Source organism: Sander lucioperca, chromosome 10 (genome assembly GCF_008315115.2).
Source record: "Sander lucioperca isolate FBNREF2018 chromosome 10, SLUC_FBN_1.2, whole genome shotgun sequence".
Lineage (NCBI taxonomy): Eukaryota > Metazoa > Chordata > Actinopteri > Perciformes > Percidae > Sander > Sander lucioperca.
The window spans coordinates 22,770,167-22,823,445 of NC_050182.1; the positions used below are offsets into that span (position 1 = coordinate 22,770,167).

The 53,279-nt window shown below is 41.7% G+C and overlaps 2 protein-coding genes across 2 annotated transcripts; one reads left to right on the forward strand and one right to left on the reverse strand.

Moving 5' to 3' along the window:
• Positions 1–5,975: 5,975 nt before the first annotated feature.
• Positions 5,976–7,766, reverse strand: tpbgb (trophoblast glycoprotein b). Its single transcript, XM_031322788.2, has one exon. It carries the CDS (start codon positions 7,729–7,731, stop codon positions 6,592–6,594), a length of 1,140 nt encoding a protein of 379 aa, XP_031178648.2. The 5' UTR covers positions 7,732–7,766; the 3' UTR covers positions 5,976–6,591.
• A 2,346-nt stretch (positions 7,767–10,112) lies between these two features.
• On the forward strand, positions 10,113–40,400 carry ibtk (inhibitor of Bruton agammaglobulinemia tyrosine kinase). The gene is made up of 29 exons (XM_031322757.2): positions 10,113–10,308; positions 11,115–12,039; positions 12,237–12,333; positions 13,160–13,284; positions 14,939–15,049; positions 16,562–16,732; positions 17,022–17,139; positions 18,208–18,388; positions 19,213–19,336; positions 19,654–19,831; positions 21,594–21,747; positions 23,330–23,714; positions 24,385–24,641; positions 24,731–24,817; positions 24,941–25,023; positions 25,298–25,335; positions 25,429–25,525; positions 25,646–25,747; positions 26,178–26,295; positions 26,586–26,646; positions 28,688–28,815; positions 31,141–31,253; positions 31,470–31,615; positions 31,862–31,977; positions 32,655–32,753; positions 33,014–33,169; positions 34,446–34,646; positions 38,659–38,791; positions 39,211–40,400. Exons 2-29 carry the CDS (start codon positions 11,716–11,718, stop codon positions 39,334–39,336), a joined length of 4,029 nt encoding a protein of 1,342 aa, XP_031178617.1. The 5' UTR covers positions 10,113–10,308; positions 11,115–11,715; the 3' UTR covers positions 39,337–40,400.
• Positions 40,401–53,279: the final 12,879 nt, after the last annotated feature.

Genomic DNA, 53,279 nt, shown 5'->3' on the forward strand with positions numbered 1-53,279 from the left:
GACAAATCCGAGAGCATTTATGGGTGTTGCTATTTGTAACTTAAGATGATTGGCTGTAAAATCTAAAAGCCAGCACTCACAACAACACTTCTCACCACCTCTGTCAGGATATCAGCTCATTTAGGAAACAAACACTTGGGCACAGTGTTAGATGTACATGTCCAAACATTAATCAGTGGGGTTTAAAAGCAAGATGTTACAAGAAGCGGCCTGGGTTTTAAGTTTGAGTTTGCAGAAAATGCATTGAAAGAAAACATTTGCTCCTTTTTGGAGACTGGCCCATTGATCAGCTGTGCTATTGAGTGCTGAGAAAATCAACACACAAATCAGCCATGTGTGCCTGAAAGATCCGTAGCTGCAGTGCTCAGAGGTAACACTTCAAAATGTACTATGTTGAGTGAAGACTGACTCTTAAGACATGAAAAGTTGTGAGAGATTTGTCATACAGTCTGACCTCTAGATTTTTAAAACTGAAAACTGATATATCCTTAACTGTGTGTGTGATTTTTGTGTGCATGTTGAGTTTAGGCTGTAAACAGATGAGATCTTGTTATTTCACATTGGATTTTTATTTTGTAAAATAGCTTTTGAGCTGCAATATGTCCTCATTCTCTCACTTTAAAGATGCTTGTCGCTTACCCACTGCACAATACACATCATCAACCAGTATCACAAGATTTTGGTGTCTATAATTAAGATATGTTGGTCATTAGGACATATATTTTTCCTCAGAGGGGAAGTCTTGTGCAGATCTTGTGATACAAAAAAAGAAAAATGGCGTGTTGTTTTTTTTATTATTAATTATTAAATCCATTCTCTAAAGTCTCCCAATAGTAAAGGTTACCCAGGAAAGGTCAGCATATTATTAACATTTTACATCCTCAACATGCAGTTACTCAACATTCTGTAAAAACAAACTAGTAGCCTTACCTGACCCTCAGTGCCAGCAATTCTACACATAAAGGTCATTCTCTGTGTGTATTTTCACATTTTAAATGTATTACGTTGAGTTCCGTCTTTCTTTATACATGTTTAGTAAGCAAAAGACGCCAAGATATTTTATAATGCTGCATTTTTGCCTCCTGATCTCTCCCAACCCTGTATTTCCCTGCATCTGTCCCTCTAGCACTTGTGGGCAGATGCTGCACGGAGAGGCCGCAGCGCTGTCAGCTCAGATCCGTCTTCGTTTAGGAGGCCGCTTGTTCATTAAGTCCAACATGGCTCAACAGGAGGAAGGCTTTCCACACGCTCATGTATGCCATCATAAATCCACATTAAAGAAGCAGAGGCATCTAATGTGGAGGGATGTTGCAGAGGTGGCGGTTGAGTGGGGGGGGGGGGGGGGATGACAAGTAGTCCAAGCCCGTCGATGCCCGGCAGCGTACAACGAGCATAAGCATGAATCATAAGGATCAGGAGCAATGGTGGCATATTAGACAGATTGAGGGAATTGTAAAAAAAAATCTTTATCATAATTTCATTCTACAAAGTGTATGACTGCCATTTACATAGTCTGAATTTTTTGTAATTGTTTTCCGAAGGGAAAGGTCAGTGGCTGGGGCAGCTTGCCAGGTGTTTGTGGAGCAGCAGACCGGTGCGGTGCGGTGAATGTAATTACGGCACTCTGGCAATCTGATAACCTGCCAGTCTGTCTCTCAACGCTAGGAAAGTGCACTGGCATATTAAATGTGGCTCGACAAACGTGGTTGTAAGCAGGGAACAGTGACTGTGTGTGCAGTATTCTAGGGGTAGGGCTAGTGGCTGGGACAGGGTTCGACCGATAATCAGGTTTTGAAGGCCAGTGTGTTTTTCAACTGCAGGTGTGCGATTATTCAGTACTTTTAAATTTTATGAATTTCTTCTGAAAGAGTTCCAAACACAGACCGCTAAATCTCTCCATTAAAGGATAGGTTCAGAATTTTTCAAGTCTATCTAAATGTAATTCTCACTTGCCAAAATCTACGTTGAAAGATTTATTCGCTGTGATCATTCCTCCGGTTCATATACTGGCCGTTAAGTATTAGACGACAGCCCTTGTTCTGTGACTTTTGTTGCTTGGTTTCTTTTTGACAAAGTTAAATAGTGTGCTTTGGTGTGTTTGGTTCATTTACTGTATGTAGTTGTGCTAGTGTTTTAACTATACTCATCTATTTGGTACCCCTCCACAAGGCTAGCCTGGAAATCCAGACCCGAATCCGAAAGATTAAGGGTCTGGCAATGAGTAATGAAAATGGCCCAACTCGAGGGGCGGCACCAAGCATGCATTTGAAAATCTCACTGCACGCAACTGGATAACACTACGACCAATCACAACAATACGCGGGGTGTTGCTAAGCCCCATACGCTTAGCTACCAGCGGAGCTAACTAGTAGATTAAACTCTTAGCTACCAGAGGAGCTAACTGGTAGATTAAACTCTTAGCTACCAGAGGAGCTAACTGGTAGATTAAACTCTTAGCGACCAGAGGAGCTAACTGGTAGATTAAACTCTTAGCTACCAGAGGAGCTAACTGGTAGATTAAACTCTTAGCGACCAGGGGAGCTAACTGGTAGATTAAACTCTTAGCTACCAGCGAGCTAACTGGTAGATTAAACTCTTGCCGTATCCGGGCGGCAAAACAGCAAACACGTACTTCTTGCAAAGGAACGATTGGAGCGCCGTCTTCTGTTCCTCTTTTAGATAAAAAGCCAAGTCTAACTCGTTCATTGTAGCGGCCAAAGCCGTTTCCGTAGCCATCTTGCAATGTTTACTAATGACTTTGACGTCGCAGCGCTGTCGTCATCTGTTCAACTTGCCTCTGGCCCGCCTATATCAGATACACCGATGTGATTGGTGCAGCTCGGCTACAAGGGCATAGTTAATGAGCATCATTACTGAATGCCAGAGTGACTCGCTGAGCAAATTCAAACTGAGCTCTCGCGAGAACTCTGGATTTCTAGGGTAGCACAAGGCAGCAAAGGATGAGAGTTCTGTTCTTTGAGTTTATTCTGAAGACAGCACTTCTCCCCAGGGTGGTACGCCCATTGTCTGGAAGGAGGCCCCGCCTTAAAGTCTAAAGACAGGTAAATATGGGCATGTGAGTATTATGGGATACTCTGAACCTACCCTTTAATCCCAGAGTGAAAATAAGAAAGCAAATTTACATTTATATATATTCGATTATTAGGGCCTCCAACTGACATCCGTGTATTATTAATCAGTCAATAAAAGAATGAGTATCGGTATATCATATCCATCTTCCTTAAGGTGAATGAAATCCAACATCTGCTTTAATAAAAGATAAAAACCTATACATAAACCTAGAAAATATATATAAAACCAAGATTTTGGTTTGACATCTGTACACAGGTAATGTGCTACACCTAGGTCAGTGGTTCCCAAAGTGGGGTCCGCCCCAGGGGTCCTGAGGGGATTCCAGGGGGTCCCCCACAAATAGGGAAATAATTTATTTTCACTATAATTTCATCCATAACACAATGACAGAATGTATGACTATTTTGGTCATCGGCTGATACGCTTTCTGTAATAAAACCTCTAAAAGCAAAAATCCTATCAGATGCGGGACCCTGGAACAAAATATAATCAAATGGGGGTCCGTGGTCTAATTTGTGTCAGATTAATAATACTAATAATGTAATAATAATTTATGCTCTTTATTGATCCCCAGTGGGGAAATTACAATTATTATTATAGATTAGGGGTCCTTTGACGTGAAAACGTTTGGGAACCACTGACCTAAGTGACTGACTGTTCAGACGTGGGATAACAATGTTTCGGTCTTTAATCATATAATAGTCGGGCCACAGTAGGTCAGATAAACAACAAAGTAGAGCAGACAAAACATGGTTGGCTCAAGTGTCTGCGACAAAGCCAGTGTTTAGTGACAAGAACAAACAGCAGTCCTGCTCCTGCCCTAACAGGCAGCTGAGAGAGTCCAGAGAGCTGCCCGAGACACACCGCGGCCTCTCTCTGGATCTCAGTTGATACCATAAGTCAATGACCGGCTATTTAGACGTCAAAGCTGTTTAGAGACGAGTGTTAACAAGCACTAAGGGTCCCACCGAGCGAGCCAGGGAAGGTGTCGTGGTGCCTACAGAACAGAGAGCACTCTCCACACTCATCTCGTTTTATTCTTCTTCCCTTTCAACCAGTCACTCCCTCGCCTGCTTTTTTTTTTTTCTTCACTGTAATTACACCTGCTCTGCCAAGCGTAGCTCGAGGCGTGGATGGGCAAAAATCAGTCATTAATTAGAATCTGCAGAGTGTGTGAGGAGGACTACTCGCTGACAGTCTCTGTGGAAACATTAGGTTGTAAGCAGCCTGCACCTGTACGTCACTCCTGGGACAAAGAGGTAAGAAAGGAAGCCTTACTTCGGGGAATTGTGTGTATGTGTGTGAAGTGAGACCATCCATTTCCAAAATGAACCCGCAACAATTACAAATCCATAGTGAGGAAACAAGTGCTTTCAGGTAATAGCCTTTTGGCTTGGGATTGTTTAACCGGCTGCAATCAACCTGCAAAATCACAATCGTAAAAGGACGCGAGAGAGCCAGAAAGGTCGCGACCATCAGAAGTCTGAGAAACACACCTTAAAGCCAATGAGAACAATAATTCTATTGAGGAAAACTTGAAAACTTGAAATTGAAGACAACTACACACTCCTTATTTCCAAAATTGGCAATGCCATGTTTGAACATAGAGATTTTCCAGGCGGGAAGTGTGAAGCTGAAGGTGTGACCACGCGTCTCCAGCCCACAGAGACAGTTGAGCGGCCGCTGTGTTTGCCAGGAGATATATAGAGCATTAACACCAGGCAGAGCACCAGACCAGACAGAGAGTGTTACACAGCGCTTCCCTTCCTCGTGTCCAATGAGCGTAATCAGACACAGCCAGAGACAATCCCAATTAATTGCAGCTGCTGCTGATGACAAAAATGAAGGAACACTTTTCATACTGAAACACAAAGATATGCCATGACGACACGCCATGTTGCTGCTATAGACACACATTGGGAAGGGAATCTGTGCATGAGCCATGCTGTTATTATACCACAAATGACATGTAGCTACAGGCTATGCAGGGCCAGTTGTTAGAGATGTGGTGAGCGAAAGATGGAGGGAGAGGCAACTCATTATCTTTCCAGGTGCTCTTCAAAGGGGCCAAGGAAGGTTATTCCTGTGTGCAGACACAGCACGCAACTTCATTAATTTAGACTGCTAGACAACAACATGCATTGTATACCATTCAAAGAAATTCCACACATTAGTTATTCATCCATACTATACTGGACGGAATGAGAAAAAAGCAATTGACAGTTGGGTATGAACGTTAATAGAAAACACGTTTTCTAAGGATGCTAGCTCCCCTAAAACAGGGTTACATGAAAAGCCGCTTGAGCTCATTTCCATAATACCTCTGTGCGCCCCATGAGAAACTCGGTTTGCCTTCATTAGCATGTGCCACGAAACCGCATATATAATTGGTTTTTTTGCAGCTGGGGTACACTGATACTTTCAGTATATGCTGGAGTCTACTGGTAGAAGGAAGTTGGATGTGAAACCTGCCCACTGGCTGCAGCTCACAGTCCTTTTATTGGGGGGGAATTTGCCGCAGGGCGAGGATTTTTATCAGATTCACAGCAGGAAGCTAATTGGATGGGAGATAGAAATTTGCTGCTGTCATCCCCTATAGCCCTACAGATTGAAGCCCATTTAAAGTCAGACAGTATGTCCTCCATTCAACTTGTCAATTCGTCTTCATTTCCTGGTGCAGCAACTCACTTGTTAACGAAAAAAAACCCCCGCATCAACAGTACGTAAACTGACTTCTCCCCACATACTGGTTGACAACTGGATTAAGATTTAGCTTTTGTCATCGGTTTCATGCTAGCTGTTGCACTGCCTCAGGAATGAGTGGCTCTCCTGTGTATCACACTCGTCAGTCGAAGGATTAAAAGATCCTCAGTAGAGACAGATACCGGCAATCCAGAGGCATTTTATTCAGCCAAATAGCTTCACAGAAAGAAAAAAAAAAGCAAATACATCCACCTACTAAATCCCAAAACTATGCATTGTGCACTATAACTATTCAAGAGGCATATTGTATATCACAAATTCACGTTAAAAAGAACAAACTCATTACAACGAGCATTTCTCTGCAGCAGAGGCATAATGACAAGGATGCAATGACCACCAAAGTGTGTTTTTGTTCTCTTTCACTTAAAAGTCAATGTACTCCATACGTTTCTCCTTTAGGAAAAGTAAAAATAGAACATATCACTCTTTGCAACTCTCCACAAAAAAAAAAAAAAAATAATAATAATAATTTGCCATGATTCATTGTCCATGCAATGTTACACGGAGGAAACGAAGTTGACATCACAGCTGCCGGGTACTTTGTATTGGACATGCGGCAGTGGTTAAATGGAGGTTGTGAGAGGGGTTAATTAGGAGCCATGACAGATGTGAAATCTGAATAGCATCATGTTGGGGGTTAGAGAGAGAAGGGGAGGAAGACTTTCATGCAAATTCTAACAGTACAAGTCATTTAATATCTCACTGCGGGGGTGCCAGACAGTGTCCTGTCCTCGCTCACACATCCGAATTGATGCTCAGGTTGGCCAGACGTGGGTCCGAGTTTAACTCGTACCTGTAATGGTACCCCTCCATGTGGTCCCTACAAGCATCCCGGATGTTGTAAATCCACCGCTTGATGCCTTTTCTGTTCAGGTAGAGCACCAGCAGGAATATGACACCAATCAGGGCCAGCACCAGACCGAGGAAAACATACGAAGTCTCCAGCACGCCTTTCATGTCGCCTGAACACTTCAGCTGGGACTGCTCGACTTGCAGGAGCGCCTGGCGTCTCAGGGCCTTCGGGTCTTCACAGGTCAGGTTCTGCATGTCAACGACCTGAGTGGAGTTTTTCAGCCACAGGAGCATGTCGTCCATGAAGCAGTCGCAGCGCCAGGGGTTCCCCGCCAGCTGGATGCGGAGTGCAGGCTTGAGGCTGAACTCTGCCAGGGTGGAGGTGGCCAGGTCCCTCAGGCTGTTGTCCCTCAGGTCAAGGTGTAGCAGGGGCGGCGCCCTCAGAGTCCCGTTCTGGATGGAGATGATGGAGCTGTTCTGCAGGCTGAGGTTGACCAGGTTGGAGAGGCCGGTGAATAGGTTGTCTGGAAGAATCACCAGGTTATTGTTGGACAGGTCCAAGACTGTCAGCCGGAGGAGGTTTCCACTCTGAAGAACGCTCAGGACCACATCCACAAAGGAATGATTGTGGAAAGACCTGCTGAGGTCCAAGTGCTGCACTTTATTCTCAGCGGGGAAAGCTCTTTCGCTGAAATTCTGGATTCTGTTGTCGCTCAGGTCCACCCGCACAAGGTTTGGCAAGTTGTCAAATACCATAGCATCCACAGACTCCATGTCATTCCCACTGAGATAGAGATCTGTCAACAGTTGCAGGCGGGTTGGGAAAGAGTCCACACTGATCCGGGAAATGTTGTTTCCTGTGACGAATAGTATTTTGGTATTGGCCGGTAGAGGCTGCGGAATCGCGTCCAAGCCCAGGTTTTGGCATTTCACAGTTTGTGATACACAAAGGCATTTTTCCGGACAGCCGTGACAGGACAGTACAGCCGCGAGCAGGAAAAGAAAGTGCAACATTCCGGACATGTGTGTTCTCCCTCGCATGTCTCCGCGGTCACAACCGCACGACGTGTTCAACAGGCGCATCTTGGAATGTGCAAATATGTCTGGCGCAGAACGTGCGACCTACTCACCGTCTTCTTCTTCTTCTTGAACAAGGGGAAAGTTTTTCCGACTGTGTTTCCCGCCTTTATCTTTTCGAAAACTGCTCCCAGTGCCAACTCAGACTCCATATAACTACCCCCAAACCATCCTCGTGTAGGTTAAGTCTACGTTTCCATGAGGATAAAGGTGATGCGGACGAAGCTCGCGAACTTCCGAGGCTTTTTTCCCTTTTCTTGATTGTCTTTCCAAACCTCAGGCTTTACGGAATGTTTTTTCCAGTCGCCGGCGTTGTGTCGAAGTCTGGTGCAGAATGTCAAATCGGCAAATATCTTAGTCGAGCTGCTGGTTCTGAAACAGACTTATCCTCTTTGTCTCCCAAAAGGTGCCAATACATAGGCTCCCTACTCCCAGCTTGCTGCTTTCCTAGACGTTGGGAGTCTGGAGGGGAAAGACGAGACCAAAACACAGCAGCACAGTGCAGACCATTGGAAGGAGGGAGCATACCATTTTCCTGCAAAAGGGGGTGAACAGAAACTCTTACAAGTTTCGTTCAGATTTTGATTTCAATTTTCCACGCATGATGATTTTTTTTCATTAACCTTAACTTGATAACTAAACATCTCATTGTGAAAATCGCAACTACTTTCCCTAAAATTACCTGTAACAGAAATTGAGCCCGGTGACTTGAGGGTCCAGGGTCCCTGAGGGAGAGCCAGTGACGTCCCAGCTTCACAAGTCACCCTAGGATGAGCCTCTACCAATGTATTTACAATGTAGTGAAATACATATCTTCTGATTAGACATTTACACACACAAGTGATGCTTGTTGCAATTCCATAGGCTACTAAACCATTACCAACCACAAACATATTTTCAGATGGAATTTTCTTTTAATTTTTAAATTAAGATATCTTGACATAATGTCGATAGGGAAATGACTTCACATGTAGGGGAATGAAAAAGTTTGTAATTCCTGAGGGGAAAAGCAGTTTGACCTAATAGGCCTATCACAAGGTTTGATTGTATCTAACCCAGTTTAACACACGGCTATGTGTGCGGAAAACACACACACACACACACACACACACACACACACACACACACACATACAGCCTAAAGGAATTGAGAAGCCAAAAGAAAACAAGTAACAAGTAGAAACACATTAATCATTTGATCCACTGATAATGTCACATGCTGAACCCATAATTTACTACTATTCATTTAGAAAAGCCACAATTCCTTTTTTAGGCACAGTGAGGATACCATACCCAATGAAGGCAGGAAAAAAAAACATTGTCAAGATATGTCAACTTGTATGTCCACATAATACAGAACCACATAGACAAAAAAACTCAAAATAAGAGCAAAGGAAAGACGACTTGTAATAAGTTGGATGAAGATGCCTGGCTATATATATATATATATATATATATATATATATATATATATATATATATATATATATATATATATATATATATATATATATATATATTTAAGGTAAAGGTGTGTGCCAGTGTTACTGACACAAAAAAAGGTTTAGGAACTCCTGGATCTTACCAATGTGAGAGCAATGCAAGTTCTAGTTTTTCCTCAACGCATTATGCAAAACTGCTTTTTGGTAGCTGTAAATAATGTCCTCAACCAAATGATGATGGAAAAAAAGTATCACATGGTTTCCACATACTTTTGAGAAATGATTTAGGTGGTGACCCTGGAGTTGTCTGCTGGATTTTGGAGGATTATAGTGCTGATGAGCAAAACTGTGTGTGGGCTCATGCATTCATGATAATGTCATATCTGGAAGCCCCGGTGTAGATCCCAGTGTAACCTTAGCTCTACCATCCTTTGACCCCTTTCTATTCTTAGCGTGGGTCAATGTGACAATCATCTGAGTGATTCTGTGAAACCCGGATCCAGGCTGAAAGTGATACTCCACCTGAAGTCTATCTGTTGTGTATGGAACTATATTGTTACTGACATGATGTTATTGTGAAGGATCTACAAGCTTTTTACATCCACCTTACATGCCCACACTACTGTTAGTGTGGTGCGCTCAAAAGGTAGATTGTGTGTGGAATATTAAATTATTTTTTTATTTTCTATTAAAGAAACAACCCATTTTGTCATACTACAAGAACTTGTCTTCTTGTATCATTTATTATGAATTTACAATGTGTATACCATTTCACATCAGAATGTTAACTTCTAAGTGCATTTATCGTGTTGTTTATTAATATGTTTTAATTTTATGATCATGTTTATAATGTAAACCCTAAAAAATAATAATAAATAATTCCTATGACATAATTGATACAGCAACAGCACCCCCCAAAATCAACCAATAGAATATTGAGATGTACACTCCCTGACCAATGACAGGTCTCGACATTAGCGAAGGTTTTTTTTTTTACCTAACTGCAGGGTTTCCGGCGTCCAGTCCTGTCAAAATTTGCACCAGTGGAAAAACCCTAGCATCTCTTAGTAGTAATGACACACTGGATGTACGTCGTTGATGCAACTTTCTCCATGTCCTCTTGTTTCTTTATCTAGCGAAAGGTAAGAAATTATACGACGTCAATTTCCCTTAGCAAAACAGTTGGCTAACGCTAGCTTTCGGTGAGCTCCCTAAAGATAGCTGCCAAGGTAAAATCAGCTAACGCTAGCTAACGACACTTGAAAAACCTATATCTTTAAAGTTGCTTTTTCCCACGACAGGTGTCTGGTTAGCTGTCAGAATTGAAAACAAATATAGCAAATTATGATGTGGCTCGACGTGTAACGTTATCCAGCTTCGGCATTATGAGCTAATACCTGGATGAAGTAACGTTTAGCTGTTCGTGCTTCTGCACAGCCTGCTACGGCTAGCAAGTGGTCAGTTTATCTCATTCTATTAAAATAAATAGGTTTACAATGGCTTCAACACCGCACTGCTATGACGCAGAAAGTTAAATGGGGTTAAATGGGGCGCAGCCAAAATTGACAGGCTAACGTTAATGGCATTCGGCTAACTAACTTAGCCTGTTACACAATCCTGCTGTTTAGTCAACATCAAAAACAACACCCACCCCAATTAATGCAAGTGCACTTTCTTCACACGCTAAACATTACCCATATGCAAAGTTTAAATTTGCCTTAATCTTATTTGCACAGCGTTGTCAAGTACCTGTCAGGCAAACCTGTCAACTCAGCTGATTTGGCCTTTGTAGTGTGTATTTAGGTCGAACTTGCTCTGACCTTTGCACTTACAGTTTTGGGTCTCCCCTAACTCCTGCATTCTGCACACCCAGCTGAACTTGTGCATGTAAACAAAGTGAATGTAGGCCATTGTTTTTCACTGATAACTCTCAATTTGTGTTCCTCAGGTGCACTCTACAATTATGGAGTTTTGAAAAGGAAAGTGAGAATTTTGGGGGGAAAGGCGTCCTTTCCCCTCCAGTGTGATGGTTGGACTGCTGGACGACAAGGAGGGTTGTTGAAAATTTGCCTTTTTGTAAATGATCAAGAGTATTTAGAGGAAAAACTATTTTTGCAAACATTGAAATGTACAATTTTGTATAAAACGCACAAGAGGTTTTGTAATTTATTGAATTTTTGATGCCATCGTACGCTGCAAGCACCTTAGTTTGTGTTCAACTCCTGGTTGAAATGGTGGACTGAAACCAGTCGCCAAAAGGCTCTGGGGTCGCTAGGGTGCAGTGGAACCTCAACACAAGCACAATTCTAGCACTCCTAACCATCTTCAATCTTTTGTTGACACATTCTTTTCTGCATGTACTTTTTCTTCTTGGAGAGCATCTCTGTTATAGTACACAATTGTAGTGACTGTGTTTTTGATTTGTTACTTCACATTATATTGTGTTAGTTTTCTTTTTTGTAATTGTGGGTTGTGGGCTGAAAGAGGGACTTTGTAATAGAAAAGGGAGGGGGGGTGGGGTTTACTCTGAGGGTTTGGCAGAGGTCAGGATGAGTTTGCCACTGCTGGATTGCACCCCCAAATGCCGCTCACAGCAGCATGCAGACGAGGTGGTAGCGGCACTAACGGGCGGCTCGGAGGGGCAGCTGCGGGCATTCTTGACCTCACACTGCCACAATGCGGCCACCTTGCGAGATGCCTTTGGTCGCACAGCCCTGCACCTGGCATCCTCACTGGGGAAAAAGACCCTGCTGGAGTGGCTGCTGGAGTGTAAGAGTGCTGACCTGATGGTGAAGGATAAGGAGTCCAGCTGGACCGCTCTGCATCGCAGCGCTTTCTACGGACAGATCCACTGTCTCATATCGCTGGTCAAGGTATATATTTAACACGGATCACCAAAGAACGTGCTGTAGAGTTGTTCAAGGTGTTCCCATTTAAATGGTCAAAGTCAAACAATGCAACAATGTGGAAAGTAACGTGCCGTAAAAGGAAAAAATTGAGATTATTCTTTGCTTATTTTCAAGATTTTGACTTGACTTTGAATATCTTTTGTTTCTTGACTTTGCTTCAGCATGGAGGACTACTTTCCACTCACGACAAGGAGGGTCTCTCTGTCCTGGACCTTACAATGAAGGACAGACCATCGCATGTTGTGTTCAAAAACACCGGTAAGAAAATGATGACGAGGCGCCCCATATACTCAAGGCTGAGTCCTTACTGCAGTGGCCCGATTCATACCCGCTGCCCTTTGCTGCATGTTGTCCCCCTTTACCTGTCTATTTACACCTGTCCGATCCCCTTGGGATATCTGTCACAACTTCACCTACTTCCAAGGTGCATGAAGAAGGGAAAAACGTGTGAATGTCCAGCAACACTTGTAGTATAAAGAGCAAGTTAATTGTGAGACCAACATGTTTGGGCTTGTGGCCTTCACCAGGGCCATCATACGCCACATTACACCAGTACGACATTGGTGGTGAAACTATTGACTCTAGTTTTGTTTTTGTCGAGAGTCGCCAGGCTTATTAGCATGATGATGACTCATTCTGTTTAATGATGCATTTCACACTTGTACATGCATGGGATTTAACTCTCCCTGTGCTACATCACATGTCTTTCTAGCCATTATGATTTGTGATATTCACATTATATACAGTAGAAAAGGATCTACTACCCACTGCGGAAGAACAAGATATCATTCTGTTTAATTCTATTTTAGCTTATTTTTACCTTATATTTTATTTTACAGTTTTAATGCCTGTGTCTTTTTATGTCGCCTTGTTTCTTTTCTTATTGCTTTTATGTCTTATGTGAATCACTTTGAATTGACTTGTTGAGAAAGGTGCTTTGTAAAGCACACACACACACACACACATGCACGAGCATGTAAAGCCTTGTCTTTTTTTAATGGCAGAAAAGACCAGTGGTTAAATCAAGCTTCAGGTGGAGGCAGTGCTATGACTGTCCTTTGTTTTTTTTCCTTCTTCATTACAGACCCAACTGAAGTATACACATGGGGAAACAATACTAATTTCAGTCTCGGGCATGGTAATCAGGAGAGCCGACAGCACCCTGAGCTTGTGGATGTGTTTGCCAGGACGGGGGTTTACATCAAGCAGGTAGGCTAACGACACGCTGCTGTTGTCCCAGCTCTCCGGGGAGTAAGAATGTGTTTTCCTACAGCATAGGGCTTCCCTTCCCTGAAAACCCCACTTGCATGCATCACAGCAGTAATGCCCCTTACTGTACTGTAGAGCTGGGCAATATATTGATATTATATCGATATATGAGGCTAGATATCGTCTTAGATTTTGGATATTGTGATATGACAAAAGTGTTGTCTTTTCCTGGTTTTAAACTTACTAGCGGCTTATTTGCCTTTACCTTCTTAGTCATTGTATCCACATTACTGCTGTTTATTTATCAAAACTCTCATTGTGTTAATATTTTGTTAAAGCACCAATAGTCAACCCTGCCATATCGCCATTGATGCATTTGCTCAAAAACAGTGTGACATTTGATTTTCTCCATATCGCCCAGCTCTGCTGTACTGTATGCTTCAACTCTGTGCCAACATGTTTTGCATTGAGAGAAGCCAATGCACATGGGTACTCCAGATAAGGCACACCACCTGGGTAAACCAGCAAAACACTCCCTCCCCAGAGTCCTGTATGACACAACCTTCTCTTCAGGGTAAAGCAGCATTTGTTAAATGCTTTTCCCTCCAAGCATGGCTCATACTGGCTCATACTTTCTCAAACCACAGATGTAGAAATAACTGGTTTTGCTTGAGAGCTTTACACTTTGTGTTCCATATATAAATAAAGCTAGTGGTTATACAGCCATGGTACATTATCAGGAGGATCAGTAATGTTGTGGGACTGAGTCAAACAGAGGGCATAGTTGGTGTGTCAGGCGTGGACTAATTTGGGTTTGTCTTCTCATGTATAGTCTTCATTTGTGACTTTGTTGAGCCTGTGCCAGGCTGGCTACAATTTCATGCATTTGCCATGTGGATACTCTTAATGTGATTAATATCGCAACTGCCCCCAGTGATATGAGTACACACCAGATGCTACGTTGTAGTAGAATAAGTAATGACTGTGTTAGACATGGTGTCATTGTAATCCATTCTTAAGACCTAGTATTTGTACGTGGGGTGTGTATTTGTGAAGACATGATTACCTGTATTATTGGTGGACACAGAAGAAACCCCGTGTTTGCAGGACTTGTCATGCAGAGTCATTTCATATAGCCTAGTAGGGGACAGATGGATCTGATTTCATGACCACACAATGACCCAGTGGTACTGCATTTGGTCTTTGTCTTCCTAGCCCAACCCAGCAGGTGCCAGAGGTTAAATATTAATTCCACAATGACATGTTTTTAATTAAATAAACTGCGCTGATGTGTATGCACGTGTGTGAATGTCCACGTCAATGTGATACTTTGGGAAACATCCCTGCATCATCTATTGACAGCTTGAGGGTAGCAATGTATTAATAATGATGTTTGCTTTTCCACTTGTGCCCTGGCCTTTATTGGCATAGTGTTTTACTATTACTACAAGAGGGCTTGGCTGAGGGACATGGAAAAAGATGCACGCAGCCACTGAAGTCCAAATCATAATGACAAGAGCCTTAATTAGCACAAACTTCAGACTCTGTTTTTTTTCCTTGGAATAGAATGTCCAGTACTTTTAAAATACTAATAAAAAGCAAAAACTGAAAAAATGCAATTATGTCCATGTTTAATCTCCTCTTGTCCCTTTAGGTGGTCCTGTGTAAGTTCCACTCTGTGTTCCTGTCTCAGAAAGGCCAGGTCTTCACCTGTGGGCATGGCCTGGGAGGACGACTTGGCCATGGAGATGAACAGACTTATCTGGTGAGACTTGTTACAGGGCATTATTTCGAAGATGTGCCAGAGCGCATTTAAGTCCTGCCCCCACCGGAGGGGAAAACCACTCTCCGCTCTCCATTGACTTGTATTGTGTGAAGGCTCCTCCTAGTCAATTTTGTCTGCTAGCAAACAACAGATGAATGCCTAAAGGCTGCTGTGTGGTGATACTCGCTACCAACAATGCAAAGAACACACAACTTAAGTTTTTATAAGCTGCCGACCTGAAAAACTGAGCTTTTATTAAGACAAACGTGGATACAGACGTGAGGAATCGGCAGGAAAAATGGGGAGACTGTGGGATCCTGACACTAAGCTAAGGTTGTGTACGACATTACGTGTTAGCTTAATTTACAGACATATAGTTAGCCTATAACTGACATTTGGATATTTGACTTGGTAATGAAATGCTTGCGGCAAAGGTAACGTCGAACGTATCGTTAGCTTAGTGTCAGGATCGCACAGTCTTCCCATTCTCCCTGCTGATTCCACTTTTGTCTTCGTAAAAGCTTAGTTTTAGGGTCATCAGCTTATACAAACGTAATCATGGGTTATTTACCCTCTTGGTAGTGAATATCACAACACATAAGCTTTTAGGCATTTTTCTGTTGTTTGGTAGCAGACGAAACTGACGAGGTGGAACCGGTGGGTGTGGCTTTCAGAGTATGACGCGATGCCCTCTGTCTCTATTATAAGCTTTGTAAAGGTAGAGTATGTGGCACAGCTGTTGTACTGGATTGCATTAGATTGCATAATTGTTTAGGTGTAACCAATAAAGTGTCAAGGGAGTGTATTTTTGTGGGGAAACAAAATGATTATTTTGGCATGAAAATGTCAAAGTGAAGTGAGTATTCCCTCTTGGAACCTAAAGTCTAAAAAGTTTCCCCTAGACTGTTTTAATGCATCACATGGGGGGTGGCTGGGATAAATTGTTTGGAAACCTTTTAATCAGTTATGGTGGAGCAGGCACTGGCATCCTCTCTGCAATGTACATTTGATAACTTGTAAAACGTGTAAAAAAGAAAATGCACAAAACGCTACAGTGCCCATGTGGATGGCTTTCGATACACACACAATACTTGTTGGCAGGGTCTATTTTTATCTTTTTTTATGGGATTTGTTGACAGTAAGAAAAGTATAGACTATCACCAGACTTTTACATTAGCTCTCGCAGCAGCAAACAGCGGGACTCCTCCTGTGACAGTGCCATTTGAGTGACAGAATCACTGGCAGATAGATATAAATAACTGTTATACACAGGGATTTGCCCTAGTGCTAAAGATTCAGGCATGGGATACTGTCACGAGTTAATGTAGAGGAAACTGTCAATCTTCAATAGCTTTTACTGGTCAAATCAAATAGATACCATTGAATGCTGAACATTGAGCTTAGGATGTTCTTCTGGGCTGTATTTTGTGTACACTTTTTTTTTTTTTTTTTTTTTCTCTTTCTTTCTTCTAATCTCTCTCATTATCTTTTCTATCCCACTTCTGTGCGCAGGTTCCCCGGATGGTGGAAGGTCTGATGTCCCACCACTGCTCCCAGGTGGCGGCAGCTAAAGACCACACAGTGGTGCTGACAGAAGAAGGCTACGTGTACACTTTTGGCCTCAACACCTTCCACCAGCTAGGTCTGGCTCCTCCTCCTGCCTCAGCTCATGTCCCTAAACAGGTAAGAGGTAGCAGGGATGATAACGGAAGAGGGCAGATGACATTTTGCAGTGCACGTAACGAGCATTGTTTGTATACCAAATGAGATTTGGTCATTTTGGTGAATGAAATGACAACGTGTTTGGACTTCTTTAATCTGCTCTGTTTCATAGTATGCAACTTTCCTTTTGAGAGTGATTTAGTGTTTTATACAACCAGTACGTTAATAATGATCTTTGATGTTGTGTCTCGAAACACTTCAATTCTGTATTCTCTAGTCTCACTGTCCCTGTGGTATGCTGTGTGTGTAGGTGTTCTCCAAGACGCTGAAAGGCAGGACAGTGATTGGAGTTGCAGCAGGAAGGTTCCACACAGTGCTGTGGACCAGGGAGGCTGTCTACACAATGGGACTCAATGGAGGCCAGCTGGGTAAGCCTCAACATTGAAATGTCAGCAAAGCCAGTGTTATGAGCGAAAATGGCACTGCTTTTAAAGCGGCCATATTATGCTCATTTTCAGGTTCATAATTGTAATTTGAGGTTGTACCAGAATAGGTTTACATGGTTTAATTTTCAAAAAACACCAAATTTTTGTTGTACTGCACATTGCTGCAGCTCCTCTTTTCACCCTGTGTTCAGGTCTCTGTTTTAGCTACAGAGTGAGACATCTCAACTTCTGTAAGATCTTTGTTGTCAGTCGCACATGCGCAGTAGCTAGGTAAGGATTACATGAGCTAGCTAGCTGTTTCTCCAACTTCAGCCTGTACAAAGCAGGATTAGCTGGGAGACTTCTCAACGAGGGCGCACTTCAAACTTTGCGTGGAATACCTGCAGAACAGGGACATGTAAGTAGTTCTATACAATTTATTTTGTAGATTAGGGTGAATTTGTGTGTGTTGTAGCAGTGTTTTGCCATTGAGAACGAGCTAGCATGCTAACGGTTAGCCCCCTAGGCCCCTCGTCTCGGCTAGTGACGTAGAAAGCCGTGCAGATTTTGACCAGCTCACCTGGAGACTGAAGGCAGGACACATTCAGAAACTGTATCTCAATCTAAACAGCATGGATGTTTTTTTTTTTTCAAAGTTTGTATGCGTGTGGAAGCACTAGAGACACAAAATAACCCCCCAAATCCCAGAAATATTTCATAATATGGGCACTTTAAGATACTGAATGTTGAGCAGATAAAGATCTCACCCACACCCTGTGGCACACTTAGGTGTCAGAGTAATGAATAAAGATAAAGTCTTAATATTTTTAGCATGCAAGCATGATCTTGTTGGAATGTTAGAACGGTAGAAATGTTTATCTACTTCTGTTGGAGGTTTGGTGAGGAGGAAAGACCCTCCATTGTGTCAGAGATGAATGACACAAAAGGCTATCATGTGACTTTTTATTTGTTTTTAAGTAAAAACCCATATTAAACACACACACTGTATATGGGCAACTTGATATGTTAATGTAACGTATATTTTGTACTCCATTGTGTGTTGATCTGCAGGTTACTTGCTTGATCCTAATGGAGAGAAGTGTGTGACAGCCCCCCGGCAGGTATCGGCCCTATACCACAAGGATGTCACCATAGCTATGGCAGCAGCTAGTGATGGAGCAACAGTGGTTGTGACTGAGAAGGGGGACGTCTACCTGTTGGCTGACTACCAGTGCAAGAAAATGGCTTCAAGGTAAATAGGACATTAAACCACCCCTTATTAAACTGTAAAAATAAGAGAAGCCTGTTACAAGTCTTTTCATGAAATGGAAGCTTCATTCCATTTCATGAAAAGACTTGTAACAAAACAGCATGCAAAATCAGCATGACCTCAATTTAGTGTTTTTTCTTTATCATTTTTTTCCAAATGTAATCAAAGCAATAAATGGAACAAACTGGTTCATTATACCATAATCTGAAGATTGCCTTACACAAAATCACAAAATGTGCATTCTCCATTCATTTTGAGCAGGTTGTCTCCAAATCCAGCATCCCATTGAAGAAGAATTGGGCAAATGTCTTGTTTAAATCCAGTATTCATTTCAAAGTTAAAAAAAGACATCTTGTGATGTCAGACAAATGCAAAGGTACTATCACTGTAAAGAATGAAAGGTTGTACTCTCTCTGTTCTTCAGTGTTCATTGATCTGATTTATATGTGCAACCTTTTCAAGCCACCAGAGGCGCTGTTGGTTCTGCATCACCTCCAGTATTCTAATCAGACCTAATTTAAATGGCAGCTCATCAAAAATCACCCACTTAACTGGAAACTGTTAGGTTATCTTTTTGTTTCATCATATCTGTGTGTTGGAAAGTGGGGCTAAGTGCATGCCTGTCTGTTAAAGAGCGATAACACACCGGACTCACTCACAGAGCGCCTTCCACCAAGAAATGTAGATCTTGATCCAAAGATGGACAAATTAAATGATGAAGTGTATTATACATATGCTTTGAATGTGACACTGTTTCGTTAGTTTTTGTGTTTTTCTAATTATTCATTTTGATTGGTGTCTTTAAGGCAGCTGAACATCAGGAAGGTTCTGGTCAGCGGTGGTAGTCTGGACCACCGTGTGGTTCCACAGCTCCTGAACGAGGGAGGAGGGGAAAAGGTGGCCATCCTGGCACTAGATGAAGCTGGAAGGGTAAGTGAAAATGTGTTTCACTCTGTTCACATTGTGGACAGAATCATTACTTAATTATTTGGCCTAAATCAATTGTTAAAAGTGTAGTTAAATCTTAATTCTCTCACTGCACTAACATTTAGAAACTCAAGCAGAATGTATAACATTGTTATTTTTATTTCCCCTATTGTTATCTAACCTTTGGTGCATCATAGACAGTTATACAATCCCAAAGCAAGCTAACCTATATGGGGTCCTATAGATGAAAATGGTGACTAAGACTGGTCTGTGTAACTTTCCTTAAATCTTCCCCCCCCCTCCATTTCTCTCTCTGCCAGGTGTTCTGCTGGCGGTCCTCTGGAAGCTCGGTGAGACAGTGCCGGTGGGCGTATGGGCGTCAGGTTTTCATGTCGGACATAGCTCTCAGCAAGAACGGCATGATGTTTGTGACTCAGGAGGGGGAGGGCTTCAGTGGCGTGTGGGCCGGAGAATATAAAAAGTACGGGGAGAAGAAAGGTAAGGAATTTAGAAACATGGTATATAGCTATGTTTTGCAATTGTCAGTTTTATTTAAATAGTTTTCATTAGGGGTGGCATGGTTCACAAAACCCACGGTTCGGTTCGTATCATGGTTTTAGTGTTACGGTTTTCAGTTCTTTACAGTTCTTGTTATTTTTTAACACGCCAGAAATATAATTCAGCATATGATATATAGCTTAATTGTCCACAATGTAGGATACAGTATTAAAAAATAGTTATATCATGTAATCATGCACAAACTGAATTTGACTTGACTTTAAGCCCATTATTGGGACCATCTCTGAGGAAAGCTAGGTGAGCTGTAGATACAGCAAGAGGGAAGACATTGATGATTTCGACATGCTTTTCATTTATTTGGCAAAAAAAAAAGAGAACGTGTAATGCCATCTACAGGAACTTATGTGCCTTTTTAGCACACAAAGATTGAAATATTACAGAATATCAATTGAAATAACTTGCATTTATCAAACTGCCAACTTCAGAGTAGCTCTTACAAAAATTGTATCCTTTAAAAGAAAAAAAGAGGAACTCTTAAAGCTCCGTCTTTTGAATAAGTCAGAATACGTTAAACTTTAAAAAAAAAAAAAGTATAGTTCTTTAAAAATCAAAAGGAAACTTGTTTTGGGGAGAATAAAATTACTCTAGGCTGACCTTTCCTAGTAACCTTACCAAAAAGGCTCAGGATGCTGCAAATGTTGGTATGATATGAAAATGGCTGGTGGATTTAAGACAAAAATAATAATTTATGAATGAATCAAATTTGAACATGTCTGTCACTGTCAGTGGCTTGTTGATCTTTACATTGTTAGTTCATTTTCTATCCTGACCTGACCTGGGACACACATTCATACGGTTTGATGAAGTACTTATTGGACTTTAACTTATCATTGCACTTACAATAACGAGCGTAGCTGTCCTCAATTTAGGTCATTGTGTACATCTCATTTCCATTTTTTCCTGCATCCACCGTGTGTGTGTGTGTGTGTGTGTGTGTGTGTGTGTGTGTGTGTGTGTGTGTGTGTGTGTGTGTGTGTGTGTGTGTGTGTGTGTGTGTGTGTGTGTGTGTGTGTGTGTGTGTGTGTGTGTGTGTGTGTGTGTGTGTGTGTGTGTGTGTGTGTGTGTGTGTGTCAGTCTCGGGGGGAACTGAGCAGCCCCGCCCGCTGCAGAGAGCCGACAGGATTGAAACAGCAGCAGCTTTCAGCGACTTTAGAGTGAAAAAACGTTACAGCGTACATTTTTGTTAAAATGTGTACAGGTTGGCAGGACGGTCTGAAATGTTTTGCACGTCTTTCGCTGTAAGTTTTGTTGGTAACTTGTTCCCTCCTCTTCTTACGTGTGGAAGGGAAACACACTGTCTGAGGTCACATACGGGCACCTGACGGGCACGAAGCTACATTGCGCATGCGTCGAACCGTGCGACGCACACACGCTCCGAACCGAGACAAGCGGACCCAACGGTTCGGATGTTTCCATGAACCGTGCCACCCCTAGTTTTCATTACACTAAACCTTACATTTGTATAGCCAATTTAGAAATTTACCAACTGCTTTGATAAATAAAAGGAGTGACCTAAAGATACACATTTGAAGTGTATTAGTTAAAACAAAAGTGTAGAAGGATACAAATAAAGAAGATAAACAACATTGAAGTAAATCATTGAAGCAAGTTTCTAAAAATAGGATTTAAGAAGTGATTTAAAAGAGTGTGTTGATTTTAAATCTGTTTCTTGTAATCTTAGAGGGCAGTGTGGAGGTTTGTGGCCATTCGGATGCGGGGACAGTGTATGAGCGAATCCGCCTGGAGAAACTCCCGTATGTCCACAGAGCTGTCAGCATCACCATGGACTCTAAAGGCCGAAATTTTGGAGTGCTTCAGTCCGACCCCAAAACAAGGTAGGATATCTTCCTTGGAGCCTGGAAAATTCTTTGCTCGGTAGTGTACTTATGGTCTAAAGTCTGTCGAAAATATGACATGAAGCCTAAAAACCCACTTTGGGTACATGTGTGAAGCGTGAGTGAAGTTCAAGCTGTTTGCAGCCAGCGGAGACTGCTGCGGTGATAAATATGTAAGCATGTCTGTTCCGTCAGGCAGGCGCGAGATGACTCCAACAAGAAGCTTTAATACATCTTGTGTCAACAGGGTGTTAAAATCATGCATGACACTTGAACTGGAGGAAATAAATCAATGAAATGATCATAAGGTGATGTAAAACTAAACTTCACCAATGAGGTTATCCCAATCAGTGGATAGAGGACGGTATCTCTATGATTATTAAATCATTATTAATAATAATCTTTTTCATGGGATTATTGTGTGCAATGTCGTAACACCTTTGAAACGTGGTTTTATTATACACAACAAGGTTAAAAAAAAAACTTTTTTAAGCTGGTTATAACAATTAAATAGTAAATGGGTGAAGAGTATTTCGAGAACCTACAAAGACTACCTACATGTATTAAAGGTGCTCTAAGCGATGTTGGGTGACGTCACTTCTTGTTGATGTTTGAAGTATTGTCAAACACAACGGAGGCTAGCTCGCCCCTCCCTCCTCCTCATCCCGTCCCCTCCCCCTCCCTTCCGCGCTTCCTGAAACATGAATGAATCATGAACGCATTGTGGAAGTAGCCTACGTGCTAACACTGCTGCGGTGATGGGCTCAACTAACTCCTTCTTGTCGGTTATTGGCTGGAACACTGTTTGTTATGTTTGGTGGTGCAGGTTGGTGCAGTTTGTTTTTGTTGGCGTTTGTGTCTACAGAGACCGCGTTTTTTTACAGTGTGTTCAGAGGACAGGCAGCTAGCGCATAGTGAGGAGATGTTTTTTACAGTGTGTTCAGGGGACAGGCAGCTAGCAAATAGTGAGGAGATGTTTGCTGTATGTGACAAAAAATGTTGTAGACTAAAAAACGTGTGACAACGCTTAGAGCACCTTTAAGAATATATATTCTTATCTTACAGTTTATGAGCATTAGTAAGGGGTTTAGAAGCAACACAAGATTGACATTAAAATCATCATCTCCCCAGGGACTCATTGACTTACCACTGAATGTTATCTTAGCTGGTTGGGCATAACAAAATAGAGGACTATAAATCTTATCTGGTTGGGTCTAATTGTTTTTATTTTTAGATCTCTTCCTGCTGATAATATATGCGGCTTTATTGGCGCCAGTGTTACAGCATGGAAGCTCCTTGCTCCTTCTTTTATTATGCTACTGTTCGCTTGACAATTTTTTGGCATTAGGTCTGAGAGACATTGTAATCTTGTTATTGGAAAGTTCTGTGCTCTATTTACATTTATGGTTTGTATTCAAATAGGCACCTGCCAGCCTTTTTAAAGCTGCATTGCCTCCAGTCCAATTATCACTCAGTTGGCATAGATCATACTCTATTACTACGTGTTTGTGTTCCAAATGGTCATTTTTGATTATTTGAGTGATTTTTGTTCAATAGTGTCCACCCTGTGTCTTTAATCCAGCTTGTATGAGATTCCCAGCATTTTTCCATCCTCCTTCTCCCAACACTTCCGGCGCCTTCTGGATGAGGCGGACGAAACGGACAGCATCCATGATGTGACCCTTCAGGCCGGCGATCGCACCTTCCCTGCCCACAAGTACATCTTGTCCATGAGGTCCGAGTTCTTCCGGAAGCAGTTTATGTCTGAGAATGGCGAGATTGATGAGGAGCTTGATGGAGAAGTGAGGAAGAGCGAAGATGCTGTGGGCTGCGATTTAATCATTTTGGAGAAGATCCCACCAGACATGCTGGAATACGCCCTGCACTTCATCTACACAGACTCCTGTGAGCTGCTGGTGCACGGGGCCCGGCCGAGAGTCTCAGGGGCCTTGACTGGACAACACCAGGTGAGGATAAGAAAGGAAATGTGTTATTCTCTTCAACTCTGCAACAGAATCTGGATATACTAGACTTAAGTGTTTAATATAAAGCACTTTGAATTGCATTGCTGCTGAAATTTGCTATACAAATAAAGCTGCCTTGCCTTTTAATATTAGGGTTGTCACGAGTTTGTTTGTTGTTTTCGTTGTCAGCGAGTGTGTGTTCGTCGTGATTGTGAAGTTAGCATTAAGGTTATAGCTAGTGAACGTAGCAGTGCAGTCTGTGTACAGTTTATCTGTTAGTGAAAAATGCTACAACTCCTCAAGAACCAAACCAAGTTCCTGTGTCTTGCTTGCTACCTGCTGGTTAAAGTGAATGAGGTTAGCCACGGAGCTAGCGACAACTTTCGCACAGACTATCTAACTTAAGGTGGGCTGACCGTTCAGGTGGACCAGCTATTCTTATTTTAGTGACCTCCAAGTTTTGCTTCAGTGTTTTCTCCCTCGCTGCAACTGACCACTACTAATCAGCATATGATGTCATTTGCACCTATGCACTCTAAAAACCCAGGGAAACCCTTGCTATTGGCTTGAGTCTATACAAAACATTTGCTTTAGCCGGGAAGAGCTGAGCCTCTGACTCAGCTGTGGTTATTTCATGAGTCCCATGTTCCCCTGTCTCTGTCGCCATTGCCAGGACTCTGAGCAGGAGAGGCTTATCAGCAGCCTGCAGGACTTGGGCCTGAGAGGACGTTCAGCCCTTGAGGTGTACCGCTCCCTTCCCCCTGCAACCAAAGGAGACGGTGACAAGGCCAAGAGCAAGTGTGCCAAGCCTGGCAAGAAGGGAAAAGGAGGCAGAGGTGACAAGGCCGGGGCCAACGAGGGAGGGGCCAACCCTGTGAAAACCTTACAAGGTGTTGCAAAAAAGCTGGGCCTGGGAAGCCTGTCTGCGCGGTGAGAGACCAAGTGTGCCTTAAAACCCTGAGGCAAAATCAGGTGTGGTGTCATTTCCTGTTAATCATGCTTTCTTTAAATATTGACAGACTGGACGGAGTCAAATATGAAAATGGAAAGATCAGTGTTATAAACAAGAAAACTGGCAACAAACTCAAATTCTACCAGAAAAAATGGTGCGTATATGAATTTAAATTATACAGTATATAACCGTTGTAGCTATAGATTAGATGGCAAATAAATGAATTTGACATGAAAATGTAGATTTTTGAAATATCTGTCTTCATGTGTCTGTACAGCTCCTATCTTTGTGACGTTACTCTGAAATCTGAAGATGGGAAAGAGTTTCCATGTCACAAAAGTGTCCTCTGCGCAAGACTAGGTAAGGTCAGCCCATCAAAGAACCGAATACACAGATGTTCATTCATTCATACTGAAAAGAGGATGCAGGTTGTTATACATCACACATCTGTATGTCATACAGCCTCATGTACCTCATGGTGTAGAGTCTTAAAATCCCTAGTAAAAATATGATTGGACCTTTTTGAGTAATAGCCTCCTGTCTGTTGAAAGAACTTTAAAATGTGATTTGATGCTTTGGAGATACAGAAAGTGAGTCCCAAATGTTTTTACTTTTGTCTCCATCTTTTCTGCAGAATACTTCAATAGTATGCTTGGAAACCCCTGGATCGAGGTATGTTTTTATTTCACAATGCCCTATTTATGAACCAGTGTGTCTGTGGTATTTAATGCTTGCGATGCACTTTCATGATGTTGTCTCCCTCAGGCCACATCCTGCACTGCACTGGAGATGCCTACCAGCTCCGAGATTCTACAGGCCATTCTCGAGTACATTTACACAGACGAGTGTCCCACCATCAAAGGTAGCTTCTCAAGTTTGATGTTGACTGGCAACTCAAATAAAAAAAAAATGTAATGATGTTTTGGTGAATTTGCATTAACATTAAAAAGGCACTGATTGTTGTCTTTTCTTTGCTCAACAGAGTCTTTGAATATAGAGTTTGTCTGCAACGTATTGGTTGTGGCCGACCAGCTGCTCATCACCAGACTGAAGGAGATGTGCGAGGTTGTCATCACCGAGAACTGTATGCTATGCTACATTTGTCTTTTCCTCTACCCTTAATTTACTCTGCCCTTAGGCTTTTCCTGCTTTTTTTTCTATCTTGAAATCATACTGCACATGAACATTACAACTTTATGAATTTTAAGGTTAGATACCAAAAATACATCCATGCTTTCTGCGGGTTATTTAGACTGATGTTCCTTATTTTAGCCACTTTCTTAAGATATTTGATCCACTTTTACACTTTACACTTGCGCATCCATGAGGAATGCAGAAAATCATAACAAAAAAAAATGGGTTTAGAATTCACCCAGTTTTTTACTTCCATGTTTTTTTATGTTCATTTTTAGTTAATGCAGCCCAATTTTTCAAATCGAGATATTACTAGACACAATTGCGTCTGTGAAATGATTTCCTGTGAATTGTGAATGAAGGTGCTTTGCTCTTCTCAGTGACTCTGAAGAACGGTGCGGAGCTGCTGGAGTTTGCCACCATGTACAACGCAGAGCAGCTTAAACTCTCCTGTCTCCAGTTCATTGTGCTCAACATGGCCGCCCTGCTGGAGTCAAAGTGAGAATCACAAGAAATAACCTAAAATGGACTTAGAAAACTCAATTATTAATTAGTTAAGAGTATTTCCGCATTTCATTTTTTATAACAATTTAAACAGTGCTCCAATGAATCTCATTAAAAAATGTTCATTATAACATCAAAAGTATACATTGGTCCATACAAGGGTACCTTGAGTATGTATTCAGTAAAGTTGGACATCTGGATATACTGTATGCAGCATGAGTGAGCTATACTCTTTTCTCATCCGTATGTAAATGTCTGTCCCTTTGTTATTGTGTTGTCCTCAGGGCGCTGGATATTCTTAGTGATGAAGTGCTTGTGGAACTTTCTGCAGCCTACAGGAGGATGGTGAGTCCCCCCCCCCCCCCAAACATGCCGATCTACATCATCCTTTCCATTACTTAAAATGATTGCTTATTGTTTGTCATTGGATTCTTTTTAAGATGAACAGCAACAAGTGAAAGAATTGAAGCTAACACAGCAGTAGTAATCGTCCGATTATTCTCTCTGTTTTACAGTTTACAGAGTAAGAGGGCTCTCTAGACTCATCATTTTGTTTTGACTTTGTAGCTGCAAGACACTTTTTGCCTTGAAAAGAGGTGAATTGGGGAAGAAAAACTAGGGGTGGGAAAAATAATCGATTCTTAGATGCATCGCGATTTTATTTAAAAGTCTCCAGACAAGTACAAATCAGAAAACCGAGTGACTGAAAGAGGATGGGACAGTGGACAACAACTTAGAGTTTAAGCAAGAGTGCAGAAAAAAAAACACACAAAAATGGCCACAAAGGAAAAAATAAATACAAATGTGTATATATCTACATGATCTAATAAGACATACATAAAATAATTAGGCAAAACACATATAGGCTGTTCATCTACTTTATCACATGACATCTGACCACCTCATGTTTCATGTTCTAAGAAGCCAATGATCCACCTTTAAACATGACTGAGCCTCTGACATGGAAGATTACTGGGAGAGAAGGGGACTTTCACAAGCACGTTTAAGGCTTCAGCATGGAATGACTACACAATAAAAACCTCAGTAGACAAAACATTTCATTAAAACTTGTGTGTGACAAATATTGTATATGTCAAAATCTAAGCTTAGTCTAGCTGCTTTGTCTAGGAAGTGATTAGCAAACTGAGTTGCAAACTCAGATTTATATGTATATTTTAAAAATCACGCATGGAAATGTACATAAAAAAATTGTTGCATCGATAATCGGTTTAGAATCAAATCGTTGGCCTCTGAATCAGAATCAAATCGTGAGGTGCCAATCGATTCCCATCCCTAAAAAAAAAAAAACTAATGTAAATGTTGTTTTTGTTTCTTATATAAGTTGCAGCTGAACGCAGCAGCCTCTAATACCCTAAGTGTGTGTGTGTGTGTGTGTGTGTGTGTGTGTGTGTGTTATAAATATAGTAAAATGTATTATGACTGGTTGCAGTGACTAATAATAAAGCAGTGTTTGAACGTTTTCTTCCGTTTGTACAGCTGATTGAACTGATTGCGCCAAGTCAGTCTTGGTTCTCCAGTGTTTCCTCTATGTTGATAGAATAGTGTAAAATTTCCAGCGCCACGGTATCAGAAATAGGGCAGACACACAACAGGGTTTCCACTATGTAGACAGCGCACCACCGCTCCTTCAGCTGTTTATGAAAAGTCATAAAGTCGTAGCGCCGTCTGCTCTATTGAACTCAAGCAACTGTCATCCGCTCTCTCTCCCCCTAGGGTGAGCAGAGCAACTGGAACAGTGACAGGACGTCATCACTCGCAAAGTTATGGCAACCAAATAAACAACAGGGCGAGTACTACTTCACTCAATAAGTGATTAACAGCGACGAAAGCCGCAACGTGAAATCCGCACTCACGCCCGTGAAATATGACAGCTACAGTTTATCGGAAAATAGCATTGTGGACACTGAAGTTGATGAATTAACTGTTTATCAGACCCCAGATGAGACAAGAAGCTAACGTTAGCCACACTGCTGTGACGGTCCCTCTGCCTCTGACTCGCCGCTGCAGGAGACTGTGTGTATTCCTCCGACACGCTGTAGTAACGTTACTGATTTAAAACCGTTTTCCAGGTTAGTGGGGGTGCATACCGCTCAAAACCAACATGAAAAATGTAGCTAGTAATGTTCACTCAGCGTTTTGTTTTGTTGTTAAACTGTGTGTAAAATGAGCGGTGACGTTAAATCCCCCTACGGTACCGCTTACATTAGCAGATAAGCCCATACTCTGACGTCCAACACCCCCCCTCCCCCTCGCGTGCCACAGCTGAAAAAAATTCTAGAGGAAACACTGTTCTCATACCTTAATGTAAATGTGTATAGGTTCAGGTTGTGATAATAATAAATTGTTTCTTTGTTTCTGTATTCAGATCCCAGCCATGCAGAAGAGGGTTATCACTCCATATCCTGGCGCCCCAGACCTCAGTGTGTATGAGGATGAGGATTTGGACTCAGCGTTTCGCCCCAAACCACAAGCAGAACTGGATCACTCCTGCAGGTACACAAAATGTTCTGTATCCATATTGACTCTTGTTGTGTTTGTTTTCTGATTTGGTGCAGAGTTTTGTATCCGCCAGTAAAAAACAACATTGCTCTTTTCATCTCGGTACAGACCAGAAAAAAAAACATTCAGTTGTGACTACTTAATGTATAGAACTAAAGTTAAGGAAAGCAGGAGCTAACCAGGCTATCTGCAAGTTCTTGCAATCCCCTTTAAAGATCTTACAGTAAATGTGGAGCCCCAAATTTATTTATTTGTTTATTTAAAAGGGACAATACACATCAATTGAAATTTTTTGTTTGCACTCAAAATGTAAATATGCCAGAATTGGCAAAAAAAGCTAATTTTCATCTGTAGTCCCTTGGCATGTCAACACATCATTATATTACATTAATAAAAAAAAGAATGCAAGAAAGATAGAAAGCAAATTAAAGAAGAAGAGAAAAGAGAGAGGGACAAAAGAAATAAAAAATAAGTACAACACAAAGAAGGGCAGCACCTAGGATGAGGTAAACCAGCTATTGATGATGGCAGTTTGAGTGTGGTTTTAAATGATAGATAGCTGGTGCTTTCTCTGAGTTCAATAGGAAAGCAGTTCCAATAATTTGAGGCCCGTACTGAGAAGACTGTTTGGCCAAACTTACTACGTCTACTCTATACTGTACAACACAGTCTCCTGGTGGCTGCCCTAGTTTAGCCTAGCTCTGCCCTCCTACGTACTTCCGCTCAATTTTCATTTTCCTTCAGTACTACATCTGGGTTTGCGGTATAGTCTTGGGTTTTCTCCAATCAAACAGGTCCAATCAGTGAACAGAGGGAGTGGCCGAGAACGATCACACTGAGGTTCGGTTCGGTAACCTTCGGCAAGTTCCGTAATGGCGGCGGAGAAAGATGCGGTCCGTTGTGACAACGCTGCCGAATATCCAGAAGTTAAAGCCCGAGCAAGAACAATCTTTGCTGAGTTGTGTTGGTGGCCATGATGTTGTGGCCCTCCTCCCCACGGGGTTCGGGAACAGTTAGATTTTCCAGCTCGCTCCGTTAGTGGTGAAGGAGTTGGCTAAGGCTAACGCTAGCGATGCTGTCGATAGTTGTTGTCGTCCCCCCTCTTGTTAGTGAGTACACCCCTCACATTTTAGTAAATATTTTATTATATCTTTTAATGGGACAACACTGAAGAAATTACACTTTGCTACAATGTAAAGTATTAAGTGTAGTATATACAGCTTGTATAACAGTGTAAATGTGCTGTCCCCTCAAAATAACTCAACACACAGCCATTAATGTCTAAACCGCTGGCAACAAAAGTGAGTACACCCCTATGTTAAATTCCCATAGAGGCAGGCAGATTTTTATTTTTAAAGGCCAGTTATTTCATGGATCCAGGATACTATGCATCCTGATAAAGTTCCCTTGGCCTTTGGAATTAAAATAGCCCCACATCATCACATACCCTTCACCATACCCCCACATCATCACATCCCCTTCACCATACCTAGAGATTGGCATGGGGTACTTTCCATAAAATCATCTCTCAATGCAAATCAAACCAGCTATTAGGCTAACTGAAATAAAACCATGCCAATCTCTAGGTATGGTGAAGGGGATGTGATGATGTGGGGCTATTTTAATTCCAAAGGCCAAGGGAACTTTATCAGGATGCATAGTATCCTGGATCCATGAAATAACTGGCCTTTCAAAATAAAAATCTGCCTGCCTCTATGGGAATTTAACATAGGGGTGTACTCCCTTTTGTTGCCAGCGGTTTAGACATTAATGGCTGTGTGTTGAGTTATTTTGAGGGGACAGCACATTTACACTGTTATACAAGCTGTACACTTAATACTTTGTAGCAAAGTGTAATTTCTTCAGTGTTGTCCCATTAAAAGATATAATGAAATATTTACTAAAATGTGAGGGGTGTACTCACTTTTGTGAGATACTGTATAAATTCACCCAGGGGTGGAGGTGCAAGCCCATGTAATATTTTGAAAATGAGGCAAGCATCTAGATATTGTAAAAAACTGTCAACATTAAATAAGTTGTATTTAGTAGTGATATGGCAGTGGTGATAGCTGATAGGTTTTTGATCTAGTGTTGTTAAAGTTTGCTTATAAAGGGTTTCTATTGGTTTAAGAGTTGTCATGTTTGCTTGGGACCAGCTTGTGAAACAGAATATGTGGGAAAAGATCATGGCATTGCATACAAAGTTTGGCTGCCTCTGTGGTTAGATATGGTCTTATGTATATAGATAGATAGCTAGATAGATATCTGATTATTATATCTGATTATTTTACCACATTATACACCCCCCTCCCCCCCCAGGGAAATCCTGTTGAAGAAGGCCAAGATGAAGGCTAAAAAGAAACCAAGGCGACGCTCTGACAGCTCAGGAGGCTACACTCTCTCTGATATCATTCAAAGCCCCCCTGCTGCAGGTACACTTAAACACATACGCAAACACACATGATGGATATATTGTTTGAAATACATGTATGTTTTTCATTAAACTTTTACCACTTCTACGTCATGACAAACCACGTTTTCTTTTTTTTCTTCTTTTTTCTCCCCCACACCAACTTCTTTTAAAGCATCAGCTGGTTGTTGTTAGGCAAAATGTAATCATTTCACTCACACACTCTCTCTCCTCTCAGTGGTCTCCCCGTGCCTGGTGAAGTCAGGCAGGGCTAACTCAACAGAGTCCCTGCAAGAACTGCTCACATCTGACTCCGAGGGCAGCTACATGGGAGTGGGCAGTCCCCGAGACGTGCAGTCACCTGTCTTCCACGACAGAACTGAGGTTAATGTCTGACCACCACAACAATCACATGACTTGTTTTGTTGCCAACTTAATATAACAGATGATGCTAGTCATTTTGCCGCTTACTGCGGGTGCAGTATGAAAGAATTGTAATACTTAAACTTGTGTTTACACTTTTATAGTTATCCATTTGCCATTGTATGATCATGTTTGATTAACAAAAAGCAATGTGGCTTCATTACATGGAGAAGTAGATATAATAAAATTGTTGTTCATCATCTGCAGGATGAGAAGGCTTTCAGTCAGAGGCTAAAGACCCCACCCAGTACCCCGACCTCCCTGAAAGATCTCCCAACTCCCCCCAACTCTGCTCCACAAATCATCCCCAAGATCCTTCCCTGGTAAGATAGACCTGATGATGCTATATTTTAAAACATCTTTTATTCTTATAATCTTGGTGGTTTTTATCTCCTCCTCCTAAAAATACTGTGGATAGAACATTCAGAAGGAGGATATCAGTTTATTTGAAAAGCAGTTTTGAGGTTTGATTTGATACAAGGGACCCTGACTTAAACAACACACCTTAAATCTTCCCACTTGATTTTGAGGAAGAGGTTTGGAGAAAGGAGGAAGCACTTTGATCCCTACTCACTAAATAAGTATTGAAATTTGAGCTATATGTTGTAATGCGTACTTTATCAATCCCACAAGGGGAAATTAATTGTTTTCACTCTTTTATTTATATATTTATATATATATATATTTATTTATATATATATATATATATATATATATATATATATATATTTTCACACACACAGGCCAAAATACACACATGCCTAAACTGAAACAATACACATGCATTTATGAATGGAGAGATGTCAGAGTTAGGGGGCTGCCTCATAGGATGGCGCCCAGAGCAGGTGAGGGCTTGGTGCCTTCTCAAAGGCACCTCGGCAGTGCCCAGGAGGCAAACGGGCACCTCTCCAGCTACCAGTCCACACTCCCAACTTGGTCCGACTGAGCTCCTGTAACCCCCTAGGTGTAGTATGTGTGACTGTGTTATTACTGTCTGCAGTGCCGCTCGTCCACCCCCAGTCTTGGATCTGAGAACCATCATGGACATGGAGGCCAACTCTCTGCAGCCCCTCGGAGCAACTCCTAAAAGCCCTGGAAGGTATGAGACGTCTGCTGTATATCTTCTGACTGAGGACATGATTAACAAACAACAATTAACAGTGACTAGTTGATGGAGGCAGTGATGGATGGATAGATGGAAATAAAAAGTACAGTTGAACTGTTTTTCTATAAAATGTGATGCTTAATTGTGTCCTATTGCCCAGTCTGAAGGAAAGCGGTACTGCCACACGAGTGAAGATTATTATTTGACTGTTGTTCACTTCAGCTAACAGTACATGTTTTTCCTCCTGCCTGCAGTGTCAGCACCAGCATTAAGCACTCCCCTGTTCCCACTAAACTGTCCCAGAAGCAGAGGAAGATGTTGGCCATGGCCAACAAAGAGGCCAGTGTGGAGTCCACTGCATCCAAACCAACCCCCACAGTCACCCCATCCAAAAGCAGTGGGAAGGCCTGGTGAGTGAGCCCAAATATGAAGACCTTTACTGTCCACTGCTCACAGCTGTCAACAAATGACTTCCTGCTTCCTGTTGATGAGTTTATAGCCCGTCACTGGTGTGACAGTTTTTGTTTGCGGCTGCAATCAGTATTTATGTATTAACAACGGACAAAATGACCCACAGATAATTATCTCCTAACTGCAGTTCCCCTCAGCTCTACGGAGGGTTTTAGCATCTTTCAGCTAATTGTTTCCGCTTTACGGCCCACAACTTAACTGTTTTTTTCCCCCTCTTACAGCTCTCACCAGTGTTTATGGCACAGCAGGCAGCTGTTTTCATCAAATGGCAGACAAACAAAGTTAGCAACTAGCAGGTGAACCTAGTGGATTAGCATTAAGCAGCTAAAGAAACGGCGATTTCCCTCACGAGTTTGTGGAAACCAAACAGAGCTAAAAGGAAAGCCAATATTACACTTATGTTCATCAGGTGGACACAGACACGACTCCAAATGCACGCTAATGTTGCTCTTGGTCGGCTAGATGTGTTAATAGGCAACTGTTTGCTAACATGTTCACCAAACAAACTAAGTAATTCACCATGAGAGAACACGCTGACAGGACGGTCCTACAAGTTGAAAGCAGATATATGCTAGACAGAAAATGTGCCAAAAAGAAGTCCCTGTGTTTTTTTTAATTTAGATGTTATTTGTAGCCTTAATCTGAAGTCAACATTAATTGACATCACACACAAATTGAAAATCTTAAAACATGTTTTTAGAATGTAAATACAGAGCACACGCTGCAATCAGTGTCATCTGATCTGCAGCAGCACCTCCAGAAGTGATCAGATCTCCGCCAGGATTCTTCAGTCCATACGTAACGTTTGTATTGGTGCCAAAGTTTTGCACGTACCTGTCTTTGCTTGTTCTGACGCTGTCATTGTGGGTAGAAAAATCTGCACTTCCACTCTAGAGAGTTGGAAAATATGATCCTCTCTGCAGGAAAACAAAAGTAAATTCTGGCTACAAAATAATGGTTTCTGTTGACAGTAAATCCTCCCAGCCCTCTCACCTGCTTAACATTGTAGATTTGAAATCTGGAGAGTATATTCAGGTGAAAGTGCTTCTTTTTTTTACATTAAGAGTACCTCATCTGTTTAGAGATATGGTGCTTGACAAATTCGAAAGGAAAAACAGAATAAATTGCTAACACAGCAGCAACAAGAGGGCAACCATCTTTTAACTTTTATCATGATTTTATGTGTCATACATGCTCATTTGTTTCAATCTGCAGGGCAACAGCGGTCCAGTCCCCACCTTCCTCGTGCTGCTTTCGAGCGCTGCTGGAAGAGGAGGAGAACTGCCTGATCAGAGTGGGACAAACAGGAGCCCAGAGGGGTCTGGGGGCCCAGGTGTCGCCTGTCACCGCTACTCCTGCAACCAGGAGGGTCACGTTCAAATGTGCCGAAAGCAGCGAGGCAGAGCGACCCACTGGGTGAGCGTCTATACAGAAACACACACTAGAGTACAAACACACACGAGAAAGGTCCACGCCAAAACTAGGTTGACTTCTTCTGTTCTCTACTGCTGGTTTCCACTTGGTGGCACTGTTGTAGTGTCTTCACAAAACTGCTGTTTATTTTAATTTTTTATTTTTTTATCAGCAGCCCACACACACAATATATACAAGATACAGAATACCACATTAAGAGCCATTCCCTGGTACTTCAATACTAACTAACCTTATTGCAATACCTAATCTAAGCCTTAATTTAAAATACTTGAATTATATCCGTTCCAATTATGTTCTCATCTCTCATCAGAAAGGAGAGAAAAGAAATATCTTTGGGTCACTTGGAAGTTTAAAATTGATCTGACACAAACACACTGGCTTTGAGATTAAGAAGTGAAAGGGGAAGTAGCGCTGAGTGTTTATCTCCGACTGATTCTCCATAGAAGGCAGATAAATATATTATTATTAATAGTATATATATATATATATATATATATATATATATATATATATATATCAACTTGTTGAATGTAAGTGCTGACTGACAGGATCTCCTCTAGTTAGAAAGAGTGAGAGCGGCGTGACACTCGGGACTGAGTGAGGTGAACCAGACCCGGTACAGCTGGTTTGTCTCGGTTGACACTGAGTCACCCTGACCTTTACAACATCCCCCCGACAGCTGGACAAACACCACACACACACACACACACACACACACACACACACACACACACACACACACACACACACACACTTAAAACCGCAGTATGAGCTCCATTCTGTAAATATGCATTTCTAGTTGAATTACAGACAACAATTGTCCATGAAGGCACATTATATTTTATTGCATGTATCTCTGATGTAGGACTGTGTGTGAGAGATACAAATGAATTCAACTGTGGGAGTGTTAGACCATCTCCATCTTCGTCTTCCTAGCTTTTTGCAAGTGCGTCTCTTTATCTGATATCATACTTCCTTTGCTGTATCTTTGCAGCATGAAGCTTTGGTAATCTTTAGAGCCGACTTCTAGATATTAAACAGCTGTGTGTGGGAGTCACTCTAGTGAAGCCGGTGATGTTAATCAGTGTTGATAAGGGCAGCCCTCATGTCACAATGGATCATACAGAACAGGGAGCAGGTTTCAGGTTCCTCTTGGTATTTGAATGAGCAGAGAGACGGACAAGTTCAAGGCTCAGGAAGCCGCAGCAACAGCGTATATTTCCATAGCCCAAGTCAGAATTAATAGAGATGCCTTTTTTTTCTCCTTATGTCTTCTATTCATTTCCAGAGGACTTTCTTGGCCGGATTAACATGCGCACACACACAAACACAGACTTTCCAAAAAACATTTCACATGCATCAAAGTGAGTTATTAGAAAATGTTTTTGCCACATTTATAACAAACTATTAATGCAGTGTGTCTCCAACCCTAACGTAGCAACTATAAAATGAGAAATCACTTTAAGCACACACAAATCAGACTGCAGGGAGCTCATGTCATCTATGTGACATGTCATATTTGACATGTCATGTCGAATAGATGTCCAGGATCATTGTAGAATAGGAAAAAGCAAGACAGGTTGTGGACTTTCGGAGTCGGAAAATATAAATATTCAGAGAGGAAACGATGTCTCCTGCCATCTTTTTTTTTAAAGGCAAATTTATTTATATAACACAAGTAATAAGAGGTAGCTTCAAAGTGCTTTACGAATATGTAAACTTTTAATGGAAATGGAAAATAACTTAAAGATTGAATTAAAAACATGAACTTGTATACAAATTTTGAGATGATCCTGATGTAAAAATTAAAATAAAGTCTAAAAAAGCAGTAAACATTAGAAGGCAGCAGAAAATGTGTGGCCTATAGTAACGGAAAGAAGCTTTGCTGATCTTGTGTTCTAACTCTGCAAACAGATTTTGTTAGGTGTACACGGTTGTTTTGGGGTAACCAGGGCCCAGACTATTTCAGTAACCTCACTGGTACTGAAGGCATCTATCAGTTTTTCCATGTTAGCTTACATTGGGTGTCTTTTGTAGCAGCTAAAATCTATATATTTTTTTTTACAATAACATGGGATCTAATGACTTAGTGAAAGGGACTGAGACAAATCCACAGAGAATTCTAGCCTAACTCTGCAGTTCCCCTCAGCTCTGTGGATCTTTAATACTTCTTTCAGGTCTTAGTTTTGATTGACAGTTGCAACTTTGAACAGTTTTGGTTCACTCCCACCAGTCTCACAGTGTCGTTTCGGTCAATGGACTGAATCCGTTTTTCAACGCGATGGAAGTCATTAGAAGCAAGTGATAGGTGTAAATATGAGAATCGTCAACATAATTATAATAGGAAATATGTTGTTTTTTTTGTAAATACTATGCCCTATATATGACTGGAAGCTTGTAGAGATGAAATAGAACAGGACCAAGATTCAGACCCTGTGGAACCCCATATGAGGTCTTGTGTTCTTTAGACCTGAACTGTCCAATGGAGGCTAAGTGTTTCTGGTCTCAAGCAATGATTTTAAACCAGTTTAGACTGGTCCTGCCATTTTCCAGTCTACTCACCAATATTTTTTGTTATCCACTGTATAGGGCTGCACAATTAATCGCAATTTTATCGAAATCGCAATATGGACTAGTGCAATATCCAAATCGCTGGGGGGCGTGGCAGTCTATCTATAAATTGTGTGTGTGTGTGTGTGTGGTGCATATCTCTTGAACCGTTAGTCCGATGGATTTCAAACTTGACAGGTGTCTTGCTACGGGCACGAGTAAGTGCAGTGCCAAGTTTGACGTTGTTTGGATTAGAAATGCAAAAGATATCGTTAAATATATATATCGGTAAAAGAAGCACACATTGGCTTTTGCTGCTCTAGCCGCTGGCCACTCCCCCTCTCACACTGCACACTGACTGAGCACTAAACCTGTTTGAGTCGTGACTCACTCGGAGCTTTCACCTGACTCTTTAAATGAACTCATGAGTCGCTCATACTACACGAGCCAACGCACACATACACACACACACACACACACACACACACACGCACACACAGTCCGGTTCTGGTGGTGATTAACGCAGATATGTGCTGATTAGCTCTCATAACGGGCCAGGTGGGTAGCGCACTGCCATGAGTCCTTGAGGCTAATGTCTGATTACTCCACATTGTCATTGTGATATTTTGTGATTACATTCTGAATCTGCAGCGTTCTCTGTCAGGTAAATCAGTAAGTCAGTAGTAGGCTATACTGTGGAGTTGCATATGAAGTGGTTCGGGGTCCTTCTGTAAATCATTTTGGGCTACAATTTGGTTTTGATGAATTCTACAAGCAGCAATACCACAGGCCAATCAATCAGCTGTTCCAAACAGGCACATTTTCAACGGGCACTGCACTAGTATTTGTTAAAGGCAAAACATGTGTCAAACCATTCTGAATGAAGTATTGTGGTGCTGTGAGACATCCCGGCCTACAAATCCTATCCTACAGACTAAAGAAAACATCTTGGTTTGGTACAGATCCTCGCAAAAATCACACTATTATCATTTTAATTTCTTTCAATGTTAATCATTTTCAACGAAGACGAGAGTAATGGTACAAAAACGCAATCTCATTCAGAATAATTGCAATTAGATATTTTCCTCATCGTGCAGGACAAAAATCTTGCCTGCATCTGTGCTCATGCAACGATCATGTAGAACACGAATAAGCTCTGTCTCAGTACTGTGATTCTGAAGTAATCCCGACTGTATGATCGAGATGCGCCTGAACTTCAATCCCATCATGCAGTCACAGCAGAGGTTTGTGAAAGCCAGGTGGACAGGCGGCCGTTCACTCACAGGAGCTTGTCAGTAGTAGTCAACTCAACCTTTGTCCGTGCACTTAGACTCTTGTTGCTTTCACTATCACAGCAACCGGCACTAATACCCATCCTCTCTTGTCTGTCTCTCTCTCTCTCTCTCTCTCTCTCTCTCTCTGTGTCACCCGTCTCTCCCCTCAGGCCCTGGGTGCTAGGAGCAGTGGGCAGCCCTCCCGTCTCCTCCCTTGTGACCTTTGCCTCCATCGTGGAGGAGGAGAAGGAGCAGGAAGCCGCGCTGATACGCAGCCGCGAGAAGCCGCTGGCGCTCATCCAGGTAACATGTCTTGTTAAGTGTTCGCACACTCACCCACAAATGCATGACTGAAGTTATAGCTTGTGTGTGCACCATCCAAGTGGAAAACATAATGGTGGTGTTTCATGGTTGCATCTCCTTTCTATCTCTATCTGGCAGGCATGTGTCTAATAAACACCACATTCTTTACAGTGCCGGTTAGAAGTGAGGTGTCTTCCAGCTTAGTCTTTAGACAGCCCTCGTCTACCCTTTCTGTCAACGCCTTCACAAATAACTTATTCCCCCTCCGGCTTTCTGCTTGCCATTACATAAATCACTCTTATTATCATTAAGCTCTCAGTGTCAGCGTTTTCTCTTTTACCCTCACATAAAGTGTGGGTTTTTCTGACCACAATATCCCCGGCTCCATCTCCTTTTCTTGTCTTTTTCTATCCTTGTAGATTGAAGAGCGGGCAATCCAAGACCTTTTGTTCCATTATAAAGCACGCAACAACCCCGATGAGCTGATAGTGGTGGAGAGGTCTTCCAGAGGTCCTATGGCAGTCCCAACCTGGAACAAACACTGATGTTTAGCAGCACAGCCGCTACATACCGTCAAAGTGAGACATCCCCTGCAGTTGTCCCTCTGTATTGTTGGCTGCGTCCCTGCTGCAGCTTCCCAGAAATATCATCCGATCTATCAGTCCGTGTTGAGATGCACCCCAGACTCCAGCCCGGTGTGGGATGGGTTTGATGCAAATGTATGCTAGTCTCTGCAGTGTTACTTTAAGTTTTATTTTATTGCTGCTCAACATTTTGTTTCGTATGAGTGAGAGGGAATGAGTGTTCTTCCTAACTTTATGTGCTCCTGTAGACAAGTTTTGGGTTTACTCATACTTGTTTGATTTTTGTTTTCTTATAGTGGGATTATATTTTACTTGGCAAACCAATGATATGAAAAAGTAAAAAAACTTTCCCAAATGAACATGTGAAGTTAAAGTTGCCAAAGAAATGGAGATGTTCAAGCCACAAAATGGGTCCAAATTGCGTCACCTCGAGTTCCACTGATGTGTGCGTGTGTGTTATATCAGTAGAATCTCTGAATGTGATGGAGAAAGTAAGAGTGCCAATTATCAACTTTGGCAGAGCATCATTTGTACTTGAGCTGTTTACCAAGGCACTATGTTTAGTTTATTTTTATGGTCCGTTCTTCTTGATACTTTGATCGTTTTGATTGATTGCTTCAGCTGGTTTGCAGTGACGTGGTAATCTTGCTGGACTCAGTAAATATGTGTATTTTAAATATGACTGAAATGTTTTTCATGTTTAAAATATAGTATTTGATGCAGTTATAGTAAATGGTGATTGTGTGGAGCTGGCAGTCACTAGTTATCACTAGTGTGTTTCAGGGAAGGTGGTGTGCCTTTATCAAATAATGATTACAGATACAGCAGCTAAAATGTATTTTTTCCTCTTCATTATTTAGTTGTTTTACCCTCCAGCTTTTCTGCTGAAGCTAATGTAAGCTTGGTACGTACTTCCCTTCTGATCTTGACCATGTCATATTGTCTTCAGATGCCATTTGTGTGTGTGAGACATCAGGATGTGACTAGAAAATGGCATGTAATAAAATATCTCACCTGTGCAATGATCCTGTTTCCTGTCTCGGTTTCAGTTTAGCTTTCAGCGGACAGAATGAAAAGACGGCGATAACAGTTTCTCAATTATTTTTCCGTGCCTATTCCTGTCTTTTAATATAGTAGAAACGTGGTCCTTTACTGAAAAATGTGGCTCTCACTGCATCTAATAAAGATTTAATCTGCCCGTCTCCTGACACTTTAGCTGCCCTGCATGAGCAAAGGACCATTATCAAGTCTCAGCCTGTGATTAACTGTGATGACCCTGATCTGAACAGCAAGTGTGGCGATTTAGGGATTTTATTGGCTGTAATTGCAGGTAGAGCATCACATCGGAAGTCAGGGAGAGACAGCTTGTGGGGGAAATATTAATTACACATTAAGATCTATTACTCGGTGCAGAGTTGACCCATGAATCAAAGCCTTAGAGAAATAGTCTGCTGCTTTACATCACTCCACAACGAGCCGGGGCCGATACCACGAGCCTGGAAACCAATGTGAAATGTTTTCAAAAGGACTGCTCATCCTCAGCGCCTGTGCTCTGAATAAAAATGTAATGTTTTTGCAGGTAGAGGAGTGCCAAACATGTTTTGAAATTAGACCGTGAAGCATGAAAAAGCAGCCTACATAATACTATAGTATTAACGTGTACTTGAACATGTGCACTCTGTATGAGTGTGTTTACATGTATTGGTGTCCTAGTTTTGGGCTTATTGAGGATATGATATTTACGTGGAACATGACATGAGACATCTGGTCATTCATATGATTCTAACAGTATGGAGGTTTCTGATCATCTATGTGCACTGGTCTCTTTATTGCCCCTTCTGTCATGTTCCAAATGTGTTCACTTGGACTGATTTCAAACTGGATATTATTTTACTCTCAATGACATAAAAGTGAATGTTGTTGCAATATTTTTTTTCCCACCACTGAACTGTATTATTCACGTTGCTTTGGTCAGTTTTGCATTCATACTTGAAGGAAAAGCTGGATGTTTCAACCATTAAAGGCTTTATTTAGCCATTACTTTTAGATGTAAGGGCCATTCCTATTATACAGCAACATTTCTGTGCCCATGAATTACTTTGGTAACACTTTACATTAAGGTACACAAAAAAATAAGTAGTTAATGATTAGTTACTGTTTTTAAAAGAGTAACAAATGATTAGTTACTGTTTTCAGAAGGGTAGTTACTGTTTTTTGAAAGGGTAACGAATGATTAGTTACTGTTTTTCAGAAGGGTAGTTACTGTTTTTTGAAAGGGTAACGAATGATTAGTTACTGTTTTTCAGAAAGCTAGTTACTGTTTAGGGTAGTTACAATGTTTTCATAAAAAAAAAAACACTTAACCTAAAATCTCTTAATTACAAAGCAAAATCAGCAGTTTTCAGCTGGTTAGTTCACAGCATAGACTGTATAAAATAGGTTTACAGTTGTGGAACATGACTTGAGCCACACAAATCTACTCAGAAAAGTCTAAAAAAAGCTGAAACTGAACAATTTCAGTTGCTATAAAAGTGAAATATCTCCTTTCTGTTGTTCCAAGGCATACCGGACTGGTAAGCTTAGCGTAACAATCTGTTGGAGAACTATTTAAGAGTCATTAACAATTACTTGACCCTAACAGATGACAATAAAAAATGTGGGTTTGGATCTTGCTCATTTAACCTGGCACTATCCAGTCAGAGCAGCTTGGGAATGTAGGAGGTATTCCGTGGAGTGTCTAGAACGTACCTTTCTCTCCAAAAACAAATTAATCCTGAAGTTATCCTCACCGTCTGGAAGGTGGCCCTATTACTTTCCCATCTGCCTGGAAGGCTTGATGGCCAGGGCCTATCCTCCACCATCTCCCCAAAGAAAGAGTGCACCTTCCCCAAATATGCTTCACTGCTCTGTCATGGTCTTCTCTGCAAAACGATGTGCTCTACTATTTACTATTGTAATCAGGGGTACTTGGTACCGCAGCATTATCCAGTGGGTACATGGTAAGATTGTAGAGTAGGTCAACCGATTATAGATTTTTTTTTAACTACAATATTATTATTTTTTTAACCAAAGAGTCAGCAAACACAGGACCAAGATATGGATAAAGAGTGCGTGAAAACTAATGAGCAGAGAAGTTGAAATAGTAAGCTAAAAGGCTATAAAATACATAGCCTAAAGCAGGGGTGTCAAACTCATTTTAGTTCATGGGCCACATACCCTTAATTTGATCTCAAGTGGGCCAAACCAGTAAACCACTCCGAAAAGATCAGAAACTTTATCTGCCACAGAGTTTCTTGTCAGCTTTAGCCTATCACGCACACAGAGAATGGACCCACAAATACACGACTCAGGTACTTTACGTAAACAATGGTTTATTAGCAAGCTAATAAAACACAAGCAGTGTCCAGTGGAAAGGGAAATTCGGGAAAACAGGAACTTAGGAATACAAGACACAGGAGAAAAACGCTCAAAGGCTGAACTCATGGAAGCAGACGATCTCGCACTGGGGTAAGGGGAAGACTAGGCCTGTCACGATAACAAGTTTTGCTGGACGATAAATTGTCCCAGAAATTAATGCAATAAACGATTATGTTGTTCTGAGACCATTTTCATCTAATATAATAATGGCATAATAATGCAGGTACACATTTTCAAAGATCAATAAACTTTTATTTCTAAAGAATATTTAACACTGGAACTGGAAGACATTTTAAATATCCACAATAAATGAACAAAACAACCAAAAACAATAAATAAGATGGACTCTCAGTCTCTGTTAACAAAAAAATGCACTGGAATAAAAACCAAACAGTCAAAAACAATAAATAAAATGGAAACTATTTCCGGCCGCGATAATTTCCATTTAAAAATTATCAAGCTCATTTTTATTTATCATGTGATTAATTGATTTATTGCATATTGCGACAGGCCTAGGGAAGACTGAACTTAAATACACAAGACTCATACTCTTCTTTGGCTTGAATGCTCAGTCGGAGAGGGGGAAAGTTTTCGACTAGCCCTTTTTAATCCTATTTAGTGGACATGAAACCAGTTAGCCCTGGATTACCTGTTCTCTTCACAGCCGTCATTTTGCCGGCAGCTTTACAAAGATCCTTAGGGCCTCAGGAAGTGTTTCACTTGGAGAGTGTGAGCAGAAACGTGCTGGACTTCCTACTGTCTTGGCTGTCGTACAGCTGGCGTCCTTTTGCTTTTCTCTTGCTGTCAGCCTGACAGCCTCCACGTGTCTCCTGGCAAACAGCATGGTTTTGGTGACTTTGACACAAAGCATGGGCCAAACCAAAGGATGTGATGACAGTTGTTGTGAATGTGTGGGAATGTGAGTTATTTCCAGTTTGTTTTTTTTGCAAAGTTTTCAGAAGCTTATACCTTCATGAGCATAACTCCTACTTTTCTCGTCTGCATTTTTTTTCTTCAAACTTTTGTAAACACACACCCTTCCCCATTTTAACTGATATTACATGCAAAATATATTTGTGCACATGATTGCTTGGGGAGGTGGAATGTGTACGTTCAAAGGTTGTTTTAGTGGTGCAACAGAAAACTCAGATTGGACAGATAGTCTAGCTAGCTGTCTGGATTTACCCTGCAGAGATCTGAGGAGCAGTTAACCATAGTCCTCACAAATCCACCGGTTTAGAACGTCAACACAAAGGAAGCGGAAGGGGACGGACATCTGGCCGAAAAGAGTGAAATCCGGCGGCAACAGAGCAATCCCGGAAGTGGAACGTCGTGGATATAGACTAGGAGACTAGTGGAAGGTCCTAAGTCTATTGATTCCAATGAGAGAAGTGAACTTGAACACAGATGATGAACTATTTCGCCCTACAGTCACCAAGGTAAATATTGGACCCATTTTTCACAAACCACATATCTCCTGAACATTTTGACACAAAAATGGCATTTTTCAGACGGACAAAATAGAGAAAATTTAGCCTACTTTGTTTAGGGTCTTTTTCTGTCTCAGCAACACACTCTCACAACAAAGATAAGCTACATATTATAGGTCCAATTCTGACTTTGCTTGTTCCTATCTTGCTCACATAATATAAACTCAACCTTTTTAAAGCCATAGTTCAACATTTTGGGAAATACAGTTACCCGCAATTTCCACCAACTGCGGAATGGCTGCGGATCGTCTCTGCTGCGTGTCGGCTCCGTGCTCCGCCGTCCTTCAATACCCACTAGGTCCGTATTTGTTGCGGAACGGTTGCAGCCATGACTGACAACTGTAGTCACAAAGACCCATGAGATTTCGCGAATTCACGTATAATCTGCTGACTTCAGACCTGTCTCCGCCCATTATGACGTTTTCAAGGTGTAGTGCAGGGAAATATGATACGCTGTGAGCATGGTGTATTTTATTTTGAAAATGAACCGGATGTTTTATTTTGTTTCTGTGCTCGACTTCCTGTCCCGCACTATCTGCCGTGTGCTGAATTGCTGCGGAGCTCTCCGGCACTCGGCAAAAATAGAAGCTCTGCGTATCTGCTCCGGAGGGGTGCAGATCGCCGGAGCTGTGCCGGAGTCAGAACGCAGCCGTTCTGCAGTCACTGAAAATACACACATTGACTTTAATGGAAGCCTATTGACTCGTTCCGGAGCGGACGTTCTGCAGTTGGTGGAAATTGCGGGTTAATCACTTTCTTGCCAGATGAGAACTTCTATACCACTCTCATGTCTTCACAGTAAATATAAAGCTGTATATGCTAGCTTCATGCTAAGCTACCAGCCAGCTAACTAGCTTAGCATAAAAATGAGAAACGGGAAACACCTGGCTGTTTCCATTGGTAACAAAATCCACCTTCTATCACCTCCAAAGCTCAATAATTAACATGTTATATCTTGTTTGTTTAATCCGTACAAAAACCAAAGTGTAAAAACGAAAGGTTCTTGGTTTGCTATTGATTTTTGGTTTTACGAGCATTGCTGCTGGAAACTTTGCGCCTGGCCAAGAAATAGTCCCAAACAAAAACCCAGATAAAACACAAATTGTCATTTCCGTTACTTTTGGACAGACGCAGGCTAACTGTTTCTTGTGTTTCTAATCTTTATGCTAAGTTAAGCTAACCGGCTGCTGGCTGCAGCTTCTTATTGCTGTACAGACACGAGAATGGTATCAATCTTTTTCACTTCTTATAGACTGCGGTGTAGACCGACTCTATCTGTAAAGTCCTCAGTGTCCTGAGGTAACTGTTATGATTTGACACTATAAATAAAAGTGAATCGAATAGAAATGAACACTACTCTCTGTAAGAAAGTGAAGTGTATTTTCCCAACAATTTCAAACTATTCCTCCACTAAATAAAGGTACACGATATATGTTTGTTCCAAGTCCCCGCTGATCCTCCTGTCTTTTCTTTCATGCTTCCATCTCGAATGACTGCTAATGACATGTTGCTACTGTAAATGGACACACCCGTGCAGGGGTGTAGCACAAAATTGTGGGCCCTGTAGAAAGGCATTCTCTATGGGCCCCTCCCCGCATCCACAGCTATTCATTCTATTCATTCCTCCTCACATGAGGGCCCTGTATACTCAGTCCCCCCAGTCCGACGCCCCTGCACCCCTGTGAAAGGCCCAGGGTGCGTTTAAGCGTGCAATTACAATGACAGATTAGAAAACAATGCTCGAGTTAAAGGCGTGGCTATTTGAGGTGGGTGTGGGGGGGTGGGGGGATGTGTGTGTGTGTGTGTGTGTGTGTGTGTGTGTGTGTGTGTGTGTGTGTGTGTATGTGTGGGGGGGGGCAGAGACAGCACAAGATCACAGCGTGTCTGTAGCATCTATTAGTCTCTCAAGTGCTTCTGCAGCAGCATTCAGCTCCTTTACTGTCCCTGGACCTGCAGGCTGTGAGATCTCAGAGACATATAATGAGGCAGATTAGGTGAGATATGGGCCTCTCTATCTCCCTGTGAAACAGGACCCCGTCTGTAACCTTCCGCATTAATTTTCCAGGATAATTTGAAACCAAGCTTACTACACACGCCAGCCCTTTGGGATAAAAAACAATAAATCTGAAATAAAGGGATTTTTCTGTACTGAAGGGATTGCTACTGCTGCTTCTTCTCTCCACAGACCCTGTATAACCCCATGCTACTTTTCCTCGACGGCGGAGCATTTCTCCCGTTTACTGTCACTGAGGGTCAGAAGCAGTTTTGTATGAAAAGGTTCTGGAAGTCCCATTTCTGTCCTTGTGCCTCTGATCCCCAACCAAAACTAACTCTGCTGTCAGCGGTGGGAATAGCTCTTAGACAGCCAGGACAAACTGATGTGACCCTCCTGGAAATCCAGTTATCTCTGTGAAAAGGTGGGCGAGGAGACAGAGAGGGGTGGGGTGGCAATACCTGGATATTTGTTCTCTAGTTATGTCATCACTCGCGTTTTCTCAAGCAACACTGGTCACCCATACGGTATGTGAGACCATGGTCACGCTGGCTGCATAGTTTCTGAGGTCATGTGTTTCCGATTGAATTTGACACCCTGTTATTCCTTCGTCTTTACTTCCCTCAGTTACCCCAGCAGCAGAGAAAGGATTCCCCCTTCTGTTGACAGTTTAAAAAATGAAATGTCTATTATTTGACACTGGATTTAAATCACCTACTGTCATCACAAAAGACTCTGCACACAAGCCAACAGAGCTTTGTTTTGCACCTTGCAGGAATTGTTTCATCACTCATCGCTGCTCATTTTCCCATTTTGGCGCAACATAACAAGCGGCTGTTTTCCCCTCCTCTGCTGAATGTGAGGTTGGTAGAAAAAGGTCAGGTTTTCGCTGGATTGCCCCTAATGAGACACATATTCTAATAATTACACAGGAGGAACCTGAACCTTAGCATCTCTTCTGGCTGATACCGTAAACAAACAAAATGTCACACAGCTCCATTCCTTAAAAATAGCTGTAATTAGAAAATAGGTAGAACATCAAAGTGCATTGGCGGTGATGTGTTTAGCAGGCGTTTCTTTATTGCAGGCAAATTACAGAAGATAACCCATATGAGGTTTTGCTGAAATCTATATTTTACGCAGAGGTTAATGATACTATTAATTATGTTCAATGTGTCATAATCTTTCAGGAATTTAGTGTTTTTTCCAAAATGTTATTCTTGTAAAGAAGGAAACAACACATGGACCGTCACTGAAATTGTTCACAGAACCTTTTAAAAGTCCCAAAGTATTCAATATTACATAAATAAATACAACATTATAAAATAATCATATGAATGAAATACATAAAAGAACAAATACATTCATTTTATTTTTAAATATTATATATATATATATAATATATATATATATATATATTTTTTTTTTTTTATTTATTTATTTTTTTTTAAATACGGTTTTATTTCATAATGTCCCTTTTGCCCTTAACCAATCACATGTGCCCTCATCCTCCCAGCAGGCTAACCAACCGCGAGCTAGCTAACAAAGTCAACCACGGAGGGGACTACAGGTGGAAATTAGCACAAGTGCTACAACCTGGTAAAATGCATCTCTCCTGTCTAAGGTTAATGTATATTGTACATTGTCCCTGTTTTAGAAAATAAATAAATGCGAAAAAAAAAAAAAAAAAAAGATTGCGTGTCTTTCTGACTGAGGAACTTTTTCAGAATATAAATACTGCAGAGGTAGTCTATATCCACGACGTTCAGTTCCGGGATTGCTCCGTAGCCGCCGTAAATTCCGCTGGATGTCCCTCTTTTCGCCCGGATGTCCGTCCCCTTCCTCTTCCTTTGTGTTGGAGTTCTAAACTCTGGTGGATTTGTGAGGACTATGGTTAACTGCTCCTCAGATCTCTGCAGGGTAAATCCAGACAGCTAGCTAGACTATCTGTCCAATCTGAGTTTTCTGTTGCACGACTAAAACAACCTTTGAACGTACACACGTTCCACCAAAACAAGTTCCTTCCTGAGGCTATTTAGCAGAGGCACCATGGCTCCGTCCGGCGCTTAGCACTGCCCAAGACGATTGTGATTGGTTTAAAGAAATGCCAATAAACCAGAGAACATTTTTCCCCCATCCCGGAATGCTGTGTGGACTAGCCAGACCCTCCTCCGCAGCGCTGTGGAGGAAGGTCTGGCAATGCGATACTACTGCAGAGGTAACTCAGAAATAGCCAGTTAGCTGCTTATGCTGCTAAGTCTGGCTCCATTTACTCCCGTACATATATTTTTCTCAAATGTAGTCTGATGGTAAACACTAGGGGTGTAACGGTACGTGTATTCGCACTGGACCGTTTCGGTACAGGGCTTTCGGTACGGTGCGCATGTGCACCGAATGCAATCTTTTGTGTGCGGAACATAGGTCAATTTTCGTGTTTCCACACGAACATATTAAGTGGCGGAAGTCTCCGCGTCAGCGCAAATCCCGCCCTGCAGCTGATTCTAAAGTTTTCATTGGTCATGTCAATATGTCAATCACTGTACAGATTTCCTACACCAAACACTGATCTCTAAACCTACCTGCCGTCACTGTAATCTAAACCAATGAAATCGACTGCAGGGTGGGATTTCCGCTGAAGTGGTTTGGGGAAAAAAATAATAATCACACACCGCGCGCTGTACAACAACATACACGGCACGCTTTAGCCCAGCCTCTCACTAGCTAGTGTCATGGCCAACGCAGACAAGCCCATAGACAGTATGGACAAGCCGGAGCATGAAGAGCCACCCATATCATTAAGGTCTCCTGTTTGGGAACACTTTGGTTTCCCAGTGAAATACGTCAACGGACAAAGACTAGTCGATAAGACGAAAGCAGTGGGCCGACTCAGGAATGATCGGGTATGTTTCTGGCAACACTTCAAACTTGTTAACGCACTTGAAAAGGCATCACGCAAGTGTGAACATCACTACTACAAGGAAAAAAACGACCGTAATTCAAACGCAGCTCCCGTTGGCATTTAAACAGACCTTTGCTGGTAATTCCGATCGGGCCAACGTGATTTTTGCGTACCGTTACACCCCTAGTAAACACCAGAAAGGGGAGGAACTTCTTCTCTCTATTATGAAACAGACTTTTGAAATACAAAAATATAAAGAAATAAAAGTTAATAATATTTCATAATAATTTATTTGGTTTTAGTATTTGCATAGTATCTATTATTTCACAATGATCTGGTCAAAACACATATTACATTATTTATTCATATAATAATTTACCTAATTAAGGACTGTTCGTTATTTAATTAAGGGGCCACCGGAGGAGTTTTGTGGCCTCTAACCTAAAAAGACATGACCCTCCCCTCGTCAGTAATAATTCTCCTATGACCCTCCAAAACGATTTGAAAAAGAAGAATGACCCTCCCCTTGCGTGCAAGTTTGCACTTTTCAAAGAAGTACAGACACCATTTGATTTTTACAGCCATGATGTATAGGAGTTAACCTCTGCATTCTCATCTTACACATCACTCTCCTCTGTTATGGTGTGGTGGCCATTTCAGTAGATTTACTCACTAACATTGTTGTGGAAACACAATAAGCATGGAAACTAAATGCACACTTCATGCATTACTGCATTACTTCAAATACTAAGTTCTTCCTCTAGTAAACTAGTATTCATATGAAATAAAACAATAAAACATTGAGACCATTCAGCAAAGGACGCTGGGATATAACCAATTCTACACTGGTTGCTATGGACTTGTCACTATCATCATTGTATATTTTAGCACATAGGTAAAGCTGCCGAAGCTGAACATTATATTCCAAAACACATATGTTTATTTTTAAAGTTTTTAAGTTACATTGTAACAATTTAACAATTCGCCCTTATGAAATCCAATCGTGGCACGGCTGTTTTGGAACAGATCCATATGTCTGACACGACTGAAGCATGGTGTCGCGACGTCATACATCCATGGTTGATAGACGCCCTTGACCGGCAGCTGATTGGACGAACGCCTGACGTGGGTTTGGCTTCTTGAGAATTTCAACAGAGTGTCATGGCGGCTCATTGAGAATACGATCTAGTATTTTACGAAAATAGTTCACTGAAACTTGTTTCTGAAAACATTTTAAGTGAGAAATAGGCCGTGCAGTTACTGAATCTGTACCGTAAGAGAGAAGACACACCAGCCCGATAATCAGGCGTCGGGCCGTCTGGCGAGGTCCGTGACTCGAGTCTGTTCGGTGTGTCCCGTGCCGTCGGCCGTCCGAGGAGCCGTCGGCCTTCATTTGGGCCGACCTGACATGTTCAGTCGGGGACAGGGCAGTCGGGACTCACCTGGAAATGGGGAGCGGATGAGCCGCTCAAAATCTAACGAAAATCTTTTAAACTGACCTTTGTCAATCTGAAATGAAGACAGATTCAGCAACTGCATGGCCTATTTCTCACTTAAAATGTTTTCAGAAACACGTTTCGGTGAACTATTTTAGTACAACATGAGATCGTATTCTGAACAAGCCGCCATGACAGTCTGGCTGTGAATTTCCGGAGAAAAAAGAACCACGTGATGCGTTCATCCAATCAGCTGCCGGTTTTCATTTTCTGGGAAATAATCAGACTGTTAATGGAAACAATACAGAGCAGCGCCGCCTGCTGCTATGGAGACGTATTACGTTTCGAGCGTACGCTCAAGTCTGCGTCGCCTCAGTGTGTTCTGAGGCATTTTTTGGACCTCGGGACCCGACTGATCAGTCCAACTGGCTTTTCTGCCGACGGTCGGCCGTCTGGTTGGTGTGACAGGGCCCTTGGACCTACAATCTGTTGAGATGCCTCTCCAAACGCAGAAACCAAGCGCAGTCACACCATAAAACGTTAAGACACGTTAAGAAAAAATATCCGTATTTTGCCGTAATCCAATGACACGAAAAAAAAGTAGGTAAGCAGGTAATTTTTTTTTTTTACTAAAGCAGTATATGAATTCAGATGTATTACCTATCACCATTTAGTTGTTTTGTGTTATTTAAGATATTTATAAAATATCTGGTCGTAATTATTCCACTAATTTGTTGCAATGCAATGCAATTACCCGTTTCAGCCACCAGGGGGGCAGTGCCCCCCCCCAGCAAACTCCGCGTATGCGGTCAGACCATCTGCTAGGGGGCCGAGACTGAGAGCTACATGGATAAATATGCACCAAACAAGCCACTTTGAAATTTTGCTCTTTTCATGAATAAAAAAGTTGGGTGACCCCCCCCCCGCCCAGACTAAAAAATGTTGGATGACATCAACAAAAAAAAACAAAACATGACCCTCCCCTATTTTCCTCCGGTGGTCCATTCCATAAATACCGAACGGTCCCTCATGTCTTTTTTATTTTATATTGAACACTTTGGAGCTCCATACTGATGACATTAGGCACAGGTACAGCTACAAAAAAAAGATGCAAAAACCCCCTTAAAATGTCATTAAATGTGAGTGCAGTGTTGAATTGAGAGAAAGTAGCCATCATGATACATCAGTGCAGTTGATATGAGATACTGGATCATGTGAAGTAATCCCAGCTTTGATGGTCCATTCCAGCAGACAGCCCTGACCTTCCTGACCTAAAGGAAAAAACCCAAAGGCAACGGAGATGTTACACTTCATGGTACATAAATCCAACTCATGCAGTCAGATAAATGGCCTGAAAAACAAAACTCTTTTTTTATTGGGCTCAACTGTCCAGTTTGCCTCTGGCAAACACGTTGCTAGTAAAAGATTGCTTTATGAGGAATAGAAGAGAAGCAGAGGGGAAACATCGCTGTGTTTTTGTAATTCTTTTTTTTTTGTTTCCATATTTGAAGATGCTGAACATTTTGACTAAGTTAATACAAACTCATCAGACGACCGGGAAAGACATCGGCATCACCCGAGGTGTTTACTGTTTTTGAATTCTTGCTCCCATTTAATTTTCTGACAACATAATGTCATTCATGTCCTTCCATAACCACCAACCAATGAATCAGCCATTTCACAGTGAGTAATGAGGTGCTAGGTATAGTATTTACGCAAAACAGCCCATCAGCAGGGCTCTGTGTTGTGCTGTATGCGTATACCTGCTGTTAGTCTCTGACAGCGGCTTTGATTTAGCTTTGCACCGTGCTGGGCGGAGGGACCCGGTCCAAACCATGGCAACCATCTCGCCACACCTGGGAAACACATTGACGAGGCCGCTCTCTGGTCCGTTGTAACTGACTGATAGTTCCATGTACGTTTCCAGATGTGAGATTCAATTTCACGGACCTGCGATCAACCTGTCTGACACGTGCCAAAGCAAAGTATGAAAACCAAAGTTATATTTAAAAATAAATAGATAACTGAAGCTCTATTCTTCAAAACTATGACACCATGCATGTAAAAAAACAACAAAAAACTGACATTTTCTTTCTGAGCTCTTCATTTGTAAATTTGTTTCACACCATGCATGTACACAAAACCCTGACATTTTCTTTCTGAGCTCATAATTTTCTTCCTAAAAGGGAGTTTTTCCTCGCCACTGTCGCTATAGCCACTGCTAATGCTTGTTCTTGGGGGAACTATTGGAATTGTTGGGGCTTTGTAAATTATAGAGTGTGGTCTAGACCTACTCCATCTGTAAAGTGTCTCGAGATAACTCTTGTTATGATTTGATACTATAAATACAATTGAATTGAATTGAAATTGAATAATTTGAAATGTTGGTGATTCAGGAGCTTGTTTTTACTGCTGTATTCGCTGTAAAAGCTGCACCATGTGATCGTAAACATGAATAAAACTCACTGTCTGTGTGTCCCCTCCTGCAGACAAGAGTGACACTGTGCAGAGGCACAGCTTCTGTGTGGGCCTTGGAGTTAAGACAAGTGCAACAGAGTAAATGGGATAATCAGGGTTTACAGATCTGGGTGGCTAGTGACGCAGGGCTTTACGCTGTCTAATGGCGCATCGGTGTGTATGCAACAGCCATACCCTGACATGGCTGTTGC

What these genes read in the sequence shown, in the direction of transcription:
- tpbgb (XM_031322788.2), bottom strand. Translation starts at nt 7,731, where the DNA reads ATGCGCCTGTTGAACACGTCGTGCGGTTGTGACCGCGGAGACATGCGA.
- ibtk (XM_031322757.2), top strand. Translation starts at nt 11,716, where the DNA reads ATGAGTTTGCCACTGCTGGATTGCACCCCCAAATGCCGCTCACAGCAG. An exon ending in GAGATGAACAGACTTATCTG is followed by an intron (nt 15,050 to 16,561) that starts GTGAGACTTGTT and finishes TTCTGTGCGCAG; the next exon opens with GTTCCCCGGATGGTGGAAGG. An exon ending in TTGGAAACCCCTGGATCGAG is followed by an intron (nt 25,336 to 25,428) that starts GTATGTTTTTAT and finishes TGTCTCCCTCAG; the next exon opens with GCCACATCCTGCACTGCACT.